Source organism: Molossus molossus, unplaced genomic scaffold, assembly GCF_014108415.1.
Source record: "Molossus molossus isolate mMolMol1 unplaced genomic scaffold, mMolMol1.p scaffold_m16_p_14, whole genome shotgun sequence".
Lineage (NCBI taxonomy): Eukaryota > Metazoa > Chordata > Mammalia > Chiroptera > Molossidae > Molossus > Molossus molossus.
In genome coordinates this window covers 25,358,736-25,430,824 of record NW_023425349.1, presented here as the reverse complement: position 1 = coordinate 25,430,824, position 72,089 = coordinate 25,358,736, and positions in this window count along the sequence as shown.

Genomic DNA, 72,089 nt, shown 5'->3' with positions numbered 1-72,089 from the left:
CTATTTTTTGAAAAGAACCCTTTGTTGACAGTGAGAAGCTGACGAGGCAGGAGTGGCGCTTGGGGAGCTGAGAACCACTGAGCCCTGCCCTGGGGCACTGGCAGTGGAGACCGAGGCGAGTGACCAGTGGAGGGTTTGCTTAGTCAGTACCGAGATGAGAGTGAGGGGCAGCATTGAGGGAGACTCTCCAACGTCACCCTGGACGCCCCGGCTCTATGTTCGGAGGGCCCGGGTGCTGGGGGGCCTCTCTAGCTCAGTCTAGAGGCAGCTTATGCAAGAGAGGAAGTGTTCTATGTCCAGAACCCTCACTTGCCAAACGAGTGTCCTTAGACTCCCAGCCTCCGTTTCTTTGCTTGTGAAACAGGCTATTTTTGTCTTTTGTGGGACATCGTCCCAATGAATAAACAGGGAAAGAGTCTTTATTAAATGGGAACAGTTTTAGAACAAGGAAAACTCAAGAAAGACTTAGAAACTGAGATGGCGAAGAGCTAAAAGAAGAAGGGGGCATATCATACAGGGGCGCTTTAAAGAGGGGCCTTCCGGAGACTTTCATTGTATTCAGTATGTACTCGTTGGGAAATGTCAGGCTTCCGTGTCCAGCACAGGGACTCCCACACTTGGCTGCCTGACCTCAGGCAAGTTACTCAGCGTCTCTGAGCCTCAGGCCCCCACCTCAGTAAAGCTGGGACAAGCTTCTCTCCCTCGTGCGGTTGTGGGTGTCAGTAAAATGCTGAGCACAGAGCCTGGCACACAGTGGGCGCTTCGCATGCGAATTCCCGCTTCCCTTTGCCTAAGAGAAGGCAGGAGACCCAACTGACTCTTTAGTAAAAAAAAAAAAAAAAGGCGGGGTTAATTCAGAGGGGCCAAATCACCCCATCTGGTATCTGAAATGGGGTCAAGGGAACCTGGTTGTTCCACTTGAATCTTCCTTCTCCGGTGGTGGTGTTGGCGTGGTTTCGGCATCGTCTGTGTCCCAGCCACTTGCCGGAATACCAAGAGAAGCAGCTCTGTGGAAATACAAGGCAGGATACGGTGATTCTGGAAATATAAGTAGGGTGACATGAAATCGATTAAATAACACTTCCCCCTCCCACCTCAGGGTAACGACTCCAAAACTGAGGGGAATGGCCCCAGCAGAACGAGAGGGAGCCATGGTGTGCTGTCCATATGCCCACCCCATTGTGCCGCTACCCGAGCTGCCCATCGGCTCGCGACTGCCCCGCCCGCCACGGGGCGTACAAAGCCGTGTCCACATGGGGTGTGAGGATGAGGAATGCCCTCGCCCCCTATCAGCCCTTTCACCACCCCTCGGTGCCTCATTCCACTCTGTTTCCTCCCGTTTGCCTTTCAATTTCACTTAAACATCTTTCTCAATTATTTTTGTTATTTGCAACAAAATGGGTAAAGGAAAGGATTCTAAGATTTATGGAGTTTGTATTCTTTGCTAAGTATTCGCTGGATGCTCTGAGTCTAGTATCTCCTGTAAGCATCACCACCCGCAGGCGCAGTGAAGAAAGCAGGTGCAGGAGAGTTAAGTCACTTCTAAGTTCAAATACCGGGACATGGTGGCACTGGAACTGAGTTTGAGCCGAACTGTAGAGATTTTAAAGAGGGATAATGACCAGAATTCTCTCTTTCGCACATACCACCACCATCCCCCCCCCATCACAACGACGACCATCAAACCAATCAACCCTCCCCAGCTTTCTGTCTCTCCTAACCCATGACATTTATTTTGAGAGTTTGAGCTGAAATCACTTTTTCATGCTAAAGGATGAGCTCCCTCTAGTGGTAGAGTGTGGTTTGGCGCAAACTCAATTGCTTGGGGACACAAGTAAATACAGAAACACGGGCGTTTTCTTTCACAGAGTACAATTTTGTCTATAGATATATTATCGAGACTCTCATAATACAGTGCAAAAATGGAATCTAAATCTGAGTGGACCCCTCATTGCAAAGTTGATACCGGGGGAAATGATAACCCCTGTTTATCCCAGTGTAGCAAGAGGACAATGGGATTAACATTTTCACAGAGCTTTGTGATTTCCCAAGAGCTTTCCCATCCAAGCCTCAGGATCACCTCAACATCCCTGGGAGGCAGCTGTTCTTTCTCCCTAGTCCAGAGAGAAAGGAATCAGGAGGTTAAGTGGCTGTTTCAAGGTTACGCAGCTGGTGAGTGAAGGAGCCTGTATTCTAACCTGGGCTTGTATTCCCAGACCTCGAGCTCTCTCAGCTACAGCCTGGAATCTTCCCCGTGCAGAATCAAATCCACGTCAGAGTGGACTGTCTGTCAGGGAGGGACAGGCAGTCATGGTAGTGATATCAGGATTAAATGAGACAGATTAAATTTTAACAGACAGTTATAATTTTCTGTCCCCTTCTTCTCTGGCCAATCCCCTCACTGCCCCAGAAAGATTCACATAGAAAGCACAAATACTATTGAATCCTGGCTTGAGGACCTCCCTGTCTCCTCACGACCCTCAGGATAAAATCCAAACTCTTTTGCTGGCCATGCAAAATCTTCCACCATCTGAGCCCTTCTCACCTCTCCAGGTTTACGACTCTTGTACCTTCAGTTGCTGCCACGGTGGAAAATTCACCTTTTTCATCTTTCCCTACAAGTATCGACTCCGTCACATCCTGTGCCAACTTCTCCATCTGGAGAAATTCTACTGACTTTCCCTTTCCAGGTGAGAGAGCCCCTCTCCCCGAAGGATCGCGGAGTCCCATGGCGATGCTCTGTGCTTCCTGCCCAGATCCTCTCGCCTGACTGATGCTCCTGGCTTCCTTCGTCTCTGTGTCCCCAGGGCCTAGCACAGTTCCTGGCACACAGTGAATTTACTAAATGTTTGCTGAATGTCTTCAGGAAAGGTACAAAGGATTGTCTTTGGGAATTGTGGGCTGAATCATAGCCCTCTCAATATGCTAAATGGTGTCTGAGGCTACTTGACGATTTGTAATGAAAATTTGTTGCAAGCCTTCATTCAGGGGCTATTGCCTATGATGTTTGATTCAATGTAAAAATAAAAGTACTTTTAGGGAAAAATGATTGGAATAAGGGCCACTTGGTTAACCTTTGGAGTTTTTTTCACTTTACTTCTAGAAACTCTTTTGAGCATGAGGAAGCGGTGGGAGTTTGTGACTTCTTGAATGACTCAGCCTTGAACTGTCTGCGTTGTTTTGCAGCCCAAGTGCAGTTTAGGGGATCGCCACAAGAGGGAGCTGGAGGAGAGGGCTGTCAATCCCCTTCTCCCTGGGCTACCCGGCCCCTCTCCCTGGTCCCTCCAGGAACCCATGAAGATGTGGCCCAGCTGGTCCCTACCCAACCTTCCTTGAGTTAAGTTTTGAAGTATTTTAACTACCATGCAGAAAATCTTCTGATAAAACACATCAAGTAAGGGTCTTTGACCCCCTGAACTCTTCCATAGCATTCTTGACCAATGATCTTTTATTTCAGCATCTGCTTGCATCTGGTGGCCTCACTGCCCTGGAAACAGCCCATCCATTGTTATAACACACACTTTCCTTAAATACTGACCTACACTCTGCTTCCTTTAACATCTCGCTTACTAGTTGCTGGGCGTGGGAGACATCAAACCCTCTTTTCTTCCCTCCTAAAAATATTTTCCTCATTGCCGACGTTTGAACCCCTTTTGCTCAGAGACAGAGCGAATGGCTTCCCCGAGCATCTTTCAGCAGCGTGGAGGTCTGCCTGCAGTGTGGGCTGCACACAGCTGCCACTGTGCGTGCAACACGGAAGATGACGCCTGCCGGCCGCATGCCACTGTGGAGGCATCGTGGCTGCCCCTGGTGGGAGCTGGTCAAGGCTGGGAACAGTATTTATTGCAAACTACGATAACAGGAAGTAAAAACTTTCCCTGCTCCCTCAGTCATACAAATCAATGGTTTTGTTTTCTGTGTCTGCTGCCAACGTCTGTCCATATGCACAGCTCTTTTTCATAGTTACAAGGATAAGGTGGATATTCAGGCTGTGCTTCTCCCTGCTGAATGAAGCCTATTTGTCATGTCATTTAAAAGTTGCAAAGGGGGCCAACTCTATGGTGACAGAAGATGATTTCACTTTGGGTGGTGGCCACGCAAATGCAATGTACAGATCATGTATGATGGAAATGTATACTTGACACCTATATGATCTTATAAACTGATGTCACCCCAATAAATTTAATTAATTAAGAAAAAGTTGCCTGAATTATTTTAATGGTTCTTGGAATGGAAGCATGATGACTTGTGTATTCCCAAACGTTGGACAGGTAGGTTGTTTCCAGTTTTGATGATTGTGGATTTAACACTGAATGCCAACCCTTCCCATTGCCCACATGGACAGCCGCGGCTGCGGGGCTCTGGCCCGGGCTGGGTCTGCCGTGTCTCAGGGCAATAGTCTGTGTGGCTTGAACACATCAGTGGTTCTGAGAAGAGTCATGCTACCCTCACACTGGTACCCACAGAGCTTGAGGAAGGCTCGGGTCCTTCATGCTCAGAAAACCCTCAACAAAAAGTGTTTGTTCTAGTTTCTAATTCTCTCACGGGGAGGTGGCCCCCGCCTCGTGGTTAGCTCTGACACCCTCACTATCTGGGTGGACGCTGTGGTGGCACCCAGATCCCTCTTTAGAAATGCAGACCGTGTTTCCCAGCTGGCTGGAGCGTTGCCTGCAGACAGCCCTGCAGGGATCGCCTCCAATGAAGACAACTGCCTTGCCAAGGCCATGATCCTGTCCCTGGGCCACCTGCATGATGGATGCAGGGATGTAAAGGCCAGGCGCTCTCTCTGCAACCTGGGACAACTAGGAAGGGTCACCCAGCCTCCATGAAGGCTGTGTCACAGCCCAGTTTCTCCTCCTGCCCAATTCTACTTGCCTCCCTCCCCTTCCTTCCACACACATAATAAACCTCCTTTATGCTAATCTTCATCTTAGACTCATCCTCCTGGGAAATTTAAACTGTGTCACTTTCCAAGTCCCTACTGCCTAGGACTCTCCCAACAGCAGCTAGCCATGGCCTGGGATGCTGCTGCAGGTGGCATGTCCTCCCCTGGGCCATGGCCTGGGATGCTGCTGCAGGTGGCATGTCCTCCCCTGGGCCATGGCCTAGGATGCTGCTGCAGGTGGCATGTCCTCCCCTGGGCCATGGCCTGGGACGATGATGCAGGTGGCATGTCCTCCCCTCCCCTGGGCCATGGCCTGGGACGATGATGCCGGTGGGATGTCCTCCCCTCCCCTGGCCATGGCCTGGGACGATGATGCCGGTGGGATGTCCTCCCCTCCCCTGGCCCATGGCCTGGGACGATGATGCCGGTGGGATGTCCTCCCCTCCCCTGGGCCATGGCCTGGGACGATGATGCCGGTGGCATGTCCTCCCCTCCCCTGGCCCATGGCCTGGGACGATGATGCCGGTGGCATGTCCTCCCCTCCCCTGGCCCATGGCCTGGGACGATGATGCCGGTGGGATGTCCTCCCCTCCCCTGGGCCATGGCCTGGGACGATGATGCCGGTGGGATGTCCTCCCCTCCCCTGGGCCATGGCCTGGGACGATGATGCAGGTGGCATGTCCTCCCCTCCCCTGGGCCATGGCCTGGGACGATGATGCCGGTGGGATGTCCTCCCCTCCCCTGGGCCATGGCCTGGGACGATGATGCTGGTAGGATGTCCTTCCCTCCCCTGGGCCATGGCCTGGGACGATGATGCCGGTGGGATGTCCTCCCCTCCCCTGGGCCATGATTCTGCCCTCGGCTACACTTATCAAGGTCAGTTTCCAGCTCTTCCTCTGAGATTATTTTCAACTTCTCTTTCCCTTTAAACCTCCACAAAGAATGACTAAATTCTGATTCCTGGGCAATTAGAATATGCTGAAGTGTTCCTGACCTTCCCTCTTTCCCATCATCTCTTTCTTTCCTTCCCGCATTGTTACTCTGTGGGGGCCTCCATCATCTGTTCCCTGCTTAGACTGTGGCCGCTTCCTTGGGGGACCATTCTAAGCCCACACCTGCTCATGTCATTCCCTTGCCTAACCCCTTCGGGGCCTCCTTATAACCAGTAGTTTGAAGCCTAGACTCTTAGCAGAACCCCGAGGGCTCTGTGGTATGGGCGCACCTGCCTCTGGGCAGCTGTAGTGCTGGCTTCTCTCTGGTCTGCACCTGCATGTTTCCTCAAGCTTCCAAGCTCCTGCTCAGGCTGTTCCCTCTGCCCGGAATGCTGTTCACAGCCTCTGCACCTGGTTAACTCTTGCTAGTCCTTCTAGATTCAGCTCAACCTTTCCAGAAATTCTTTTTCTGAACCTCCAGGTAGGGTCAAGAGGCCCTCTTACATAGTCTCATGACACCTGGTGCTTACCATGTACCTTCAGTATTGAAATAAGCGTTTACTTCTCTGTCTCATCCAGTGTGTTGTGTTGAAGTCAGCGAGCAAATCTTATTCATACCTTTATCTCCCACACCTGCCCTAGTGCTTGGAACAAAGTAGACCCTCAGTAAAGGACTCAGCCCGATGCTCCTGATTTATCACGCTGCATTGGTTTGCAAAGTATTTTATCAGTTCAGATTATTACAAGCTATGTGCAAATGAACCAATTTCAGTGTAACCTTAACCAAAAGTGGATGTTGTCAGTCTTAAAATCGATGGCTATAACATGCCCTACATTGTTTTGAGTGCATTTAAAAAAAAAAAAAGGTAATAGGGTTAAAACTGCTGATTGGGAGCACCTCTTCTTTATGGATTCCATACTCCTGTCCTTTACCTTTGCATCAGCACCTACGGTCTCAGGTCAGCTTCTTGACTTACAGAGTCATCAGCACGGAAGTGGGCTGGTGGGAGCAGCAACGGCTTGGCTATGGTGCATCTGGCTCTAGGTACATTCACCGGAGCACCATCGCCTAGACATCTTTGCTTCCTTCTTTTGAAACATACTGCTGTGGGAGGAGGAAGGGGCCGAGGGCCCTCTTTGAGGGTGCAGGGTTGAACCCACCTTTCCCAGAGAACAAAGACAAGTGCTTAGGACAATCCACAAAATCAAATCAGTTAAATCTACACATGATAAAAAGTCTTTTTAATTTTGTTATTTATTTTTTTCATGTGTCATTCTGTCCTTTTAAGCGTCCCTCTCTTATTTGTTGTGATTTTAGTATTTTTACGGCAAAATGGCTTTACAGCCAATTATCTCTGCGGCAAAAATGTTTGCGGCAAAAATGCTTGCGGCCAAGACGCCTACAGCGACAACAGCGCGCTTGATGAGGGTCTGAGAGTCCTCCCTCCGGCCTACAGCGTGGAGGTGGGTCTCGGGAGGAACGGGGGTGCTCCAAAGTCAGCCGATTCTGGGGACCCGCTGAGTGAAGCGCACTCAGGCTCCAGAGGGAGACCCGTCCCGAAGGGGTGGAAACGCCACGGAGCAGGTTTGGCTCAGCAGTGGGGAACTCGCGCAAGACCCACATGGTCCCCCACCGGCGCGGGCGGCGGGAGGGCGAGGAGGCGGGCCTGGCGCTCCCACGGACGCCCCAGGAAAGGAAGGGGGAGCCCCCAGAGGCCGGGAGCGGGAGTGCACACTCTGGCCAGGGCTCCGCACCCTGCTGGCTGTGGGACTTTGGGCAAGTTATCACACCCAGTCTTAGGTACTGCATCTGTAAAATGGGGATACTAGCGGCTTTTTAAATAACAGCTTTATTGAGATGTAGCTCACGAACTGCACAAGTCCCCAGTGTAAAGCATACCGTTCCATGGTTCTTAGTATTTTCACAGCCATCTACAACCATCCTCAGCTCACTGACGGCGTTTGAAGGGAAAATGACAGGGCACACATTGAGCACAGTGCTGGGTACAGAGGGTGTGCTCGGTACACACCAGATACTGTTGTTCATCCTGGATTCCTTGTCCAGGGCGACAGGTACTCGGGGTGATAACCTCATGGTCCTATTGCAGCAGACACTCAGGCCTCTGCGAGGGAGGTAGAGGCCCGTCTGAGACCGGCCGAGAGGGTTTCCCGGTGGATCAGCACGTCTATAACAGTATTCAGCAATGGACACACGTGTGCAAATCATGTAAACTTCTTTTAGCCCCAGTTTTTTGTTTTGTTTTTTTTTGCTCAGTTTTGTTTAGTTTTTTTTTTTATCTTCACCAGAGGACATTCTTGCATGTATCTTCAGATAGAGCAAGAGGGAGAAAGGGAGGAAGAGAGAGAGAAACATCAGTGTGAGAGAGGCACATCGAGTGGTTGCCACCCACACGGGGACAAACTGCAACTGAAGTACTCGCCCTTCATGGGAACCGAACCCGGGACTCTCCGGTCTGTGGGCCGACGCTCTAACAGCTGAGCCAAACCGAGCTAGTTTTAATCCTCATTTACCCTCATTCTTCCAAGGTGAACATTGATGCTTCGAGAGGCCACGGCTCTTCCAAGGTCCAGATTCACTGATCTCTTTAACACGGGGCGGACGAAGAAGTCTATTTACCCTCTCATTTTTTTGAACATCATCTAAGTTTGGAAACCATTGCAGATTCCCAGAAAGGCTAAGATCCAGGTAGAAAAAAGCTCCAAGGAGAAGGGAACTGAGTTTGGTGTATGTGATGCGCAGTGCCCGCCAGTGCCCCCCGCCAGCAGCTCTCCTTCCTCACCTTCTGCTCGGTCTGCTCGGGCATGCTGCCTGTCAAGGAGGCACACCAGAGGACGTCAAGGACCAGAGGGGCTCTCTCCCCGGACAACGGGCACAGGGCAGTCAGGACGTGGCATTCCACAGTCACTGTAAGCGTGGGCCCTTTGCTGTGCTTTTGTTTTAGAACCTGAAAATCCTGATGCTTGAGGAAGTCCTTGACCACACGGCGGGCTATTTTCCTCTTGGTCGATTTCCGACTGGATGCACTGATGTCCCTCTACAGTGTCTCTCTCTTGTCCCTGTCCACACCTGTCACCACTGAGGCAGGTGCTGAGGTACCTCTCCTCCTCCCAGGTGGGTGGGCTCAGTGTCGTGTCAGCCTCCTGGTTAGTCCGAGCAGGGTGGCCCACCCAGTGCTGGCCACTGGGACCCCTACTGGGGCCTGAGATGTGCCCCAGCGCCCTGCCTCCCCATCTCTCTATCCAGATGCCCGCTTCAGAGAGTGGTTTTGCTATTCCTGAGTTTCTACAAACTTTGATGGGTCCCCTGAAACTGGCCCGTGCTGTGGCTCCCCCTCTGAGTGCCTGTGCTGGGGCCTCGCTGCTCACAGGCCGCCTTCCCGATCCCAGCCCAGTCCCCTCGGCCTGGCCCCCAGAGGCCAACTGTGAACCCACCTTCTGCCTGGGCATTATCTACTTTTCTTATGATGAAATCCCCAGGGCCCAGTTATGCCTGGCACACAGTAGGAACGGACACACACAAAACTGTAAACGTGTAAGGGAAGTAGGTGTTGCTAGAATGGATGCCGATCGGCTGTTTCCAAAGACAGGGTGCTATTTGAGTTTGTATTGTTTAGTTCCACCCAAACCTGACCTGTCAGAGAAACATAAGACCGATTTCTTTAGATTTTAAAGACTTTACCTTTCAGGACAGTGACTCTGGGTATTCTGTCTGTGTCCTTCCCAATCCTGTCCCCATCATTGCCACTTGGATTTGATGTGTATTCCCCTCCACTTGGGAATAAAGTGCTTTTTAATAATTCTGTAGTAAGATAACTCCAGCCACCTTTGCCGCTCAAAACCTGAACCTATCCAGATGTGTATTTATAAACAGACTCCCTCCTATGGTTTGAATGGATCCAGGTGCTCTTTGGAGGAATTTCAGATCTAAGAATCCACTTTTCAACAATGAAATTTAGTGGTGTTTCTCTGTGGGGAGACCAACCACTTTGGCAGTAAAATAAAAAGGAGGAAGTGACCAGGCATTGAGGGCAAGTGAGGCCACCAGGAGGGTGGCGGGGGTGGCGGGAGTTCTCCTCCTGGCCCCCCTCTGCTGCTCTGGGTTCTGTGGCTGTCACTGACCTGGGGACCCCGTTCCAGGATTGTGCTCCCAGACACTGCCACTCATCTGTCTGCTCTGGATTTCCACACATTCTTCACTCTGTCATGAACTGAATTGTTTCCCCCGAAATTCACATGTTGAAGCACCAACCTCCATTGTGACCATGCTTGGAGACAGGGCCTTTACAGATGTGAGTAAGGTTAAATGATGTCACAGGGTGGGACTCTAATCCCATGGGACTGTTGTCCTTGTAAGAAGAGGAAGAGACACATGGTTCTCCCTCCAAGCATGTACAGGGAAAGGCCAGGAGAAGACACAGGGAGATGGTGGCTGGCTGTCTTCCAGCCCAGAGGAGAGTTCTCACCAGAAACCTAACTTGCCAGCACCTTGATCAGGAGCTTCTAGCCTCCAGAGGAAGAACACGAATGTCCACCGTTTAAGCTCCCAGCCCGTGGTATTTCGGTACAGCAGCTCGTTCGAGCTAATGTAGCCTCCTCATCCCCCCTGTGTTGCCCCTGCCCTGGGCACAGTGTATCGGTTAGTGTCTCAAAGCTACGTAGCAGACTATCGTAAACTTGGTGGCTTAAAACGACAGCAAAGTATTTGCTCACTGTTTCTTAGGCCAGAAGTCCTAAGTTGGGTGTTGGCCGAGTCACACTTGCTCCGGAGACACGAGGGGAGAACCCTGCCCTGCCCTTTCCAGCTCCGGGGGGCCCCAGTAACCCTTGGCTTGTGGCAGCATAACATGGCTTCTCCCCCTTTTCCCTGAGTGTTCTCCTGCCACTTATGAGAACATTTGTCATTGGATTTAGGGGCCACCCAGATAATCCAGGATAATCTCATCTCAAGATCCTTAACTATACCTATAAAGAACCTTTTTCCAGAAAGGTCACATTCAGAGGTTCTGGGGGTTAGGATGTGGACATCTGTTTTGAGGGCCACCCTTCAACCCACTACTGACAGGTTATTTTATGTAACACAAATGGTGACTAACATAGGAATGTTTCTTAATCGATAACCATGCACTCAGTAAATTAGCTTCTCTCCTCATCATTGAACCTGGGTTTCTGAGGCCCTGTCTGTCCTGAACACCCCCTTGGAGACGTGGGCCTATGGATTCAGCTCCCCAGAGAGTTCAAGAGCATCACCTCTCCAGGTCCCATACCTGTGCCTCTGGGGCCTAGCCCCTGTGAGACGTAATGGGCAGCTGTTCTCCATGTAGAGATGACTGTCCATGGAGCCCTCGTCTCCGTCTTCCTGCTGCTGAGGCCCACCTCTGCCACCATGTACTTGCTGCCCAGACACCCAGGCCACAGGTGAGGAGAAGCTGTGTGCAGGCTGGTCGATCCTGTGCTGAGGCGGGGCTGAGCCCTGCGAGGAGCCTCTGGTACCTGTCATACAGCGAGTACTCTCTGCCTTCTAAGAGCAGGCGAGTAGAGGGACAAGAGCCACATGGACTTGTCTTTCCCTAGGGGACAGCTGGAGGAAGGGAGATTCCAAAGGGACCATGGCAGAGAGAGGGGCTCACATGCATATGCCCTTGTGTATGTATATCTGCGTGTCCATGGGGATGCCCAGGTGCATGCTTTGAGCACACATATAATTGTATTATGGATGTCTATATGCTTGCATGCTTGGGCTCATGTCTGAACATGCATGTGTGTGCATTCATGGCTCTCTGAGTAAGCACATGCGTGCTTGGGCATGTGGGAGGTATGCTTGTATGCACATGAATGTGTCCCTGCTGAAGCCCTGGATCTGAGCAGCCCCACCCCTCAGAGTCACACATGCCCCTGGCTGCCAGCAGGTGGCCCCTGAGCACCATCTGCTGGGCTGGGGGAAGGGGGCCAGCAGTGTTCTCCAGTCCTCTCCTTCCTCGGAGAATCGCGGCCATGAAGACTCAAGAGCCCTCCTCACTGCTCTGGTCTCTCTGGACTTTCCCCCGAGGTTCTGCCTACCTGGGGTTCCACCCTCAGCCCATACAGTAGCCAAGGGAGACATTGGGTATAAGGAAGATGATTGTGACCTGTGGCAAGGTCCTGAGAGTGGCGAGGACTTGCTTTTCTGTGCTGGACTCTTGGGAGAGATGCTGGCCCTGGAGCAGGGCAGGCAGTGGGCACGTGGGCCAGCCCCCAGCCTGGGGGGAGGCGGGGGAGGAATGCAGTCTGAAGATGAAGGCTGCTCCTTTTTGGCCACAGAAGGGGCAGAAGACAGTGCCCAGGGATGCTGCTAACCCCTGCTTGAAGTGGCACTGAGGCCAAGCAGGACAGACAGATGGCCTGTCCCTTTTTGGAGGCATGGGAGTACCATCATCCATATCTCAGAAAGACAGCAACCAAGTGCACAAAACAGCCAGTCTTTATTCAATGCCAACTATGTGGCTTCAGTATATCAGGAAAGCTTGAGAAAGAAGCAGGGACCCAGTTGGATTTGACCACATGCCTGTGAGAACCACCAGAGTGCAGGGGACTCTCCACGTGCAGCTTCTACAGGACAGGCCTGGTCTGCCTGCCTCTGGACCCACTGTGCACCGGGCTGAGCTGGGGCCGGCTCCTGCTGGTGACTCAGTGACCAGGAGCAGTGCAGGGGTGGTGGGCATGGTCTGGGGTGCCTGTAGGAGGGGTGCCTGGGTAAGGGCAGTGGGGTGGTGGAGGTGAGGTAGAAAGAGGCGGGTGCAGTGTAAAGCTGAGTCTGGAGCAGACCTGCTCTGGTGGTGGTGGAACCCCAAGGGAGATGGGGTTCCTAAGAAGGAGGGATCAGGTCAGACCTTTGTAGACTCATCAGGCAATTGTGTGGTTTTTACAGTTTCCTACAGGGCCCACGGGGGTCCTGTTGACCTGCCTCAGGGCACCTGGTGGGGGTGGGGAGGGAATGGAGGAAGGTATTGGCAAGACTCCGGACCTCTGACCTCAGTTCAGTTGGAGCAACTCAGCTCTTACACGTGAGGACCAATTGGAGTTCATTGGCAATCAAAGGAGTAACTATTGAGTGCCTACTGTATGGGACTTACGGTTGTGGATTCTAGAAGTATGTGGAGAACAAGACCTACAAGATCCCTGCTCTCTTGACCTTTATGTTCTAGTAGAAAGACAAGTAACAAACAGAGAAGTCATTTTTGGGTCATAAGGGATAGAAACACAATAGAACAGGTGACGCCCCAGAGTGACTCGAGGAAGGAGGCCTGAGAGCTTGTGGTTAAGGACGAGCTGGGCCTGAACGATGACAAAGGGAAGAGCATTCTGGATGAGATTCTATTTGAAGAAAAAGCTCTGTGGAAAAATTTGAAAATCACTCAGTCTTCTTTTATTTATATTCATTTATTTAAATTTCAAAGGCAATACATATTCATTGTAACAATTTCAAACCCTATTAATGTATATAAAATCAAATGTAGAAGTAGCTTCTTTCCTCTTCATCTCCCCTCCCTCTACCCCCAATTCCACTTCCTGGAGAGGATCCTTTTATCAGTTAGGTGGATAACCTCTCAGATTTTTCTCTGTGCATTTGCAAATACATATGTTAATTTCTAACTTGATCTCTATGTGCCTGTCTGATCGGGACATTTAAGCTGAAATTCAAAATGGGCTCTGGACTTTCTTCCCTATATTTGCTTCCCACAAGGTTTTACCATCTTAGAAAATAACACCACCCTCCCACCAGTTATTCAGGCCCCAAGGCTTGGAGACATCATTGATTTTTCCTTTCCTGTCAGACCCCAAGTCCAATCCACTAGGAGTCCTGTAGGATCTGCCTTCAAAATGTGCCCCATACCTGGACCCTTCTCACTCTCCACTGCCAACAACCCCATCTCAGCTGCAGGTACACGTTGCCAGGCCCTCTAAGTGCTCTGCACCCTCATTATTATTTCCTACCATTCATTCTTCACCCAGCAGCCAGACCGATCATACAAAAATGATAAACCTAGTGATATTCCCTCCTTGCTTAATACCCTAGTGGTTTCCCAAACTCTTCATCTGCAGGCTGAAGTTCAAGGCCTACACGATATTGTTGACCTCTCCAATTTCGTCTTTCTTCTTCTTATTCATTATTCATTCTTCTTCTTCTATCGTGTCTCAGGGTCTTGCCTTTCCTAGGCTAGTTCTTTGTCATTATTCTGATCTTAGCTCAATGTCACCCTCCAGGGAGGCCTCCCCTAATGGCTCCATGTAATTGTCTCCCTCTGCTCCCCACTCCCCAAATTCTCCATCACAGCTTGTTTTATTTCCTTTACAGTACGTATAGTATTGGAACTATTGGAACATATCTTGCTTATTTGTTTTCTTGTTCATTGTCTGTCTCCTCTGCCTCCACTGCAACCCAGGATCCTTCAGGGCAGAGATCTTAACTCTGTGTTCATTTAAAAAAATATATTTTTTATTGATTTTAGAGAGAGAGGAAGGGAGAGGGAGAAAGAAACATTGATGTGAGAGCAAAACATAGGATGGGTTGCCCCCTGCACACCCCCTACTGGGGGATGCAGCCCACAGCCTGGGCATGTGCCCTGACTGGGAATCAAACCAGCAACCTTTTGGCGCATGGATGAAGCCTGAGCCACACTGGCCAGGTCTTAACTCCCTCTTCTTTTCACAGCTCTGTTGATGGAGAAATAAAATGGTTTTCAGATTGTTGCTAATAAAGAAGGCTGTAGTGCATCACTGGTTAATTGTGTAAGGGGTTCTGTGGGGCAGATCCCTAGAAGTGGAATTTCTAGGTCTGAGATGATATGTTTTAAAATTTGATAGAGATATCAAATTATTGCCCCAAATACTATACCCCTGTGCACTCCCGTTGACTTTGATTGAGGGTGCCTTTCTCTAAGTCCTTGTCAACAATGGGGGATAGAAATCTTCTTTTTGGCCTTTGTTATAAACAAAGACCAAGTCTTTTATTTTGTATTTTCCTGAGTATGTAAGGTTGAATATCTTTTCATGTGCTGTTTGGTAATTTCTACTTTTTCTTTTGGGTAATAAACACACCGCTGACCCTGCTCCCTAATATGGTTCTGTTTGTGAGAAAGAAGAATAGAAAACGGGTAGACATTTACATCTTTTGGCTATTTATTTACTTACTTTTTGGTTGTTTATTTTATTGATCAATAAGAGCTCTTTGTGTTTTGTGGAGATAACTTTTTTATATGTGTTGCAAGTTTTCTCTCTTTGTCTTTCCTTTATGATATTAACATCTTTTTAAAAACAAGAGGTGGAGTCTTAACTTTTCTATTTCTGTTATTGTGAAAATAACATGTATACCTGTAACATTAAAAAAAGTCTATAAAAAGATTTAAAATAAAAGGGACCTCCCTCCTGTTACACTAAGGTAACCTTGTATATCTTTTCAAACAAATTTTTCATATGTTTACCTGCATATTTATTCATCAGTCATTCATTCCTCTAACAAATATTTACAAGTTGTTCATATTTCCAATATTTATTGGGTATTTACTGTATTCCAGCATTGTACTAGGTATATTAAAAGAGAATATATACATATTATCTTTTATTTAAATGTTTTTTGAAAGATGAATTTTCTTTTATTTTTTTTACATTATGGATGCTTTTGTATTAGCTCACACATATCTACCTCATTGTTTTGAATGTTTGTTCACTATTCTATTTTACATATGCCAGAATATATTTAATCTGGTCCTTATTGATGGACATTTGCATTGTTTCCTGTGTATTTGCAATTACAACAATGCTGTAGGGAATGTCCTTGTAGATATATTTTTGCAGGTACGTGCAAATATATCTGTAGGACAGACTCCTAAAATGGAATTGCATTTTAAGTTTGATAGAGATTGCCAAACTGTCCTCCAAAACTGCGTTCCAGTTCACACTCCCATCAGACGTGTGAGCGTGCCCATTTCTCTACCTTATTTGCAACCCTGGATATTATACTTTAAAATTTTTGCAAACATAATGGGCAGGGAGTGGAACTCAGGGTACATTTTAAAAAAATTTCCCTAATTAGAAATGCAGTTGAGAATTTTTTTAATATATTCATTGGTTGCCTGTATTTATTCTATGATCTGTCCATGTTCTTTCTCCATTTTTAATACTGAGTTGTCTTTTTCAAAATTTAAACTGATTTGTAAATTCCATTTACAGGGTGGGCAAAAGTAGGTTTACAGTTTTGAGTACTCAAAACACAGAGTTTATTCTTGCATTATTATTAATTAATTATTGTATTATTTTCCATATGCACAACTGCAAACCTATTTTTGCTCCACCCTGTAGTATGTGTATTCAAGCCTTGTCTGTTATATGTGTTGCAGATATTTTCTCCCAAGCTGTCCTTAGTCTTTTAATATTGTTTATGGTATAGGTCCACGTTTTTGATGGTGAGGACACTATAATTTCTGTGTAGACCACATTTCTCTAATGTCTTCCTGCAGATGTCTCAACCTATATTTAGATAGTTTCTTTTTCTTTCAGCCAAGAACCCCCTCTGGGGGACAACAGTTGAACCCTGACCAAGAGGTGAGGCGGGATTGTTCACTGGTTTTGCTGCACCATTTTTTTCTGTGTCGATACGTCACTTCATCATGGATTTGCGCGTTTGCCTACAAACAAAAGCATTTTTTTTTTGTTTACTTATTTAAACTTTTAGGACTTCATGTGTATTTCTTACTTAAAAAGTTCTATTACTCAAACCAAGGGATGGCCCCTCCTCCTTGGTTTAGATCATCATTTCTAAAACTGCCCCAGGGAGACCTGGCAATTCCGTGGAAGTGACTCAGGCCGGCAGTGGGGTGTGGGCTGAGTGGGGGGATAGAGACTCCCACCCCTCTGCTACCTGAATTGCTTCTGCAGGAAGATTCTGTCTGAGGAAAACAGGGGTTTATGTACCTAAGCAATCTTGGAAACTGCTATTGCAGAATGAGGTCTTTATTCTCCAAAGCTGTGCCGCTCCAGGGGCTTCAAAGAGGGCGTCCTTTTCCTACTGCAACTGCTCCCTGCCCTCTTCACTGGAGGCCCTCTTGAAGCTCCGGAGTAACACTAGCTGGCTGCTCACGTGTTCCCAGGGCGGATTCTGGTTAATAGGCCATCGTGAATCATTCTTTCTTTGGTGAAGGTACTCAGTGGTAAGATTCATTAGTATCTCTTATTTTCAGAGCAACGTGAATTCCTGTCAGCTCAAATCAAAGAGTTTCATTGGGGGAAAAGGTATAGCAAGAGAGGAGGTAAGGGGAGGGTCATTTCTCAACATATAACATATAAGGATCAATAATTTACCTGCAGTAGTCATGATGCTTTTGACTGTAGTACCAGAAACCCCAACTATGAGAATAATTATCTTTTTTTAAACAAGAAATCCAAGGTAGGGCTTTTTCAGGACGGGTTAATTTAGCAGCTCCACGAGCACCAAGACTCTTTGTGTCTTGCACAGTATGGCTGCTGGGTCACATGCAGACTCAACACTGTATATAACGTCCTGACCACTGGTGGACTCTCCATCAAGTCTCTCTTCAAGAGTGAGGGGACCTTCTCTCAAAGCCCCAACCTGGTTCCCTCATGTCCCCTTGGTCAGAACTGAAGCACACACCCGCGCCTGAACTGGTCTCTGCCATGATAATGGGATTAATTCAGTTCATCACTACCTGTTCAAGATTTGCCCCTGAGCTGGGGAGAGGGTCACCTTCTCTTGAGTGGCGGTTACCTGGTAAAAATCAGGGAGGGCATTATTAACAAGGAAGGGGGGATGGAGGAGCAGCCAACAGCGGTTGCTGCTTTCATTGTATTCATTAATTAATTAATTTGACTTCCCCCAGACATAATGTGGTTTTTGCTGGAACAGCCTGACCCACTGCTCTGAGGTGTTCCAGTCCACTTCAAGTGGTTCTGCACAAGAGGAGAGTGTGTGCGTGCATATCTTAGCCCTGGTTCCCTGGGAGAGGAGGCTCTTCACGGGGCGGTGAATGGAACTTTGTTGCTGTGAACACAACCGAGCGTTCGAGACACTGAATAGTTGGTGTCAAGAAATGAAAGTGGAGATTTATTAGAAGCAGAACGAGGTGTACAGTTCTTCTGTGATGCCCTTGCTTTCTCTTCTTTGAATATTTAACACACACTCTCCAATTTCAGAATTTCATCTGTTTGGATTTGCAGCAGTCTTGTTTTGGCAACAGAGCCACCATCTATTACGAATTTAAAGTAATTAGTTAATTATTATTTTTTTAGATTTATTGAAAGGCATTTGGACATGAGGATGGTGGCTCAATAGTGCTCAGCTGGTCTCAGATATTTTCTCTCCATGAAACAAAGCCACAGCTTTTTTCCCTTTCTTTCTAGTTTTCTTTTTTCAGATGAAAATTTGTTGTTTCCATGTGTTGGCTAAAGAGGACAATGGTGATGAGCAACTTGGATGGTGCTGAAGGGGCATTACACATGCTCGGGAAAGTTGGCTCTCTGGCAGGTTAAGGTTGCAATGTATAGATTCCCACTGACAGAAATGAAATCGCGTGTGTTCTGACGAGAGCTGCTGCTGGGCTCTGAAGACATTGGAAATCTAGTTAAGTCACACGCAGTGTGCATCGTTTGGAGCACGGCAAGGGTCACAGAAGCACTGTGCACGGGGTCGGGATGCATGCGGTGCCCAGGGAATGCCACCAGCACCAGAGAACATGAATTACGACACATGCAGCTCCGAGCTATTGGAGACAAAATTGACCCTTCAGGATTTGGAACCCAGTCCAAATTTCCTCATGCTGTTATGCTGGGGAATGCAGGAAAGGAAAGACAGGAGAAGGCTCACCTCTTGCTATGCTTTTATACCCTTTCAAACAGCAGAACTGATTCTCCAAAGTAATTTTTCTTCATGCATCCAGACATTTGAACAGTGCAACACAGAATCAAGTCTTGAGCTTCCAGAGCAAGTCATTCTAAAATCAAATACCATTTTCAGCCTTGGCAAATATTTTTTCCTCTACCTCAGAGCTCCAGAGACCTAGTGGTCCTGTCCTATGGGGGTGGGGTTGGGGGCTGGAGGTACATAATGATGATGGAGTTCTCAGCAAACAAAGGATGGTGTGTGTGCGTGCGTGCATGTGTGTGTGTGTGTGTGTGTGTGTGTGTGTGTGAGAGAGAGAGAGAGAGAGAGAGAGAGAGAAAGAGAGAGAGAGAGATGCCTGTTTCTAAGAGAAGCTCTGGAAACAAGTTTCTGGGTAAATGAAAGTTGTATTGTCTTCCATCAGAGATGACTTGAAAATAAAGTGCTTTAATGGTAATACTGCAGATGTCTGCAGGAAACTCAGCACCACACTGAACACTATATAGTTAGATAGCTGTGCAAAAAAGTACATGAAGGAAAGGGCTAATGTACAATACTTCTATTTAAGATAGAAGGAGGAAATAGAAATTGTGATAGCATGCTATTTCAAGTAATAATATAAAGTACTTGATGTTTACATGGTGAATGGATCAATACTAATTCTGTAGTCACTGCACATACAGTAGTTTGGATTATACAAGTGATAGATGCACTCAGTATAGCTGAAATTTCCACCCTGCAACATTTATTTCTTGCTGCGTGTTAGATGGAATTTTCCACCCAACTATCTGGAAGGATTTGCATAAGAATGGTGATAGAGCAGTATTCTTTAATGATGTGCTTTTCTTTGTTAAACTTCAAAAATGTCTATAGTGCATGATGAGGTTTGGGTGAATTGCCAAGCTAATGCTTTTATATTTTCTTTAAAGAGCTTATCTTCACTGTGTTGTGGGAGTCACTTTATATTGTGGTTATAAAGGCAGTGGCAGTAAAGCCGAATTTGTAGCAATCCCCAATAAATGCCTCCTCCTCCCAGGGGCTTGGTCCTGCTTAGAAGGGAATTTGGGAAGGCCCTTGGCTGCCACGGGTTCAACTGCAATGAGTCAGTTGGATTTGTTTTTTTGTTCCCATACCTGGTTCTGCTCACCAAGGAGTGAGGATGCCATTCTCCTGCTCAAACAATGACCTCTTGTTAGCCTAAATCAGCACCGGTCCTGTCAAAAGGGCCTGAGATCAGCCCATTTGGTGGCCTCACTGTGGATGAGTTGAGTTATTCAGCTCAGAGCCTGGGAGCAAATGCGGTTTGGAAAGTGACCTTTTTGTCCTCCCCAGGAGAACCTAATGTTTACAGTGTGAGGAGGAAAGGGCCTGGAATCTTGGAAATTCCAGGAATGCGGCTGCCAAGCCTAAGAAGCTTTCCTCTCTGGGCTGTGCAGCCCCAAGACTCACCCTCCAGACTGCGCTGCAGCGAGGATTTGCAAGTACAAAGGTGGAAACACAAACCCCCAAAGCTGGAGCCTGCAAGGGTACACTCCAATAGAGGACTTCACACTACCCTCAGTTTCAATGGAACAAAGAATTTGAAAGCCAAGAATGGAAGGCAACTTAAGGTCACCTAATCCGACCCTTTGTCTAGGGCGAGAGTCTCTTTCCCCACACGGCCTCATGGCTCAGTGATCATCAGCTGCAGCTTGAATACCTTCAAGGACAAAGAACTTACTTCCTCCAAACAGTAAGGACAACAGATGACATTATATGGAGGACTTACATTGTGTCATACCTTGTGATAAGACCTTAGGATTTATGATCTTATTTAATGTTCACAACAACCTTATGAGATTGGTGCTATTACTGCCACCAGATGGGGAAACCGAGGCTTTATAAGATACAGAGAAATAATTTAAGAGCCCGAGTTCTTAATCCCTGCACCATCCTGTTCAGGTTGGCCCATCATTAGCAGCCCTGTTCTTGGAAGGCACTTGGAATATATTTTGCCCCTCTTTGGCATGACAGCCCTTCAAATATTTGAGACAGCCCTCCCGTCCCTTTACCAGCACCCCAGTACCCCCGTCCTGCCCTCATTCTATGCTAAATGTCTAGTTTGTCTGAGTTTGGCGAATTCCTCTGGACCCATCCCCACTTACCAATGCTCTTCTTAAAACCTGCGCCTTTTATTACTTATCAGACGTTTTGTAGAAACCTTATAATTGTTGCTTTGTTTTATTAGGAGACAGTAGGCTTTGTTGGCCCCATCTAACCACGAAGACATCTATTCTGGGTGCAGAAGGAGGCTTTCGAAAGAGCACTTGGTGAACTTGTTCTCAGCTCTTTTCAGGAAGAAGGCATTTAGGAAATCCCAGGGTTGGGCTTCGGCGTTGTCGCTGGTGGGAAGGGCCGCGCCAGAACAAAGGGCGAAGCCTCCTTGCACGGTGTTCATGGTGGTCTGGGAGCCCTGGAGGAGGCAGCAGCTCTTGGACCCAATCCAGCCTCCGACCTGGACTATCTGTAGCTCACTGGCACGTCACCGTGTTTCTCTGCTTTGGCCTCCTCGCTCGGGAAAGGTGATCGTGTTGGTGACAGTGGTGGTGCATTTCTCATGGAGTGACTTCTGACTTTGAATCAGGCAACCTGGGCCGTGCTGTGTTACCTTGGGCAAACCACTCTGTCTCTTTGGGCTTTAGTATCCTCATCTGTCCGTGAAGATACGCGTCTCCTCAACAGTGTTACGTTAATTACACAAGGAGGCCATTAGACCCAGCTGGCTGTAAGCAAACCAAAATCTAAGCCTGCAAATGCCTCGACGTGACGAATCGCTCAGGACAACCAATCACAAATGGGCAACCAGGCTTTCAGCCGTAGCCAATCAGTCATTTCCTAACTTGGCCTCCCTGGCTCCTCTGGGTGGACCGCCCCAGGCCGCTTCTGGTTTGGTGCTGCCTAAGCGGAACTGATTTTGGCTCAAATAAACTCTTAACATTTTCAATATACCTCATAAAAAAATAGAAGTTCTGATGTCAGAGCAGAAACTGAAGGAGACCCAACAGCCCCCAGGAGGCGTGAGCAGCCAGGTGAAGGTACCTGCTGAGTCCCTGGAGGCCCTGCTTTCTCGTGGTCTGTGGAGGTCACCGGCATGGTCTTTAGGATTCAGCTCCCTGCAGCTTGTGCGTAATGAGCTTTCAGGCTTTGAACGTTTCTTTCCCAGGCTGGGTCTGAAACCAGCCACAGTGGGACTGGGTCCAACTTAAGAACCAGGCTGGGTCTGACTCAGAAACTGGACTGAGTGGGGGTTGAACCAGGTCCGACTTCAGTGTGAGGCCTCAGGTGAATAACATTTTGTTTTAAGGCTGAACAAGGAGGTTAACCTCACCAAAGATCACCTTGAATTATAGTGGCCACAGTGGAAAACTTTTAACCTAGACAAGCTTATCCACTTACGAGGTGCCCTAGAGAAAAAGGGGTCTCAGCCAAATACTCTAAAGGGTAGAGGTAAAATTATTTTCCTTTCTCTATAGTTTCTGGTTACTGGGAGGAGACCCCGAGGCACCCCCTGCTCATTCTGGAGCCTGCGGTCAGCACACTGTGGGAGCGGGCAGATGCTGGGCAAGGATGACAAGTCTCACTGAAGTCAGCTCACTGGAATCGCTGTCTGTGCTGCCTGGTCTGCTTGGCAGGTAACATTTCACATCATCCTTTTTTGTTTGTTTGTTTGAAATTCAGATGGGTTGCAAAAAACAGTGATTATTGATCCTTTCTCTGCCAAGGACATCTTTTGCCTCTTGTTTGTCTCATTTCGTGTCCAGAGAACTTGGTTTTGCCACTCTCAGGTTGGAACCCCCAAAACATGGCTGGACAGAAATGTGGGTTGCACTCCATTTGCAGCTAGGTCCCTAGAGACTGTCGCCAGCGCCCAGGGGAGCTGTGTCTTTCTTTCTTTTGGTTGTCTTTGGCGTGGCTCTGGATTTGGGGAGGGTGGTATCTTGTGCACCCTCTTTGGGGATCCCTCTTGTGTTCATGGGGTTGGTCAGTACTACCAAGAACAGTTACTCTGTAGCTAGGCTGAAACCTGACAAAATATTTGAAAGGAGTTTTTGAAAAGTATCTCTATGGTCAAAAGTTGGCTAAATGAGAAGCTGGTAGAGCCTGATAGGAACCATTTTTTTTTAAGGCCTTGGCCAGTAAGCTAAAAGGAAACTATCCAGAGGGAAAGGAAAACATTCTGAAGCCATTGTGGGAAGAGTTATCAAAGCACTGCAAAGACACACCGCTCTGAATCTGGAAGGTAGGACTCTTCTGATTTCCCTCTTAGCTGAAGATCTTCTCCAAGACATAAAGAAGCAAGTTGAGGATAATGTAGTTGAGTAGCTGGATGGACGTCTTGATATCACTTGGATTGCAACCCAATTCTTTGAAGAATTACTTGTCTTACAAATCAGGTCTTTATGAGAATAGAAATGAGGCTCTAGAAACAATTCAAAACCTACCTATCCTTTTTACCAATTCCAAAACCACCCTATTCAAACTCAAGTGACACTGAGGTGCCTCGCCGGCCACGGTGAGGGTCTTTCTGATGGCCAGGCACACCGTTGCAGGCCCGCAGAGACTCCCATGATGGCGCAACCCTGCATCAATCAAGGCCAGTGCGAGCTCAGTTGCTGTTGGACTAACAATAAAAATTGATGACAGATGACCACACTGAAAGAATTGTAATTTTAAGACATACACTTACTAAATCAAGGTTAGTTTGTGTTAAAAAAAAGATGTGCAACGCTATAAAATTGAAAAAAAAGAAAAAAAATTTAAAAGAGAAACTTATTTATGTTGTAGAGTAGCAATTTTCTATAATCCTTATGTTTTTCTTTAAATATACAATGTACTGAAGAAATAGTTTTTTTCCCCTTACACATCCACCTCCTTCCCTTCTGATTTGGCAGTAAAGTTAGGGTAGGGAAAGAGTGTAATACCTATTTATTGGTTTAAAAATATTTATTAATTATTTTACTCTTAACATTTTTTTCTTTATTTATTTTTGGAGAGAGAGGAAGGGAGAGGGAGAGAGAGATAGAAACATCGATGAGAGAGAGAACATTGATTGGCTGCCTCCTGCATGCCCCCCACTGGGGGTTTGGCCCACAACCAGCACATGTGTCCTGACTGGGAATTGAACCAGCGACTTCTTGGTGCAGGGGTTGATGCTCAACCACTGAGACACACTGGCTGGGCTTAACATTTTTAATGTTAGATATTCATTCAATGAAGTGGAAAGAGCACTGAGCTGTATTGGGAGATCTGATTTCTAGTCTTGGTTCTGTGTGACTGCAGGCAAACCACCTTCCCTCTCTGGGTCTCCCATTCCTCCTCTATTGGGTTTGGTAAAAGTAATCTGTAAGCTTGTTCCCAACTCTGGATTTCACGAGTGTCAAAGCAGCTCAAGGCAAGACGGGTCAATTTCGTTAGCAATACTGGAATCCCTATTGGCAGCAGACTGGGTGCTGGGCATGAGGATGCAGTCAGTGAAAGCAGACCTGAGTTTTGGGCCAGTGCAGCTCCAGCTGCAGGTGCCTGGAACTAGAGCCCAACACTGCCTCTTAGCTAGAGAATTGCAGTCCAGTTGTTTCTCTTCTGTGCCTCGTTTCCCTCATGGGATGGTTGTGCTAATAAGTGAGTACATGTCAAGGGATTCCTGAAGCACGTGGCACATAGTAACATTCAAATGATGTTGGATTTTATGACCATTATTATTGGTGGAAGAGGCAGATGTTAATCCAATAATCACAGCAGGAAATACAACATTGCAATTGTGCTAAGTGCTCCGAGAGCGTCTATCAGGACTGGGAAGTGGTGATTAAGGTTAAGATCTGAAGGATACTCTCCTTCAGTTGATGGGGAGTGGAACAGAATCAGGGGGAACATCTATGCAAAGCTCCTGTGGTGGGAGGAAGCACAGATTTCTGGGCACTTAAAGGAGGCCAGGAGGAAGGAGAACAAGGAGGAGGGAGAGAGTGAAGGTTGGAGGTGGGCAGGGACCAGGCTGTGCTGGGCTCTGAGCCACAGATTTGGGAAAACTGGCTTTGCATGTGCCTCCTGGAGGTCAGAGTTCCCAGTGAGGCTCTCACACCCCGAACTGAGGTTCCACAAGGAGTTGACTTTCTCCAGGACGGAACCAAGCGGGAACCAGCTTCTGATGGGCTCTAGGAAAGTGCATGTGAGTTGTGGCCCAGAAGGGTTGACATGACCTGGGCCATCATGCACTGGGCCATGTTTTAGAGACCAAAGTTTCAGATTGTGATCTGATCACTTCAGGGTTCAATTTGGGTTGTCTTATGACTGGTCAGACTTGAATAAGGTTGAAAGACCGTACTGAATTCTTCCCTGTCTCCAGAGGGAGGCAAAGCTTAATGAGTCTTCAGTTTTGGGGATCATGTCCATTTGAGAGTCTCATGAAACCTCTGGCTTTTCTATCTTGAGAAACGCCTTTACATAATGAAATCTAATTCTGAGTGCATTTTCAAGTTGGGTTAGTGGGATCCACAGAAACACATCCATGGTCCCAGATTAAGTGTTTCTCCCATACAAGGCAATGCCCAACATTATGATTCTCTCTCAACCCCCCCCCCCCCATCTAGCTCCTCCTTTTCTTCTCTATTGTTGTTGCCTCAGTTTGGGACCCTTATTACCTTTCTCCAAGATTATTATAATTTCCTTTGAATTTGTCCCTCTGCCTTTAGCTTCTCACTCTTCCAACCAATTCTCTACATATTTTATGGAAATTTTTTTTTGGTGGGGAGCTAAGTCAAATAAATAAAATTGTAAATATTTTCAGAATAAAGTAAATCAGACTTACAGATATTTTGAAAAATACATGCAAGTTAAAACAAAATCTATAGTCTCAGTACCTAGAAGCAATCAATGGTATATATTTTTCCCTAGTATTTTTCTAAGGAAAATTTTTGTATAATTGTGAGAAAACTGCATGTATATTTTACATTCAAATACTTTACTTAACATTTATCCTTTAGCCCAAGTGCATATATATGTACTGAATTGTTTTTATTATGGTAAGTATGAAAAATACACAAAAAACAGAGATAATATAATGAAGCCCCTCATATGTACCCAACACCTAGCTTCAAAAATTATCAGTATTGTGCCAGGGAACTTTTAATGTCTAACAGATGGATAGACAATTTAGAGCTTAAACCAGTAACTGTTGATTTAGTTCATCATTCTCTGAAGGAGTGATTTAGGCTGGGCTCAGCTGTGTGGTTCTTTTGCTAGTCTTGGCTTGCATCTGTGCTTTGCTGCCACTTAGCTAGACGGCTTTGCTTCTGAGACTGGCTGGTTGACATGTGGGACCACAAGAGGAACTGGGTCCTTGTATCTTGCTTCATCCAGCCAGATGTACCTGGGCTTCTTCTCATGGTGATGGGAGGCTTCCAAGCACAGCCAGAGGCAAGTGCCAATGCATAAGTGCTTTTCAAGTTTCTGGTTGTCTCTCCTTTACTAATATTTAATTGGCCAAAGCAAGTCACAAGTTTGCTTTATACTCAAGGGGTGGAGAAATAGATTCCAGCTCTTGACAAGAAGATCTGCAGCACCATACTGTAAGGGCACAGGTATAGGCAGAAGAATCTGTGGGCATTTTTACAATCTACCATAAATGTGTTGCTAATATTAACATTAGTAAGTTATCATTTTTTGGTGGGATAGGTAACTTGTCATGAATATAATTTAGATGACTGAGCAACTTGCCACCCAGTAGATGTACCAAACCTTGTGTGACCTTTCCCTATTGCTGGGTAGCGAGGTCACTGCCATTTTTCTGCCTTTATGAATAATGCTACAGTGGGTGTTTTGTGCATAAAGCCTTTTCTGGTTTTAGGATTATTTCCTCAGAGTAGTCACAAAAGTGATATTACTGTGTCAAACATTTTAGAGCTCTTAGTACACTTTGCCAAATTGCTTTCGAGAAGGATTGTATCAATTTACACTTCCACCAGTGTGTGTGTGAGAGTACCCTACAGGGATCCTTCTAAAATGCAAATCTGATTATCTCATACCCAGTTTAAAAGTGATGTCTGCTGCTTTCACAATAAAGACTAAACTATGTAAGACAAAAGTGTCTGCTGCATGACTTTTTGAATAACTATTTTGGCTTGATAAGACCCTATGTACGCAAGGGTCTTAGAATCTAGTGAAGAAACAAGGCTGGTAGACTTGGAAGCAGGAGAAATGAACCTATCCCTCTCATGGTGTCCTTGAATACAGGTATCACTTTTATAGAAGATGAAACTGAGGGTCAAAGAGTTCAGTATTGAAAGTGGGAACCTATCCCTACCCTTCTATTTATGGCATTACCTATTTTAGCATCCTATAACCTTTGCAAAGTAATACACATACACATGTTTAAGTATATATTTAAAATATGTAAGTAAATTATAACACATTTGTTTTGTTGGTTAGATTTCTTTGGTTCCTGAACACCAAAGACTGAGATTTGGAATGAAGCAGATTTGAATATGAATTCGGATTCTGTCATTTGCTCGAATTTGAACAAAACTTGACATCTGAAAGCCTCGGTTTTGTGACCTGTAAGATGTGGACTATCATGCTTAGGGTTTAGGGGGTTTAGTGATGATTCAACATATGCATCAAATGTGTAGCAGAACCGTAAGGAAGTAGGAGGGAAACATAAAGTAACCAAAATGAGGCTTTGCTAGTCCAGGACTATAATGAAGCTGTGTGGCTTCTTTATAACCCAGATTACCATGGGTTGGAACCTGGTTCAGACTCATTGCTGGGATTCTTGCCTTCTCTGAGGCTTCCTGTCCAGTGCCAAGGGGAGGTAAAATAGACTCTGTCTCTTGATGGGACATGGCAAGGTTCCAGAGGGCAAGAGGGACCAGACACTTTGCTGTGGCCATTTTTGGAAAATACAATCTGCCACGGTCATTATCTATGTCGTGACCCACTGATGGACAAGGAAGGAAAGATGGGTAAGTAACTGGGAAGGAAATGTTTTATTAACATGCCAAGATCTGGAGTAAAGGTCAATATACTGAAGGGGAATAAGAAAATGATGAAAACGTGAATAAATTCAAATGCAAATGGGAAGTATTTGAAAAGGCTTCCTCTAGCTGAAGACCCCTTTGCCTAGTCTACTGGCCTGCTTCATGCTCTTCCTTGCAGGCTTGGGCAGCCTCCACTGGCCAGAGCCTGGTGTCTCATGCCATCTGCCACAGCCCAGTCTCAGGCAGGGCCACAGCACTGTGCCTGTGGCCCACCCTGTCTTTTTCATGGCTTACCCCCAAGCCTCCTTTTACCAGAGATTTGAAATTTCATTAAATCAGGGCTTGAACTGAGAAATAACGACTGCCTTTATATGCACTGGCTCTTTACTGGAAAGCTATTAGAGGGAAGATAAGGTTCTATAACACTACAGGAATAAAGCCCAGAAAATTATGCGAGAAGCTCCACCATCCAGGATAAATGTTATAGGAGGCATTAACCTTCCATAAAAATCCCTTTGCTAGGCAGGAATTTAAATGACAGTCACTGCGAGAGGAGATATTTAGCCTTAGAATCATCTTATACTGCCACCTTCTCTTAGAATAGCAAGTTCTTTGGTCAGCAGCAGTGGAGTGTTGTTCATCTCTTTCACAGGAATGCTCAGTAGTATAGCAAGTGTGTAAGTGTGTTTTTCTGGGTACACCTTCGTATTGCACTAGATACTTCACAACAAGTTGTATATATATTCTCTGCCTTTATTTAGAAAAATTGAATAATAAATTGACATCTAAAGAAAGCTGAAACAAACCCTTATGATAGCATCCAGATTACTTGTCTTGGGGAAACATTTTTTTCTCTGTAAGGTATAAGGTGTGGTTCCCCAATGAAGGTTAGGCCAGAAATGACAGTGATGACCCTTTCTTTTTATATAAATTTGGCTCTTCCAGCAAAGAAGCCAACAAAATCACAGGACAAAGACTTGATATAGAAGTTTTAAAAAAATGTATATCTTCTTCTCTATTGATTTTAGAGAGAGAGGAAAGGAGAGAGAGAGATAGAGATAGATAGATAGATAGATAGATAGAGAGAGAGAGAGAAACATTGATGAGAGAGAGAGAGAAACATCGATGAGAGAGAACACTGATTATCTGCCTCCTGCATGCTCCCCACTGGGGATTGGGCCCACAACCTGGGCATGTGCCCTGACCAGGAATTAAACCAGCAACCTCTTGGTGCATGGGTCAATGCTCAACCACTGAACCACACTGGCCAGGAGATATAGAAGTTTATGTATGTTCTGCATGCATGTTCTACATGAGTGTTCTACACACATGTTTATGTGTTGAAGCAAACCTTAGGTGATAGCATAAAAATAATTATCCTGCTTTAACTACTCAATCTCTGTGTCTCAATATTAAAAGCTTTTGTAACACGATGAAAAACAGGACCCTCCCTACTGTCTAGAGTCTCAGCTGAAGCCCCAGAGCTATTTCCTGCCCGTCCACAGTTTGGTGTGGAGAAGATGTTGAATTTCCCAATGAGCTCAGTGAATACAAGTTTTAATACCTCTTCTCTTAAGTTTAACTATGTCCTCCTAAGTCAGTGGTTCTCAACCTTCCTAATGCCGTGACCCTTTAATACAGTTCCTCATGTTGTGGTGACCCCCCAACCATAAAATTATTTTCGTTGCTACTTCATAACTGTGATGTCTTAGGTGAGCCCTGTGAAAGGGTTGTTTGACCCCCAAAGGGGTTGTGACCCAAAGGTTGAGAACCACTGTGACCTAAGTGGTACCTCCCCAGGAATTCATAAATGAGGCATTATTATGATTTTATCCATTGACTGAGAAGCTTTGAAAATATTGATTGTTTGGAGAGCCCAGAATTGAAACTTATCATAATAGGTGGTTGAGAAATCCACAGTTGTCCCCCCCCCTAGTTTATTTAATCAAGTTGACATACTTATTGAGCCAATAACTTTAAGAATTTCTCTAGACTAAATCACAATAAAACCAAACTGAGGTTAACTTTGAAAGTTGGAAACAACTACAAAGAAATGAAAGGACATAGATCTAAAAGGCTTTATAGTTTTTCCTAATGATAAAATAATGATGCATCCTACAAATTTGCATAAGAAACTACTTATTTAGAATATTGAAAAGCTTTAAAATGGACTAAGTTAAAAACATTTTTTTTTCCCCAGAAGACTGTATCTCATCCCAAATGAGATTTACCATATTAGGAACAGTGAGACTAATATACACCGAGGGCCGAGATGTGCCAGGCACTGTACTCAATCTTTTGATCACTGGACAATGTTGGTATTATTATCCCATTTCACACATAAGAATATCGAGGCCTACAGAGGTCCACCAACTTGCTTAATCTTTGATTAGCTGTACTAAACCAGGGTTTGTTACTCATCACCTCAGGATCATTCCAGGTCTTTAGAATTTCTCTCAATTCCAATATGGCCAGCCAGTTTCATAAGTGACAAGCCTAGGTAAACTATCGGATTCTTCCTTCCAGTTAAATCAAATCCATTGAAAAGTCCTCTCAGGTCTACTCCTAAATCCATGTCTGTCTTTCTGTTGCCACTAATTTCATCACGGGAGCTCAGGGCACCATCAGCTCTACCTGACCCCTCCTGCCCCTTCCACGGTTTCCAGGTGAGCGCCTGTTGTGCTGCCCACCTGCCGTCATCACAGGGAGGGGCCAGAACCATCTCTAAGAAGTTATGATGAAATCTGTCTCTCCTCCGCTTAGAACTCTTCGCAGGTTTCCTCTGGTACCTAAAATAAAATTTGAATTTCTTACCTTGGCTTATAAGACATAGCGTGAGCCTGGCTGGTGTGCTCAGTGGTTGAGCCTCGACCCATATACTAAGAAGTTGCCAGTTGGATTCTGGTCAGGGCACATGCCCAGGTTGTGGGCCAAATCCCCAGTGGGGGGCATGCAGGAGGCGGCCAATTGATGTTCTCGCTCGTCGATGTTTCTATCTCTCTCTCCTTCTCTCTTTAAAAAAAATCAATAAAGAAAAAAAAAAAGACGTGGCATAACCTGACCCTGGCCTTCCTCTCTCATCTGTGCTCGGCTCTGTGCTTTGCATTCCAAGCTCCACTGCCCACACAGACTGCACTAGGTTTGGCTATTTCTAGAAAAGAGGAAGCTCTTTCCAGAGTCTTGCTATTTTTCTCTCTTTAGAATATTCTCCTGGCTCTTCATATGGCTGGAGTCTTGCCCTTCAGGTCTTGGTGTAAAGGCCAGTTTTCTTTGAGACATTCTTGGACCACCTTATTTAAAGCAGACCCCTCCACCGTGTTATTTGCCATGATAGCACCTTGCTTGCTTCCTTCATAGCACTTGTCACAAACTGATTATTTGGCGTGTTTACTTGCTTGTTTATTCGTCCCTGCTCCTCATCCTCCTCAGTCACGTGCGGGCAGGAGCCCTGTCTATCATGTCTTTTGCTGTTACCTCAATGCCCAACACATGGTAGGCACTCAACAAACCTTTGGTGCAAAAATTAATCCGCCCTTGGGTGGTCCTTCTGCTGTTAACACCCTGCCCCACCCCAGATCACAGTCTGTGCAATAATCCATCATGTTTCAGTGTCATGTTGGGCAAAAACATTAGAGTTGGCTTTAGGAACTCTGATCTGTACTCCTATTTCAGCCATTATTCCAATGTCCCTACCACTGTCCCCTTGAAGCAGTCTTAACAGAAGCAATGTGGGTTAACTGTCATTATGTGGAGATGCAGCCGCAACTGATCTGGGTGGACCCAGTGTTTGCCTTCTTTTTGGGGACCCTTGCACAGTGTTGCAGGAGCATGTCCATGATGATGTCTGGGGAAAGGGATCCCTCTAGACAGCACTGAATGAGAGAGGCAGGTGGGTTTTATTGCTGGCCACCACTGTGACGATGGGAGAAACCCGTTAGTCTTTTGTAACATTTCAGCCTGGCTGAACACGCACAGAGAAGCCAGTGCGTCATAGCACACAGCGTCGATGGCTTCTCCTCCTCATCGCCTCGGATCGGGAGTTCCTCACCAGGAATCCTGGTCTGCAGAGGCCACGAGCGCCCAGAGAAAGTAAGTTCCCAGTGTGGGCTGGTCTGGACAGGGTGGCAGCACCCAGTGGTCTGTCCATCCTGTGCTCCTGCTCGTGGGAACCTGCTTTCTCCTGCCTTGTTTCTCTGGGGATGGAGGAAAGCAAGGTGCTTTGCCGTGCTTGGTGCTCTGCATCCGTCGCATCTCTGAGTGCTGTGACGCAGTCCTGTTTTCATGCTATCCCCCTTTTCTGGCTGGGGAGGCTGGTGCTCAGAGAGTAAGTTACTTGCTTGAAGTCCCAGCATTTGCAGTGATAGTGCCAGTGCTCACTCTGTGGTCGCCACGCCTCTCGCACGTCATTGGCCAGCCTCTGGTGTCACAGGGAACCCTGAGCTTGGCAGAAGGAGCCATCTGCAGGGACTGTTTGAAAAGCAAGAGGTGGTGGACCCAGTGTGCTGGAATTCGATTTGGCAAATAGATCCCAGCACCCGAGCTTTGCGACTTAAAAAATAAAACCAGGCGAATGGCATCAGATATCAACACAGAAACAAATGAACGACCATAGCGAAGAATCCTCTGCTTAATAGGAAATAAAGAAGAAATGGCAAAAACAGTGTTTTATAGCCCTGTAGGCATCATGGCTTTTGGGTGTTTCAAGAAAACAAAAATTTTCTCAAGCCAGCAAATCAACCTTCTAGAAGGTTATCTGGGGCCTGAAAAACGAGATACTCAACCATGTTTATGGAACGGCGACACCGGGCCAGGCCCTGCTGGTCACGGGAAATGAAGTGAGGAAGACAGTGCCAGCCCCCCCTTGCAGGGACCAGGCAGAGGTGGGGTCAGGGGCAGGACAGTCAGTGGACACTTTGATAAGCTATGATTCAGGCTACGACAGAGCTAAGAACAGGAGCTGGGACCAGGGGAGAGTGTGTTCCCGAGAGGAGGCAGATTTGGAGGGGAGACTTGAATAAGCTGGAAAAAATCGGGGCAACTGGTGTGGGCCAACTACAGAACCAAAGGACATGCGGAGTGTCGGGGCAGTAGGAAGAGAGGCTGGAGAGATGGATTATTACCTGACTGTGGAGGGCCTTGCCTATTAGGCTTGGGAGCTCAGATGCTATCCTGTGGGGACAGTTTTAGAACCATCCCTCTGGGGGGCCACTTGAGAATGTTCTAGAGAGAACAAACAAGAGGAAAGTTGCTGTATCGTCCGGGCGAGACTGAAGCAATCTTGAACTAGGGCAGGGGCTGTGTATGAGAGAAGAGGACCGGCTCAGTCATGTAAGGAATTCTATTATTTGCAGAATTTTTATATTATGATAATGTAATGAAAGCACAAAGTAGCTGCTCACTGTGTGAACGAAAGCTGACTATACAGGTGAATCGTATTACACATTTAGTTAGAAGTTAAACACAGTGGATGCCTACTCACGTGTACCAGTTATATCATTTTTATGATAAATATATATAGCTGGAAATTTTAAGTTAAAATATTTACTCTCATTACAGAAAGTGAATGCAAGTTACGGCAGTTTTGAAGCATATTGTGTTCTATATAAGGTGACAAATGTTCCTTCCAAATATTCCTATTTAATAACAAAGTTTTCTGCTTGATTGTTTATTATTTTTTGTACTATTACAGATGTTATATTTGATTTTAGAGTGAAATTTGATGTTCCATCTCATTAAATAGATTCTCAGGGATATAGTTTATTTCGCTCCTCAGAGAATAGAAGGAATTCAGTTGTTATGAACCGTGTGCCTGTCTTCCAGGGAGTTAGAAAAATACAAAACACCTATGGAAACGTTTTTCCACTAATAAAGACAGGTTTCTTTGTTGGGGGGGGGGTGGATAATTTTGGAGATGGGATGTGTTCATAGTGAAAACGGGCTGCACTTTAAGACTGAAGACTACTTCTTCAGAGCTAGAGAGAGCCCGGGGTTGCCTGCTCACTCAGTTGAGGTCAGATTCCCCCCTTACCCCCTCAGGGCACCTGGTCTTATCTTCCTCAGTGTTTTCATAATTGTGAGTTATATACTTGTGGTAGATTAAAAACAGCTGCAAATTTTCCTTCTGTGAGGAGGAGGTGGGATTCCCATGCCCGCCCTGTTGAATCGGGGCAGGCTCCGTGACCGCCGGGCCGGTAGAACGTGGCAGAAATGATGGTGTGAGAGTTTCCAGGCTCAGACCTTAACAAGCTGGTGCCTTCTGTTTCCTGGCTCTCGGAATATTCTGGGTGCCCTGAGCCACTAAGCAAGAAACCTGATTACCCTGGCACTGCCATGCCAGAGTCCCTGCCAAGGAGTATGACATGTTAGTGAACTGCTTTGGACCCTCCGGACTACACCACATCTGCCTGGTGAATACTGTCTTGTGACCCCCGTTGACAGCACGTGGGACAGAACTGCCCAGCTGAACTCTGCCTGCATTCCCCACCCTCGGCATTGTGATATATAATACAGTGGTCGATGATTTAAGCCATTCAGTAGCTCGTTTCGTAGTAACAGACCACGGGAACAACACACAGGAATGTTTGTTTATTAATATCCGTTTTCTCCTTGGGACTGTAGACGTCTTGAGGACAACAGGGACCATGCCTGCTTTGTTCACACTGTGTACTCAGCCTAGCGGGATGCCGTAGGAACTTCATACATGTTTTTTTGAAGAGTGAATGAAAGTCTGTGACTGAGGTTGAACAGAGTCGAGTTCCCCTAGAACCTACGCGTAGATCCTCCACTCAGACCCCTGGATTACGTGTGTATTCCCTTCTTTAACCCTCAGCTTCGCTCCAACATGCGTCTGCATGTGGACATTAAAACTCGTCTGCTTCCTCCTGTGAGATGGTATCGAGGCCGAGGATACTATTTGTCTTACGTTAGGGATATATATTTTTTTCTAGAAGCTGTCCATGCTCAGTGTTCTCGTAGAGGTGATGGCAAAAGGGTGAGCATCATCTGGGCCTGAAATGAGCTAAGAAGCCATATCTATCTGTTTGTGCATCTGTCTCTCCTACTCATCTAGCATAATTTGGCTCTGATGCAAAACCTGAAAAATAATCCGTGGGTTTTTGATACCACACTGAACTCAAGAGAAACGGGTATGTTTATCATAAGAAGGAGGATGGCTTCTTTGCCTGACTTGCTTTGATAGCCAAGCCGCTGATGTCTTAGTGCCCATAAATCACAACGATTAGTTAAGTCTTTCATTAAAAAGTGGGATGCTGGAGCTGGGTGCTTTGTCTCCTCCATACACAATTCTGTATCTGTGCCAGCAATTCTAATTAATATAATGATTATTTTGTTTGGTTGCCTTCACACCTTCCACACCACAGCACATGGTAAACATTTAGTGGTACTGAGAATCCTTTCCAGCACCTAGAAGACAAGTCTCTGGTAAAGGGCCAAACTGATGTGTCTGCCGAGGTGGTTTTAATAATATTTTATTTTCTCCAGAGCAGCTCCTTATAGTGAATAAAGCATGCCATTGTGACTTTCAGCAGGCCTTAGTTTCAATGGGCTGTCCTGTCTGAATGTGCGTCATGAACACGACCCTTTGCTTAGGAGCTGGGTGTGTGCAAAGCAGTGGGATGATGAGCTGGATGCTTACTTTCTCACATTTGGGCCGTTTCTCACTTGGTAGACCAGAGACCTAAAAGCCTTCTTGTTTCCTTTATATATATATATTTTTTTTTTCCTGATGGAGATTTTAAGGAATTTAATGGCACTACAGTCAGAGATAATGCAAAAAGTAGTGCCCAATAATAATTTATTATTAATGTGATTAGTATTATGGAAGACTCAGGGAGCAGTTCCATTTAGAGGGTCTGTTGGGTATAGGTGTGTGAGTGGAGAGGGAAGGGGTGCTCATGTCAGCGATCATGTTAAAAGCTGTGTTGTACCAAGGGAGTCTTAAAATTTCATTCATGGTCGCAAGTAACTGAGAACAGTTGGTTACAAATAACAACACAACGCATGATCTTAAAATAAGATAAAATGTATTGACACACATAATTCAAAGGTTGAGGTCTTCAGATATAGTGGAATTCAGGTGCTCAAATAATATTACGCTGTTGGATTCATTCCAAGGAAGCTTTTTTTAACTAGTGGCAAAGGTGGCCTCTAGCAACTCAAGGCTTCTATTGTCCTTACAATGTACAATCCCAGAGAACAGAGTAGATTCTTTTCTAAAAACTCTAGCAAAAATCCTGGGGGTGGTTCTCTTCCGCCTTATTTAGGTCATATAATTATCCTTTAACCAATAACTATGGCCAGAAAGGGTGTGTTCTAATTATCCAGGTCTGGGCCATGTGCTTATCCCTGGAACTGAAAAGCAAGGTCAACCCCAAGTGAGTCATGCTGACTCGTAGTGGTGGTGAGGTGGTTTCTCAGAGGACAGCCTCAAGACACACTCCATTCTAGTCACTTATGGGTCCCCTGGGATCCTAAGAGCAAAGAGTGAAATGCTTCTTGAATTGAGATTTAGGTGGGAGACCTCAGTCTAGACGCATTCTATCATTCACCCATTAAATGATTGTGGGCTAGTCATTTTCTCTCATGGGGGTCTCAGATTCCTCATAGGTAAGGTGAGGAGTTTGGATCGCATGATTCTGATGACCCCATTCAGTTCAAAGATTCCACAATTTTCTTTACCCTAGCTGGAAGGAATATGATAAACATCCAGACAGAAGAAGTATGGTAGGATGCTACACCAAACACAAGGGGTTTTGATTCTGATGTCGATGAGAGCAGTTCTATACTCTATTAGAAACAGCCCCAGTCTGCTGCTATCAGAGATGCTGCTCCTCCCCTTGCTGCCCCCTCTCCAGCTCAGCAGTGATGAGAGAGATTTTCTGGCTGTCGTAAGGTCACTGGGATAAATGGGAAGGTTGGCCCATTGCCTGAAAATGAGTTTGGCTTAAAAGTTCCTTGCCCAAGAAATGGAAAGAAACACCCTGCTGGGATAGCCAAGGGGAAAGAGAAGAGTGACTGACCTCTTTAGAAAGAACTGCAGCCCTGGAAATGTGACTAATGGCTGGAGAGGGTACGTGATGATAACTCACAGCGGCCACTTGGATTTAATTATAGCAACATTTGCAGACAATAAGTGGGTCTCGAGTGAAGCTGGCCTGATGATATGGCAGTGACAAAAGCTAATCTGGATTCCTGGCCAGAACGATGGATGAGAAATGACTTGGGAATGTTTCCTCTAGGAGATACATATATTCTGAATGTGGAAAGAGAAGCGGACTTGGGACTTGGAGTTTGGAAACCTGGGTTTATTTGTGGAGTTTCCATTTACTCACTGAGCCTCATTTTCATCATTTGCAAAATGAGAAGCTTTGTTCTCGAAAATTAGTAATTTTGAGATTAGAGGTATACTAAGGTATGTTCTTTTTTTGGTCATTCTATGCTTTCCCCACCCTGTTCTGTGGCTTACGTATGACAGTAAAAAGATAAGATTCCAGAATTCTAGGTGCTCTCAGTAAAAAGGACTCATTAGGGTAGTTGAAAATGTAAGAATTCTCAATAACAAGCTGTCAGGATTCTAGCAGAAAAAGTACGGTCTGAACATCAAAATCAAACATTTTTTCAATTGTCTGCTGCTTATTAAGTGTCTAGTATATGTTAGCACTGAGATTTATATGCAGGTCAACACTGTGGGGTAGGTTTTACCAAACCCATCTTAAAGTATAGGATACTGAAGGTCAGACAGGTTAAGTAACTTGCTCAACAACAACAACAAAACGTGCCTTAATAAATCTCTAGTTTCAAAATTATAAACTTTCAAGACCACAAAGAACAAAGCTCCTCATTTTTCAAGTGATAAAAATGAGGTCCAGCAAATAAGTGGAAACTCCAGAAGTGAACCCAGGTTTCCTAACTCTAAGCCCAGTAAGAAACCTTATAAGGATTGGAGCAGAAATCCAGGTCTGAGTCCAAGGACTATTCTCTTTGCACTGTTATGCCTCTGTTCTGTTTCTGTCTCCTGTCTCTCATTTCTGGGTCTTGTTAAATGTATGCAGCATTGGAGTTTCTGGTCCTGGGAACCGTGCTTCAGCAGTAGGTTCTGCCTGATACCGGGCATGTCTGAAATCTGAGCTCAGTGAATTGTGAAGGCAGGGCTGGTCTGCAGTCCCACAGAAGTATGGAAGGGTCTGGGGAATGGGAACCTTAGAGAGCATTGACGGTTGTGGTTAAGCCTTGCACTCAGCTAGTACTGGAAGTATATTGGTTGGTGATACAGAGATTGTTTTCACCTCTTCAAGTGAACTACATTTTTATGACAATAAGTTGCTTTGAATTGCCTGTATATGAGATGGAGTCATGGATTCTAAGATGATGGTCCTAAAAGGATTATGATTATGTTTCATATCTCTGTAGTATTCATGACTCTCACATAATTACTCTCCTGTGGCTGAATTATTATTTTCCAGCCCTGTGAATGTTTTCAGCCACTGTGTCAGTTGGTGTTTGCTGCTTACATACTTTAACACAGTGATTTAAAACAACAAACATATGTTTATATTATGATTCTGTGGATCAGAAGCCAGGGCTAGGCTGAACTGAGCAGTTGTTCTGGTCTTGGGTGGCCTCAGTCTTGCGTAAGATTCCAGTGAGCTAGGTTGCTCTGCTTTTGGGGGGTTGGGTGGCTGTGGTCCGGGGAGATGTGGGCAACTGGGTTGCGTGTCTTGCATCATCCAGCAGCATACCCTGGGCTTGTTCACTTGGTGGCTGAATGGGATCCAAGAGAGGAGAGCTTCTCAAGTTCTCGAGTCTAAGAAATTTCATAATATTACTTCTGCTGTGTTCTTTCTACTCAAGCGAGTCACAGACCCACCCAGATTCAAGGGGTATGAGAATAGATTCCAGTTTGTTATGGGAGTTGTGGTAAAGTTGTGTTGCAAAGGAGCTCCACATAGGGAAGAAAACCATTGTGTCGGTTTTGTGAAAGGACTATCACAGCCATTCCTGTTGGGCCTGAGCCGATGAGTGACCACATAGATAGTCACAGCTGCTGTGGGATTGTTGCACCCTGCAGTCAGGACACAGGGCATTGTCTTCAGCGAGGAAATGGAGCTCTGACTGCAGACTTCTGTGTTTTCTCATTTAAGAAGGAATTTGGGGTGGCTTTTAAAGTTACATGTAACAAGGTAAAAGAGAAAATGAAAGGTACAGGGAAACTCAGAGTAGAAAAAGATGAAGCCATTAGCACAGTTAGCATAAGAGGGCATGCTAAGAGGCCCTGTATGGTAGCATGGTTGCTGGAGGTTGTGTGTCTGAATCTGAGCTCCTAGTAACGAAAGTACAGAGAACATGATCAGCTGTGTGAATCATGGTGCCCATAAAAAGGAAGCTAGTGTCTGATGCTGGCTATAGCTCAGGGAGGGAGTTTTTTTATGTGACTCATGGGGGAGACTAGTGGGGTAAAATGGGCTAAGCAAAATCTGAAAAGAGGCTCAGTAAAGGTAATCCAAGTCAATACGTTTATATTGAGGATACATGAGGATAATAAAGCTAACAGTCACATTTTATAGGTTACACGTGCTCTATAGGTTATGAAGTATTTGTGCATCATCATCTGTTTGTTGCCTCAAACAATGGTGTGACATAAGTAGGGGAGATATGATAATATGACTCTTATCTAACTGACAGGGAAACTTAGAGAGGTCAAGTGACTTGTAGAAGGTCATATAGTAATAAGACAGGTCTTCTGCCTTCCATGTCAGTGTGCTATGTGGGAAATATTGGGTGAGGTGCTTTGGAAGACATAAAGAAGTGCCACAGTGTCAAGAAACTATGAACTCTTTGGTAGAAAAAGGATTAACAATAATAATAATGATCCAGATTATTATTTTGCCTACTTTTTACTATGTATTTTTTAAATCTCTGCACAGTCCTCTTGAGCTATTATCCCCATTTTATAGATGGTAAACAGAGGCTCAAAGAGCATAAATAACTTGACTCTGGTCTCCTAGATGGTAGAAACAACATTGGTTTGCAACTCTAGGTCTGTCTCTTATATAAAATTCTGGAGACTTTCCACTGATTGATGCTGGTTCAGACTCAGGTGACTTGATGTTAGTTGGGGACACTGTAAGATAGTGTGTGACGATATATAGCGTCTTAAGAAAATGGATGAAGCAGCGGACAACTTAGTAAAGGAGAATTAATGGAGGGACACAGAATGATCTGGAACCTGAAGGACTGAAAAAGATGTGAATGGGAGGGAAGGCCAAAGACAGGCCAAGAGGAGAAATGGGACAAGCTTGGGTGCAGAGGCAGAAATGAGTGAGGCATGCTCAGGGCAGTGGTGAAAGAAATTAGTCTGATTATAATGGACACTTACTTAAAAACTTTAGTTCAACATAAGTTTCATGAGGACATATTAAGTGCAAACGGTGAAAACAAAGATGAGTTAGATATAACTTGGTCCAAAAGACTCAATAAAAAAACATAATTCTAAGGAAAGGAGTGGAGTCTAAGGCTGGAGCAGTACTGGTTGAACGAATAGTGGCACACTTGTTAGGATGAGGATCTTGGGCTTGATTTTATTGGGGATGAAGGAAGAACAACATGCCTGGCCGATATGGCTCAGTGGTTGAGTGTTGACCAATGCACCAAGAGGTTGTTGGTTCAATTCCCAGTCAGGGCATGTGCCCAGGTTGTGGGCCCGATCCCCAGTGGGGGGCATGCAGGAGGCGGCCAATCAATGTTCTCTCTCATGGATGTTTCTCTCTCTCTCCCTCTCCCTTTCTCGCTCTCTAAAAATCAATAAAAATTTAAAAAGAAAGAACAACACAAGGAATCCATAAGCCAGATCACAGACATAAAGAGGAAACAGTCCTAGTGTCAACAAGTAGGCACTGGTAGGAAAACCCTTGGTCTGTGTGTGATGGAGGGGGTTTGAAGTCCAGATGCCTGAACCGACCGGTGGCAGAGAGGTCAAGCATCCTGAATGCAGGAGATGGCAGCAGATTTCTTCAGCACCCTCACCAGCCCTGGCCTGCAGAGGGTAGTCAGAGCTAAAGTACGTACTTATGTAACTTCCTTAAGGAAAAAAAGTTGTATTGTTTCTTCTGATGATGAAAGGAATATATGTTCATAGTAGAAAATTTTAAAAATATAGAAATTTAAAAAGATAACATACCACCCAGAGAGAAACATTGTGAACTTTGGAAGAACTTCCTCTAGATTCTTTTCCTAGTTATCATCTTATATAGATGTTTTCATTCAATTCTTCCTGTGTGAATCAGAGTGTGATAACTAGTTCAGTCTTTGCTCTCGTCTTTGGTAATTGCTTAAGGAGTCTTGGAAATGAAATCACTTGGTTGTATTAAGGATCATCATTTTACTAAAATTATTTCTAGGGAAGGTGTAGCAATGTTTATTCTCCTAATACACGAGGAAGCTTAGCTTAATGTACCTTTGTCAGTCTTGAGTGTAATTATTAAAAATGAATCTGTTATTCTACATCCATAAATTCAGTACAATCTATCGAGGCAAATCCCGATAGACAGACATTTACAAAATACTTGACCAGTATTCTCGAAACTGTCAAAGGCATCAAAAATAGGGAAAGCGTGAGAAACCCTCATGGCCAGCAGGAGCCTGTGGAGCCAAGATGATTGAATGTAATATGGTGTCCTAGATGGGATCCTAGAACAGAAAAAGGCCATTAGGTAAAACTAAGGAAATATGAATAATGTATGAACTTTCGTTAATAATAATATAGCAATTTAGTTAATCAGTTGTATCAAATTTGCTATACTAATGGTGTTATGTCATCACAATTATTCTGTTGATCTAAAGCTGTTATAAGTTTATTAAAAACTAAAACAGTAAAGCCCACATACACAAATACAAGTGCGCCAAGTGAAGTAATGAAGTGAATAGGTAACTATAAATACATTTAAAAATTTACCAAAATTACTGGCCTGTACCTAATAAATCACTTGAGTTATTTATGGTCTCTGAAGTTTTGTTGAAACAATCACAGGTCACAGATGTAGTTGCTGCAAAGGACTGTAATACATATAGATTATATTATATTGATTGAAAGTATAATGTTTAAAGTGCATACAGACTGGAATCAGAATGCCTTGGCTTAAAACCTGATTCTGCTATTTGCCAGCTGAATGACCTTGGGTCAGTTATCTCACAGATCTGTGCCTTAGTTTTTCAATCTGAAAACTGGTGATGAAATGTAGGCTGGGAGAATGATGTGTAGGTGTTTGTATAGCACTTAGAACTATGTCAGGCACTTAGTGCTATACACGTGTTTGTTAAATATAAATAATGAGAAAAATAAATCTGTTAATTTACTTACTAAATATACATTTACTGAGCACCTCTGTATGACAGGCATTGGGTTCGGTGCTAAGGACATAGTTGTAAAAAGACAGACCAACGTCCTCATGAAGTTTACTGTTTCGTAGGCAGAGACAGATGATAAACAAGTAATCAGAGACTGCAGTAAGTGTTAGGAAGAAAATAATAAGGCCAAATTGATGATTAAAAACATGGTGTTTTGTTGTTTTGAATTTACATCTTTGAGTCCTTGTGATAGTAAATATTTCAATATATTTGTTAATGACTTTTCTTCTTTCGTTAATTATGTGTACCTTTTGTTTCTGTTGGGTGAGTGTTTTTACACTGATTTAAAAGAGCTTTTATTTATTAATGGTATTAAATATTACCCTAGTTTTATATTTGCCTTTTAATCTCATTTCTGCTTTAAAAAGTATACATATGCAAGATTTTAATTATTATTCAGGCATTTTATCACATTTCCCCTGGAGACTTTCTAATGTTGCTTTTATGAGAAATACATAAGTTTTCTCCAACCCCCAAAGAAACATATATTCAAATATTGTTTTTCCAAATATTTTTTGAGTTCATTTTTTACCTTTAGCTCTTTTATTCATCTGAATTTTATTTCTTTATAAGCCATGATGTAAAGCTTTCTGTTTTTGTTTTTCCCATAAATCTGGGCAGTTTCTTGACAAATTCTTTGTTTTACTGTTAGTTTGTGATGCTGTTTTTATCATTTGCTATTTTGTTTTTTAACATACTGGAGTTTTTACTTCTGGAATTTCTATTATGTTTCTGTGGTTTTTAAAACTATTATACTGATTTGATTATTGTAGCTTCATGGTATAGTTCACCATGAGTGATTTACTTTAGGCAGATTCTACTTGATCACTTTTTCCCTTCTCCAAAGAGTTTAGTTATTTCTACCAGTTTATATTTTGGATGAACTTTAGAATTATTTTGACAAATTTCATTAAAGACCTACTTAAGCAATTGACTAGGATTTTATTAACATCACACACTCTGTTGTCTGTTTGGCAACTATTCTTTTGTGGCCATTGGTCTTTTTTTATTAGTGTTGACTGATAGTAAATTTTTTTGTTCATTATGTATAAATAAATTATCCTTCAATGCTGCAAAGTTTTTTCCTTATATCTTTGATTTTTGTTTCTGTTCTATTTGTTTTGGTCTTATTTTTAGGAATATCAATTATCTGCAGATTTAATTCCTGTTTCCAACCCTCTATGTACGTCTTCTCCTCTTTTATCCTCTCTGTCCTTTGCATTCTTGAAGCACTTTTCAAGTTTGTTCTTTTGCCATAAATTCGCTTTTCTACAGTGCCTACCATTGTATTTTCACCTTCTAATGTAGATTTTCGGTGCCATTATTACATTTTTTAGTTTTTTTCTTAGCAAGCTTATCTTTGTCTCTGCCTGTATTTTGTTCACCTGTCTTTTTATTGCATTTGATACCTATATTCTCAACTTTTATTTGCATAATGGTGTCCTTACTTTCTTGATCCTAATAGATAACTAAAATTGATGCTTTCTACATTTCTTTAGTCTTCTATATGAATACTTTTCAGAAAGCAGCTATTTGAATCAGTGCTGCTCTTAGTTTAATATACCCTCCTGCCCGCCCCCCCCCCCTCTGACTCTGGCTGATTTACTAGAAAAAGAATTTATTGAAAAGATATTGGGTAGTTTATGGAATTGCTGGGGTGGAAGATGTGCGCTAGAGAGCTGCACCTGGAGGTCACATGGCTAGAGTCTTGTCAGAATCACACTAAAAAGTTGATCAGTGAGCCCTGACCAGTTTGGCTCAGCGGTTGAAGCGTCGGCCTGCGGTCCAGAGAGCCCCGGGTTCGGTTCCCACTAAGGGCACGTACCTCGGTTCAGTTTGTCCCCGGCCCTGGTTGGGTTGTGCAGGTGGCAGCCACTCAATGTGTAGCTTTCATGTCTATGTTTCTCTCTCTGTCTCTCTTCCTCTCTCTCCCTCCCACTCTATCTGAACAAAAAATGAAAAAATGTTCTCGGGTGAGGATAAAAATAAATAAATAAATAAAGAAAGAAAGAAAGAAAGAAAGAAAGAAAGAAAGAAAGAAAGAAAGAATTTATCAGTGATTCCACACTTATATGTGGAATCTAGTGAACAAAATTAACTGATTAATAAAATGGAAACAGAGCCATGGAAACATGGCAAACCTCAGAGGAGGGGGGAGGAAGGAGATGAACCAAAGAACTTATATACATAAATGCATAACCAATGGACATAGACAACAATGCCGTGTGTTTGGGGGGGGGGGATCAGGAGGAGGGTGTCTAGGGGGGAAAAAAGGAGAAACAGCTGTAACAAAAATAAATTAATGAATAAAATAAAGTAAAAAAATAAAAAAAGAAACATGGAACAGACTGCAGAACCTCAGAGGGAAGAGGGGAGGGGAGGGTGGGAAAAGATTAACCAAAGAATTTATATGCATATATGCATTGCCCATGGACACAGACCACAGTGGGTGAAAGGCTGGGGTGGAAGGGAACCTGGAGGAGGGGCAATGGGGGAAAGTGAGGAACATCTGTAAAACTCCCAACAATAAAGATTTAACTCTTTTTTTTTTTTTATCCTCACCCAAGGACATTTTTCGATATTTTGTTCAGATAGAGTGAGAGGGAGAGAGAGAGAGAGAAACATCGATGTGAAAGCGACACATCGAGTGGTTGCCACCCACACGACCCAACCAGGGCCGGGGACAAACTGCAACCGAGGTACGTGCCCTTAGCGGGAACCGAACCCGGGTCTCTCCGGACCGCAGGCCAACGCTCTAACCGCTGAGCCAAACCGGCCAGGGCACAATAAAGATTTAAATTAAAAAAAAAAAAAAAGAATCGGTCAGTGAGCATTCACTGCTGTCTTTGCCAAGCACTGGTACCCCAGTGCCCACCCCTGTCATGGCTGCCTCCGAAACTGCATACTACTGGTTTTAATATGGGTTTTTCTGATTACTTGTGATTTGAGTATTTTGTTTTCTCATGTGTGTATTGGCCATTATTTTATGTTCTTTGGTGAATGTCTATTCAACTTTTTTGTCCACAATTTTGTCCTTTTGCTTTTTTTTTTATTGAGTTGTCAGCATTCTTTGTGTATTTCAAATACCAGTTCTTTGTTAAATTGCAAATATTTTCTCCCATTATGTTGCTTATCTTTTTATATTCTTTTTTTTTTTTTTGCTTTTGCAATGATCACTTTTATTTATTTATTTTTCTTAATTTATTTATTTTTGTTACAGATGTTTCTCCTTTTCCCCCCACTGATTTCCCCCTCCCCCTCCCTTTCTGCCCTCTCCCCAGCTTTGTTGTCCATGTCCATTGTTCATGCATACATGCATATAAGTTCTGTGGTTTATGTCTCCCCCCTACTCCCTCTTCTGGGTGTAGTCAGTCTGTACCCCACTTCTACATCTCTGGGACTACCCCATTCCTCAGACTGTTATGTTCATTATATTCCGCAAATAAGTGAGATCATATGATACTTGTCTTTCTCTGTTTGGCTTGTTTTGCTTAGGATGACACTATCCAGGTCCCACCATGTCTTCTCAAAGGATGAGTGATCTTTCTTTCTTACAGCTGCATAGTACTCCATTGTGTATATGTACCACTGCTTTTTATCCATTTGTCTACTGATGGACACTTGGGCTGTTTCCAGATCTTAGCTATTGTAAATAGTGCTGCTACAAACATGGGGGTACATATATTCTTTCTGATTGGTGTTTCAGGCTTCTTAGGGTATATTCCTAGAAGTGGGATCACTGGGTCAAATGGAAGTTTCATTTTTAATTTTTTGAGGTAACACCATATGTTTTCCATAGTGGCTGCATCAGTCTGCATTCCCACCAGCAGTGTACTAGAGTCCCCTTTTCTCCACACCCTCGCCAACACTTGTTGTTTGATGATTTGTTGATGGCGGCCATTCTGGCAGGTGTGAGGTGATACCTCATATTGTTTTATTTTGCATCTCTCTGATGATTAGTGATATTGAGCATTTCTTCATACGTCTCTTAGCCATTTGTATGTCCTGTTTGGAGAGGTGTCTATTTAGTTCCTCTGCCCATTTTTTAATTGGGTTCTTTGTCTTCCTTTTGTTGAGTTGTATGAGCACTCTATATATATTGGAAATTAACCCCTTACCTGATATATCATTGGCAATTATGCTCTCCCATACAGTGGGTTGCCTTTCCATTTTGATGATTGTATCTTTTGCTGTGCAGAAGCTTTTGAGTTTGATGTAGCCCCATGTGTTCATTTTTTCCTTTGTTTCTAGACCTTGGTGTTTCTGTTGCCTTAGGTGCTGTATCAGTGAAAATTCTGCTGCGTATGATGTCTGATATTTTGTTGACTACATTTTCTTCTAGGATTTTTTTGGATTCATGAGTCACATTTAAGTCTTTTATCCATTTTAAGTTTATTCTTGTGTAGGGTGTAAGTTGATGTTCTAGTTTTATTTTTTTGCATGTAGCTGTCCAATTTTTCCAACACCATTTATCAAAAAGACTCTTTACTCCACTGTATGCTCTTGCCACCTTTGTCAAATATTAATTGAGCATATTGACTTGGGTCCATTTCTGGGTTCTCTGTTCTGTTCCACTGGTCTATATGCCTGTTCTTGTACCAGTACCAAGCTGTTTTGATTATAGTGGCTTTGTAGTATAACCTGAAATCTGATAATGTGATCCCTCCAACTTTGTTCTTCTTTTTCAAGATTGCTGTGGCTATTCGAGGTCTTTTTTGGTTCCATATGAACTTTTGAAGTATTTGTTCTAGTTCTGTGAAATATGTCATTGGTATTTTGATGGGGATTGCATTGAATCTATAGATTGCTTCGGGTAGTATGGTTGTTTTAATGATGTTAATTCTTCCAATCCATGAACAAGGTGTGTGCTTCCACTCTTTTTATATCTTCCTCTATTTCTTTTTTTCAGTGACCTATAGTTTTCTGCGAATAGGTCCTTTGTTTCTTTGGTTATGATTATTCCTAAGAATCTTAACTTTTTTGTCACAATGGTAAGTGGGATTGTTTTCTTAGTTTCTCTTTCTGTGAGTTCATCATTGGTGTATAAGAATGCCATTGATTTCTTGACATTAATTTTGTATCCTGCTACTTTGCCAAATTCATTTATTAAGTCTAGTAAATTTTTGATGGAGTCTTTGGGGTTTTCTACGTATAGTATCATATCATCTGCGAATAATGACAATTTCACTTCCTCCTTTCCAATTTGGATCCCTTTTATTTTTTCCTCCTGTCTGATTGCTGTGGCTAAGACTTCCAGTACTATGTTAAAAAAGAGTGGTGAAAGTGGGCATCCCTGTCTTGTTCCTGTTCTTAAGGGAAATGCTTTTAATTTCTGCCCATTGAGTGATGTTGGCTGTAGGTCTTTCATATATGGCCTTTATTATGTCGCAATATGATCCCTCTATTTACACACTGCTGAGCGTTTTTATAAGAAATGGATGTTGAATTTTGTTGAAGGCTTTTTCGGCATCTATTGATATAATCATGTAGTTTTTATTCTTCATTTTGTTTATGTGGTGTATCACATTTATTGATTTGCAAATATTGTACCAGCCTTGCATTCCTGGGATGAATCCCACTTGGTCATGGTGAATAATTTTTTGATGTGTTGCTGGATCCGATTTGCTAGTATTTTGTTCAGGATTTTGGTGTCTATGTTCATCAGGGATATTTGTTTTCATTCTTTGTAATGTCTTTTCCTGGTTTTGGAATTAGAATTATGCTGGCTTTATAAAACGAGTTTGGAAGTCTTCCTTCTTCTTGAATTTTTTGAAATAGTTTGAGGAGAACGGGTATTAGTTCTTCTTTGAGTGTTTGGTAAAAATCCCCCATGAAGCCGTCTGGGTCTGGGCTTTTGTTTGCTGGGAGAGTCTTGATTATATCTTCAATTTCTTCTGTTGTTATTGGTCTGTTCAAGTTTTCTATCTTATCCTGGTCCAGTTTTGGGAGACTATGTGTTTCTAGAAAGTTGTCTATTTTGCTTAGATTGTCGAATTTGTTGCCATATAATTGTTCATAGTAGTTGATGATCTTTTGTATTTCTGTGGTGTCAGTTGTTACTTCTCCTCTTTCATTTCTGATTTTGTGCATTTGGGTTCTCTCTCTTTGTTTCTTGGTGAGTCTAGCTAATAGTCCATCAATCTTGTTTATCTTTTTGTAAAACCAGCTCTTTGTTTCATTGATCCTTTGAATTGTTTTTTTGGACTCTATGTCATTTATTTCTGCTCTGATCTTTACTATTTCCTTCCTTCTACTTGCTCTAGGGTTTTCTTTTTGTTTGCTTTCTAGTTCTTTAAGTTGTGAGGTTAGGTAGTCTATTAGAGATTTTTCTTGCTTCTTGAGGTAGGCCTGTAGTGCTATGAACTTCCATCTCAGAACTGCTTTCGCTGTATCCCATAGGTTTTGTGTTGTTGTGTGTTCATTTTCATTGGATTCCAGGAAGTTTTTAATTTCTTTCTTGATCTCCTCATTGACCCATTCGTTATTTAATAACATGCTATTTAGCTTCCATGTGTTCAAATGTCTTTGCATTTTCTTGTTGCAAGCGATTTCTAGTTTCATGCCATTGTGATCTGAGAAAATGCTTGATATGATTTCAATTTTCTTAAACTTGTAGAGACTTAGTTTGTGTCCTAATATGTGGTCTATCTTTGAGAATGTCCCATGTGCACTTGAGAAGATTGTGAATTCTGTAGTTTTGGGGTGTAATTCTCTGTAGATATCTATTACATCCATTTGGTCTAGTGCTTCATTTAGAGTCTCTTCCTTGATGATTTTTTTGTCTAGAGGATCTATCCAGTGATGTCTGTGGGGTGTTGAAGTCCCCTGCTATGATTGTATTGCTATCGATTTCTCCTTTGAAGTCTTCCAGAAGATTTTTGATATATTTTGGTGCTTCTATATTGGGTGCATATATGTTCATCAAGGTTAAATTTTCCTGTTGGATAGATCCTTTCAATATTATGTAGTGGCCTTATTTGTGTCTAGTTATGGTCTTCATTTTGAAATCTATTTTATCAGATATGAGTATTGCTACCCCAGCTTTTTTTTTCTTTTTGTTTGCTTGGAAGATTTTTTTCTATCCTTTCACTTTCAACCTACGCGAGTCTTTTGTTGTGAGGTGGGTCTCGTAAACAACATATAGATGAGTCATACTTTCTTATCCAATCAGCTCCTCTGTGTCTTTTTATGGGAGCATTCAATCCATTTACATTTAAGGTGATTATTGATATGTATTTATTTATTGCCATTTTTGTTTAGTGTGGTTCTATTTTTCTTCCCATTTCTCCTGCTAATTACAGCAGTCCTTTTAGTATTTCTTGCAGTGCTGGTTTGCTGCTATTATATTCCCTTAGTCTTTTTTTTTTTTTTTTGTGTGTGGGAAGCTCTTTATTTGACCTTCTATTTTGAATGATAGCCTTGGTGGGTAGAGTAGTCTTGGATTCAGATTCTTGTTTTTCATGACCTTTACCTCATTCCATTCCCTTCTGGCCTGTAGTGTTTCTGTTGAGAAGTCAGCTGAGAGCCTTATGGGGTTTCCTTTGTAGGTAACCTGTTGCTTTTCTCTTGCTGCTTTTAGGATTCTCTCTTTGTCTTTAATTTTTGGCAGTTTGATTACTATGTGTCTTGGTGTGGGCCTGTTTGGGTTCTTCTTACTTGGGGCACTCTGTGCTTCTTGAACTTGAACTTCTTCCTTCACCAAATTAGGAAAGTTTTCTGTCACTAATTCTTCAAATATATTCTCTGACCCTTGCTCATTTTCTTCTTCTTTTTCGGGGACTCCTATGATGCGAATGTTATTATGTTTCCAGTTGTCCCACAGTTCTCTTAAGCTGTCTTCCTGTTTTGTAATTGTTTTTTCTTTTTGGTTTTCTGATTGGTTGATTTTTTTCTACCCTATCTTCTAATTCACTGATCCGGTCCTCAGCTAGACCTTCCAATGTGTTCTTTATTTCTGATATGTCGTTCTTCATTTCTTCTTGGTGGTTTTTAATTTCCAACTGGTTGATTTCCAACATTTCTATGTCTTTACTCATGGTGCTCATGTCCTTACACATGCTTTTGAGCTTTCTCAAGATCATGGCTCTGAATTCTAGTTCTGTTAACTTGCTTAACTGCACCTCATTTATCTCATTGTTGGTAGAGGTCTCTTGTTCTTTCATTTGTCTTTTGTTTCTGTGTTTCACCATTTTGGCTATCACAGTGGTCTTCGGAGCCTGCCAAATTTTCCCTGTGGGTGTTAGTGTTCTGCTGTTTGTGGCTCCCTGTCCTGGGTTTGGATGAGGCCGGGAGGACCCATGTTAGACTCCACTGTCAAGTCTTACTTTTCTGGTTAGAGTTGTGAGCCCAGGGAATGGTCCAGTTATCCTCTAGCTTTTTGCCTGGAGGCTATTAGTAGTGGTCACCTGAAGAACCTTGGTTTCTGAGTTGAATGAAAAACTCCCTCAGGTTCTCAGTGTAATAGGATTTCCTGAGGGTGGGGCAGATGCTGGTTGTTAATGGGCCTCAATTAGCATTTCTTTTTTTTTTTTTTTTATCCTCACCTGAGGACATTTTTCTATTTTTTGTTCAGGTAGAGTGGGAGGGAGAGAGAGGAACAGAGAGAGAGGGAGAGAGAAACATCGATATGAAAGGAACACATCGAGTGGCTGCCACCCACACGACCGACCAGGGCCGGGGACTAACTGCAACCAAGGTACATGCCCTTAGCAGGAACTGAACCCGGGTCTCTCCGGACCGCAGGCCGACACTCTAACTGGTGAGCCAAACCGGCCAGGGCTCAATTAGCATTTCAATGGCCACTGGGTGTGGTTGAATCACCAAGTGAGGGGCCGCCTCTCCCCAGGGCCTTGGGAAGGAGTAAGATGACCACAGTCCTATGTGGCTGCAACTTAGCAAAAGCTCTGAGTGCCCTCCAAATCCCAAGTGTCCCCACACAGTTCCAGTCCAGTCTGCCCTTCCTCTGCTGGAGTCCAAGATGAGTGGGTGCTGCTATTTTTGCCTTTGTCCCAGCCTGTGCTGTGGAGCCACCTGGGAGTTTAACCCGTGGGCGCTGCTCCCAGCTAAGGCCGTCGGCCCCCGGCCGAGTTTGCCGCCACTCCCGTCCGAGGCCACAGCTTCCAGCCGAGGCCACCGCAGCTCCCAGCGTAGGCCGCTGCTGACCGTGGGCTCCTGGCCCCCTCTCGTGACTCCGCAAGCCTACCAGGATTGATTCAGTGTCCCTGGTTATGTGATCCTCCAAGCTGCTTTTCGGCTGCCTTTTCCTGATGATTTGTCTTTATTTTCATTGTAATTCCAGTTTGGTCCTGGGAGATGGTCTGTGTAGCTTCCATGCACTCCGCCGCCATTTTCCCCACCTCTTTTTATATTCTTAAAGCTGTATTTTGTTGAGATAAAGTTTAAGTTTTGATGAGATCCAATTATCAATTTCTTGCAATAGGTTATAGTTTTGGGGTCCTAACTAAGAGATTATTTTCTACCCCAGGGTTGCAAAGATTTTTTTCCTTTGTTTTCTTCTTTGTTTCTCTATTGTTTGCATCACTTTTAGGTCTGTAGACAATTTTGATTAATTTTTATTTATGGTATTTTATTTGTTTAAGGTTAGGGTCTGTGTTCATTTTGTCACATTCATATCGAATTGGTTCAGTATAATTTAGTGAAAAGATTTCTTTTCTCCATTAAATTACCTCAGGATCTTTGTTGAAAATTAATTGACTATATGTGTATGAGTCTTTTTCCTGATTCCCTTTTCTGTACAAAGTGATCTGTATGCTTATCCTTTTGCCAATACTGCCTTGATTATTGTGTCTTTAGTGTAAGTCTTGAAATTAGATAGTATGGTGTATATTGTTTGTTCTTTTTCAAAAATGCTTATAATCTAAGTTGTTTTAATTTTCATATATATAAATTCTATAATAAACTTGCAATTTGCTATAAAAAAGTTCTGCTGGAATTTTTATTGGTATTATGTTGAAACCATAGATAAATTTGAAGAGAGACATTTTCACTATATTGAGTTGGGACTAATCCATGAACATGGTATATATCTCCGCATTTATTTAGATCTACAATTGATTTCTCTCAGCAATTTTCTGTACTTTTTTGGTGTAGGAGTCTTGTATAGGTTTTATTAAATGTATTCCTAAAGATATTATGGTATTTTTGGTGCTATTTATAAATATAATTAAAAAAACTTCCCAGCTGGTGTGGCTCAGCGGTTGAGTGTCGACCCATTCACCAAGAGGTCAGTCAGGGCACATTCCCAATTTGCAGGCTCAATCCCCAGTGCTTGGCATGCAGGAGGCAGCCAATTGATGTTTTTTTCTCTCTCTCCCTCTCCCTTTCTCTCTCTAAAAATCAATAAAAACATTAATTTTTTAAAAAAGTGTGTTCAAATTGTTTGCTAATTTTAAATTCTTCATTGATTTTAGAGAGAGAGGAAGGGAGAGGGAGAGAGACAGGAACATCCATGAGAGAGAACATTGGCTGGCCACATCTTGAATGCCCCTCACTGGGGATTGGGCAGAATTTTATCAGTTGCTTTTCTTTGGCATATGATATTTTTCTCCTTTATTTTGTTAGTATGGTGTATTTCATTGGTTTCCTTTGAAATGTTAAAGTAACCTTGTATTATAGGCATAAACTTCATTTGGTCATGATATAGTCATGATTATGCTGATTATTTTTTGGATATAGCACTAGATTTGATTTGCTAAACATTTGTTCAGAGTTTTTGCATCTATGTTCATGAAAGGTATAAATCTATAGTTTTCTTTTATTGTACTATCTCAGTATGGATTAGTATTAGGATAATGTTGGTCTTATCTCCTATTTTCTGGAGGAGTTTGGTGGAATTTGTTTCATTATATATTTCGGTAGAATTCACCAGTAAAAATATCTGGGCCTAGAGTTTCTTTTATAATAGGAAGATTTTTAACAAGGAATTCTATTTTTTGATAGCTACTTATTATTAGGTTATTAATAAGTTACTTCTTTTTTATTATTATTTTAAAATACGTTTATTGATTTTTTTAGAGAAGGAGAGAGAGAAACATCGATGTGAGAGAGAATATTAATTGGTTGCCTTCTGCATGCACCCCAACTGGTAACCTGAACATGTGCCCTGACCAGGAATTGAACCAGTGACCTTTCAATGCCTGGGACAGTGCCCAACCAACTAAGCCACATTGACCAGCACAGTTATTTCTTTTTGATTTTCTTTGTTAACTTTCAAGAAATATATTTATTTCATTTTTAACAAGGAATTTCATTTTTTGATGGTTACTTATTAGGTTATTAGTAAGTTATTTTTTCTTGATTGTACTCTGTTAGTTTTTAAGGAATATATTTATTTCATAAAGTTTTTTGACAGAAAACTATAGTTTTTTTTCCTTCTTTTTAATATCTGTAGTATCTATATTTTATTCTAGATATTGGTCATTTGTATCCTTTTCCCCACTCTACTTCCACTTCCAACTCAGTCCAGCAAGGGGTTTAGGAATTTTGTTGATTATTGTTCTAGAACAAACTTTTGGCTTTACTAATTCTACTTACTGTTTTCTGTTTTATTGGTTATTGTTCTTGATTTTTTAAAGAATATTTTTAAAAATAGATTTTAATACAAGAGACAAAGAAGGACCCAGCAATTTCACTTCTAGGTATTTATTTAAAGAAACCCAAAACACTAATTTGAGGAGAGACTTATATATCCATATGTCATCCAATTTTTAAACATTTATGATTATCTGAGCTATATTGTTATTGATTTCTAATTTAATATTTTTAGAGTCAAAGAACATATATTGCATGAGTTCAATCCTTTGAGAGTATTGAAACTTGCATCATGGTCTAACATATGTTCTATTTTGGTGAATTTACCATATGCACTTGAAAATAGTGTGTACTGTGCAATTGTTTGGTGCAAGGTTCTATCAATACAAATTAGGTAAAGATGAATGATATGTCTAGTTATTTTATTCTATGTATCCCCTGGTTTTTGTTTAGCTCCTATCATTTGCTGAAGAGAGGTATTAAATTCTTCCACTCTGCTTGTAGCATCATATATTTCTTTCTCTCATCCTGTCAATTTTTAACTCATGTGTTTTAAGGCTTTGTTATTAGGCACACACATATTTATGATGGCTATATCTTTCTGATGAATTGACCCTTTTATTATTAATGAAATGTTCTTCATTATTTTTGGTAATACTCTTGAGATCTATTTTATCTGATACCATTACAGCCATTTCAGCCTTACTGTGCTTACTCTCTATATGGTTTGTCTTTTTCTGGCCATTTTCTATCAAACTTTTATATTTAAGATATATCTCTTATGGATAGAGTTTAATTGGGTCTTGCCTTTTTAATCCATTCTGATAATTTGTGCCTTTTACTTGGAGTGTTCAGCCCATTAGTATTTACTGTAATTATTGATATGATTAGATTTTGGTCTACCATTTTATTTTGTGTGTATTTTAATTCTTTTCATTTCTTCCTTTATTTCCCTTATGTTGCCTTCTTTTGAATTAGTTTAATATTTTTATTTCCATTTTAGTGCATTTATTGGTTTAAAGTTATACTCCTTTGCATTTTCAAAAATGTTAGCACTGTACATTCTTAACTTTTCATGGTCTGTGTAGTGTTCAATAATAAAAAGATGAAATTCTGTAATCTATAGGTCCACTTACTCTCCATCCTACCATACTTGAAATTATAGTTGTCATATGTATTACCTTACATATATTAAAAATCCCATAAGACAATGTACTTTTTGTTGTGAATATTCATATGTATTCTATAGAAATTAAAATTTTTATTATCTAAAAATGTCTTCAGTTCACTTTTATTTTAAAGGCTATTTTGCTGGATTTGGAAATTTGGGTTGGCAGTTTTTTGTTGTGTTTTTTTTTTTTTTTTTTAAATATATATACTTGAAAGATGTTTCATTATCTCCTAGCCTCCATGGTTTCTGGTGAAAAACCTATAATTTTTCTCATTGTTCTCCTATAATATAATGTGATGTTTTTCTCTGATGGCTTTGAATATAATGTGCTGAGGTATAGATTTCTCAAAATTGTTTTTTGAGGTTTTCTGGGCTTCCTCAATCTATAAATTTGTATCTCTCAAAAATTTATCATGGTTTCTGATACTTTTTCTTTTTCTGTTCCATTTTCTCTCTCAGTGAGGTATTTTGAAGGCATTTCACAGGTTGCTAAGATTTTTTCCCCCCCAATTTTTTTTTTTTTTTTTTTTTATATCCTCACCCGAGGATATTTTTCCATTTTTTGTACAGATAGAGTGGGAGGAAGAGAGAGGAAGGGAGAGAGAGAGAGAGAGAAACATCGACGTGAAGGGACACATCGAGTGGCTGCCACCCGCACGAACAACCAGGGCCGGGGACAAACTGCAACCGAAGTACGCGCCCTTAGCGGGAACTGAACCCGGGTCTCTCCGGACCGCAGGCCGACGCTCTAACCACTGAGCCAAACCGGCCAGGGCTCCCCCCAATTTTTTATATCGCTTTTCAAATGGAATAATCTTTATTAATTCATCTTCAAATTCACTAACTCTCTCCTTTCATCTTTATTTTGCCATTAGGTTTATCCACTAAAATTTTAATTTAAGAAATTTTATTTTTCAGTTTTAAAATTTGCATTTCTTTCGTTTTTATATTTTCTATTTCTCTGCAGAATCTTCATTATTCATTATCACTATGTTCCCCTTGACCTCACTGAGTACACTACTAATAGCTATTTTAAAATGTCTTCCTCATAATTTTAGTGTATGGACCATCTTGAGACTGGTATCAGTTGTTTGCACTTCTCTGTGAGACTGAGTCACATTTTTCTTATGTTGAGTAATTTTAGATTATATTCTGGACATTGTGTGTGCTATATTATTGTAGAGCCTCCTAGATTTTGTTCTATTGCTTTAAAAAGTGTTGATATTTTGTTTTAGCAGACAACTAACTTGCTTTGACTTAAAATGAAAAATGTAATGCCGCGGGTGAGTGGAATTTCAGACCTAGGTTCAGTTCTTTAAGCCTTAACTACTAGCTGTTTTCTGTCTGACCTCCTCATACGTGGTTCAGAGGTCAGGCAGAAAGTTGCGCTGAGTTTAAGCAAAGAATTTGGTGTATTTTTTTTTTTTTTCTGGCTCTCTTCTACTTTTACTTTTTGGTTGTGCAGCTTCCCTGAGTTTTTTCGCCTGGTACCTCCAGCCGAGTAGTAGTAGACTTTTTCTTGGAATTTCAGCCATGCTTCCTTCACCACAATTGTGGCTGCCTTCAGGGCATACCTGGAAAAGCTGGAATTCACACTGTGCTACAGTTTTTGACTGCCTTCCAAATATGCCTGCCTTTTTTGAGTTCCTGGAGCTCTCAAGGGTTTCTTTTTTTTTTCCCCCTTCTAGCACTTATGGATGTTATTTATGGGAGGATAAGTTGTTAAACACTCACTTCTTCTTGTTAAAAGCAAAACTCTGTAATTTGTTTCCTATCCTTGGAGGTCTATGATTTTGCTTAGTGCTTCCTTCATTAATCCCCACTTTACTTGAGCTAGCTTGATTGAATTTCTGTTTCTTTCAAAAACTATAACAGAAGTCATTAGTCATGGAGTGCAGAACTACTATGGATTTGGCAGAAGGGTGCAATGGCAAGGGCATAGGTTGGGAAACCAGACATACCACTGTATTTCAGCTGTATGACTTAAGCAAGTATTTAAGTTAGTTATCTACCATTGAATAACAAGTTACCTGAACACTTGGTAACTTAAAACTAGGAACATTTATTTTCTCACACTGCTTCTGAGGGTCAGGAATTTGGGAGCTACTTAGATGGATGGTTCTGGCTCAGAGTCTATCAGGAGGTTGCAATCAAGCTGTCATACAATGCTATGATGCTAAAGATTTGACTGCAACTGGAAAATACATTTCTAAGCTCACTCAGGGTTGGTAGGACCCTCTTGGCAAGAGGCTTCCATTCTTTGCCACATGAGCCTCTCTATAGAGCTGCTCACAGCATGGCTTTCCCAGGAGCAAGAGAGAAGGAGGGAGGGAGGGAGGGGGGAAGGTAGGAAGAGAGGGAGGGAGGGAGGGAGAGAGAGAGAGAGAGAGAGAGAGAGAGAGAGAGAGAGAGAGAGGAGAGAGAAGAGAGAAGAGAGATGAGAGATAGGGAGGAAGAAAGTGGTTAGTATTTAATTCACATAAATAAACCTCCTTTCTTATGCTACCCTTAGCAACTGGCTTTGAATGGTCTGGAATCTAAACTGCTAGGTGGCTGGTTTGCTTGCTGTGGCTTTCATAGCTCTTGGTCACATTGAATTGGTAGCAATGTCATAACACCTTTAACCTGGTGCAGTCTTATAGTGCTGAGAAGAATTCGGAGGTACACAGGAATCCTAAGTATCATGTTTGACTCACTGATGTCCTGAAAGTCTACTTTGAATGTTCTGAAGACTCCAGAGGGCATGGAAAGTTAAGAGGAGAATAACTGAGCTGATTCTGGTCCTTCTCTCATTTAACAGAATTCCCTCCCATCCCTCTATTCTCCCTAGAGTAATTCCCACCAGTAGGAAGGCCTGTATCCTGGCCTTTTCCCACACTGTAGCCAATACCTTTTCATTGTTCTGTTCTTATTCCTGAGGAAGAAGAGTTGAACGTTAATGGTGACTGCTGTAAGTGTCCCCTGGCTGACCGCAGCAGGGGAATGTCTTTTGTGTGTGGGCCACCTTTGGAGTTTCCTATTCTCAATCTCTTTGTACTTTTGGGATCATATTATTTGTACCAAAGACTTAGCACGAAAGCTAGCATTTTTGTTGTAGCGTGTGCACCTTAGAGTTTATTGAATTCTGTGGGGCTTTTCTGATCAGGAGTTTGCTGAACACATGGAAATACACTCGCCTTTAACCTCCTACACCTGTAACAACAGCAACAACTCTTCTCTGTGAAGGAACCCGGAGAACCTGACATCTGGACCAAGTCTCCCTCTTTATTTTCAGCTGGGATATCTGCCTATATTTCCACCCTTCAGGATTAGAAAACGATGATGCCTTGACCTGTCTTTTTCATACATCTCTCTCAATATTCAAAGGTACTACTCACACAACAAAAATGCTCCATTATATGCCTGATTGATGCTAAAGTCCAGAAAGGACATGCGAGGGAAGGCATGAACCAATAAGTTTCTAATTTTTCCCAAAAGATTTAGAATTGGTTGGTTTGGTGACACGCAGTGGGCACACGCTTACTTGGTCGTTGATAAACTAGAAGTCTTTTCTGAATTCTTTGTGGCAGGAGAGCATCCTCAAGCCCATGGATTACCTGCTTTATATTCAAATTTATGACCTAGTGCTTCCAGGAAGAGGAATTACTACTCTTTAAAGCTCTTTGATGTCTTTAATTGAGTACTATTTGCTTCTTTGGGTCCTATAGTGATCACTAATGCACCTCTGCATGGATTTGCATCCTGGCTCTGGCACTTACTAGCTGCATAGCCATGGGCAAACCACATACTCTCTACTCTGCCTCAGTTTTCTTATTTGTAAAATGGGAAGAATTATGGTACCAATTTATAGGTTGCTTTGAATACTAAGTGAGTTAATGCATATGAACAGCTTAGAATAATGCCTGTAAGCACTCCACATATTAGCTGCTGCTATTGGTACGCCCTCTCTTCTTCTCCTCCTCTTCCTCCTCCTCTCTCTGAGGTCATCCCTGAGATGACCAAAATATATACCAACATAGGAGCAGAGCACAGAGCTAGAGAAATTATACTTCAGACCCATAGAAGTCGTACTTCCAGATAAAATAACTATTGAGTCCTTAATATACATTAAACACTTTGCATGCACTTCTCTAATTATTGCGGCAATACTGGGAGGTGGGTATCATCACTACCACATTACAGGTGCAGTAGCAGAGTAGCAGCTTGTCCAGAGTCCTGCAGTTAGTAAGGGCATCACTGAAACCTGACTCTGACTTCAACGCCCATGCCTTTTTCTCTGTGCTATTGGGACTTTTGTGATTTCTTAGCTCCTTGCACTAAAATTCTCAACAGTAGTTCTGGGGAAAGGGATGGATGGTAGATTCTGTCTGTGTTTGGATGATGCCAGGAGATCTCCTTGGAGAAAAAAGTATAGAAAGGTCTAAGGTTCATTTGGCTAATTGAATGCCCATCTCCCAGGTTAATAGGCACTAGCAGCATGACCAATGACTCTGGCATTTCACCCTGTGCAGACTTAATTGTGGCCTTGGCATATTTGGGAATAACTATACTACATGCCTTTGGCTAATATGTCTAGTTCTCCACTGACTCTTTTCCTAATACAACCATGGGCCATGGTGGGCTCACATACTTCACTGTGTTTTTGTGCCAACCAGCAGAAAAGTTATCAGCGTTTCTTTTCCTTCTTGTTTTTCCCAGGGTTGTCACTTGGAATTCTGGGTAATGTGCATATTGATTAGGGGTTGTAGCCATCCCAGCAAAATAAACAAACGGGATGTTGAGTTTCTCCCGTGTCATAAAAATTTGAGGGAAGATGCTGGATTAAGAAGATGCCTTGGCATGAAATAAAGTAAAAACAAGTCAGGCTGCGTACAGAGGTGTGAGGAGGGAGATATTTTTTTAAGTTAGCAGGTTGTACACCTTTGTCTCTGTCATCAGTAAACAGCAGTGTTATTCATTTGGATCAGCTACAAAGCCTCCTCCCAAACAGGGATCTGATTCCGAGTTTGGGGATTCCTTGTTGATTGTAAGCTGAGGTTCCTGAATGGGTTTCCTTGTCATCTCTCCTTTCCCACCCAGCACAAGGTGGAGTTCTTGGCGGTTATATTCCAACTCTGTAATTCCTTATTTTACCTCCTTCCTCACTAATTCATTCTGAACTCCAGACACACTGATTTCCCCTTGCTTCAAACTGGTTTTACCTAATTATTAACCCAGCAGGAAGAATTAACTTTTAACTCAAGTGTTGTTTTTGTGTCTCTGGAGACATCTCAGCATGACGGAGCACCATGAAATCTGAGCAGTGATTTCTGGACCTGGAGCATGGCTGTAGAGGAGAAAACTTGAGGGGTGGCTTGTAACATAAGGAAATCATTTTGATGGGAGTAAATGTCTGCAAGTGAGCATTCACTAATGAGCCTGAAAGCGTATTTATAGCAAATAACAACAGTTATTATTCTTTACTTGCTATGAATCACCCCAGCACTGGGTCGTGTACAACATGCCAAGGTTTTTGCGGAGTGTTTCCTCTTTAAGTCATATGGAGAAGACAATTTAAACATGTGAAGAGTAATCCAATTAGAGGCGTGGGGCGTTTTCTTGACTATGTCACTAAGTCAATAAAGACAAACAGCGAATGTGTATATATGTGAAATAACAAATCCATAACCAGCATAGTCAAGGAAGAGTGGGTAGAGTCCACTGAGAGAGAGGCGCAATATGTGAAAAAGAATAATAAACCAAGTGATATGCTATTTGCTATGAATTTATAACAATAGCTACCATATTGAGCTCTTAGTAAGTGCCAGGCAAATCTAGCCCACCACCTGTTTTTATAAACCAAGTTTTATGGGAACACATTTATGCCCATTTGTTCACGCATCGTCCACGGCTGCTTTCACACGGTGACAGGAGAGTGAAATGGTCGCTACAGGGACTGGATGGCCCACAATCCCTAACATGGTTTCTGTCCGGCTCTTTTTAGAAAAAATTAGCCAATCCCTATATCATACTCCTTAAGATCTCAAACTATTCTTAGGTGATATAATTTCCCCCTTTTTATAGATCAAAGAACCTGAATCACAAACAGGTCAAACAACTTGTAGAAGGTCACATGGCTGGGGTGTGGCTGACTCAAGATTCAAACTGAAGTAGTCTGACTGTAGAGCCTTCTTCTTCTTCTTCTTCTTTTTTCTTTATCTACCTTAGAGAGAGAGGAAGGGAGAGGGAGAGAGAGATAGAAACATTGATGAGAGAAAACATTGATTGGCTGCCTCCCGCATGCCCCCTGCTAGGGATTTGACCCACAACCTGGGCATGTGCCCTGACCGGGAATTGAACTGGCAACTTCTTAGTGCATGGTTTGACACTCAACTGCTGAGCCACCCCCGCCAGGTGACTGTAGAGCCTCCTTAACTGCTGCACTGCCTCTCCCCTATATAAGGCACTGTTGTAGGCTTCTAGTTAAGTTGCAAACAGAAAACAATTTGAACTCACAACTCTGCTGTGTGTCCTGCCAGCCTGGCTAGACTTTGGACAGTGGAGCAATTTGGCTGAGTTAGAGCTACTGTGGGGAAGTGGTTGAAGATTCCATCAGTAGTGAAGGCACCTACTCTTTACCATTGGGTCCATGCGTGCTTGACTGAGTTCTGCCTAGGGAGACTTTGGTCTTTCCTTTTAAAAAATTACCTCCTGCCTGACAGTACAGTTATACAAGAGGAATTCAAAGACTCTGTGTAGAATAAAAGATTGGATGTCATTGTGGGGTTCTTGCCCAGTTTCCATTACTTCTCCTTCCTGGCAAAAGCCTCTTGAATTTCCTTTGAGAAAGTACCTCTCCATCATAGTCATTCATGTTGACTGAATAGGCATTCACCCTGACCCCAGTGCTGGGCTCTAACTAACCAGACTAGCCTAAACTGATATTCCCTCTGCCTATTATAATTGGTTTGGAGATGGGCACATGATTTAGACTAGTCCAGTCAGAGTGAAGTTCACCACTGCAATGGAGCTGCAGAGGCATAAATGCTCTCTTCCTCATGGAAGGTGGTAATGGGAGGATATGAAGACTGGAACTGTCTCTACCATGAGACTAGAACCTGTAGCTGTCAGGGACCACCATGTGGAGGGAGCTAACTCAGACTTTAACCTGGGGTCTGAAACCATACTTAATCCCTGAGCTATTTAGTCATGTAAACAACAACAATAATGAGAGAGAGAAAGAGAGAGCTTGAAAAGAAAAACATTCTGTCTTTATTTGTTTTAAAAGAAAAGAAGATTTTAATCGCATTTTCTGTTACTTGTCACCAGAAGATTTCTAACTGATAAAGGCAGTAATCTGGTATAGTTCAAAGAAGATGGGACTGGAGTGAGGAAATCTGTGTTTAAAAGCTGTCTTTCCAATCAATACGTGGTGTGTTTTGAATATGGTGCCTGACTTGTGATTCTTTAATTTTCCCAGCTGAAGAAAGCATGCTGCCCCGTCTTCCTCGTAAGAGGATACATCATGCATATGCTCAGGGTGGTGTTTGAGGAAGAGAACATCCCCAGCAGGGCTGGCATCCTGCAGACTGAGGTCAGCTCTGTTCTGTCCACTGGGGTACAGCAAAGCCCTCCCGAGCTTACTCAGCCGTGTTCCCCTGACAATTGCACACTGGTCAGATGATGCCACTTACGCATCTGGTTTGATAGACATCTCATTTTATTGGTTCCCAAGGGGAAAGATTCTTCCATTAGTTCTCCTGGATTTTCTCCTTTGGGTCAGGAATGGAGGACGCAGAGGTAAGTAGATGACTAAAGAGAAAGCTGTGCTGACTCAGATGGAAGGGATCAGGGGGAGGATACATTAGGATGCAGAGAGGGCACAATTGTATCTGACCTGCATAAATTCCATGTTGCTTTCCAGGTGGAAATTTTTTAAGTAGTAGATATTGTCTGCTTTAGGATAGGAAGCAGACAACCAGGGTTTTGCTCTGGGTACACCTCTCTGCAACATTGGGCTAGTGAAGAAACGACTAAAACCCGAGACCTCAGATTTTCTCAAACGGGCATCTCCTCCTACCTGCCTTGGCAACCTCACATTGCTGGTATGGCGATCAAATGAGAGAATGTCAGTGACAATGCTCTGTGTTTGCAGAAAGCCCAGGTAAGATGATATACTTGCAAAAACTCGAAGCTGCCTATGTTTTCTAAGACTTGATTCTTGTTCACTGAAATACTTTGCAAAGGGGATTCTTGCTCTATGAATCTATGAATTGTAATTTCCAGTGGTACATCTCAAAGGGCATGGCAACTTCTAAGCTACTTACGACCTCCAGGACTCAGTGTGCACATAAAGCTACCTTCTAGAGAAGGTCTGTGGACTGTCATCATCACCATCACTAGCATTTTAAGCATCTGTATCCTCCTCATTATTATTACCATATATTAAACATCAAAGGTATATCAGGTATTATGGTTGGTGCTTTACATACATTCTCTAATTGAAACCTTATGATATCCCTGTCCGATAGTATCCCCTTTTCACATCTGAGAAAATTAAGGTTCAGAGAGATTGTGTTTCCCAAGGTCACATCGCTAGTGGCGCGCTGTGCTGTAACCCAAGCCCTCGTTTCTGCAGCATTTTGTCTCCACCAAAGGGAGCTTTGGAATGAGACCTGGAAGTTCTGATCTCATTCCATTGCTTCAGCAATTCCACGCAAAGGCTCTGGTCCAACTCTCTTCCGTTTGTGTCTCAGTAAGTAATATTTCATCCCTCTCCCCCCGGTCCCACCCTCATCGCCAGATTCTGGAACCGTCGGCGTGTTTCTGGTCTATAGCTCAGTTCCTCTCCCCAGGCGTCCGAGAAAGCCATTCTCCACAGAAAGGGAAAACACATTTTATTAAAGCAAACATGCCATCCTCAGCACTTTTACTTATCTTATTTATACACTGCAGTGCGGCTTTCTATGACCCAGTGATTATCATTTCCCAGAGCTATCATCATTTTAAAGCTACCTGTTCAGCCCGCTCCAGCAGATGGTACTACACTAGGAGTATTGTAAGAGCTCTAAAGAAAGGAAAATAAACAAAGGAGGGATGTGCACTTGGGTCGCTGGAGGAAGAACTCACTTAGACTGACACTGTTCCATTTCAGTTGGGGCGGTGAGGTGGAAGGTGACTCCTTGGGGTCTCCCACCGGAGGGACAGTTTAGGTCACAGGTTCCTTTGGTCTTTTTCCTGGTCACTGAGTGATGTGGAACACACTGTCCGTATACAGTTGGCTTAAACATTTTTTATATTTGATCTTTCTAATGAAATCTCTTTGTTAAAGTCCTTTGTCCCTTCACTCATCCGTTTGACAGACACCGTGAGATCCTGGCCTGAGTCTGTGCAGGTTCCTGTTCTCGTCTGAGTTCTGCCTGCCAGTCAGGGTTCTGTGTCCTCGGGCCAAGCCTCTGCTCCTCTGCTCCTCCGTCAAATGAGGGGGCTGGTTCAGGTGCTACGCCTTCTCCTGGAAGCAAAGGGATTTTCTACGAGTCCCCTGTGGGCAGAAAATCCTCCCGTGGCAAACAAGCCGTGCTGAATCTCTCCGGGAGAACTCCCCTCAGGGTCATAACCTGAGTGAGCTGGGCTGCTTGGGCTGAATGAAGACCATGCTATCCCTCTTCCCACTTTCAAGCTCTGAACTTCTTAATGCGCTAGAGCAGTGTTCCTCAACCTTTTTTTCATTATCTTCCCCATAAAGAACCTTTCAGACATTTTTTTTCTAATCCCTCTCTCCTATGAAATTTTAATACCACATAAACACTGGATACCTGCTTTATGTACTATGACCTTTGGGAAAGGGGGAATAAAGCATTATAACATCCAAGACTTTTTGACTCTCAAAACCCAGGTTTTATCCATTTTGGGAGTTATAGTGCCCCCTCCCCCCTGAGAATTCATGCCCTAAAGTAGTGATTTTCAAACCTGATTTTTTTTTTTTAATCCTCACCTGAGGACATTTTTGCATTTATCTTCAGATACAGTGGGAAGGAGAGAGGGAGGAAGAGAGAGAGAGAAACATTGATGTGAGAGAGACACATCGACTGGCTGCCACCCACACAACCCCATGGGGCTGGGGACAAACTGCAACTGAGGTACGTGCCCTTAGCGGAACCGAACCTGGGACTCTCTGGTCCACAGGCCGACTCTATAACCGCTAAGCCAAACCGGACAGAATTAATTTTTATTTTTTATTCTCACTAGAGGGTACTTTTCCATCTATCATCAGATAGAATGGGAGGCAGAGAGAGAGAGAGAGAGAGAGAGAGAGAGAGAGAGAGAGAGAGATATCAATGTGAAAGAGACACATTGACTGGTTGCCTCCCACACGACCCGGACCAGCAACCACAACCGAGGTATGTGCTCTTAACTGGAATCGAACCTAGGACTTATTGGTCCGAGGGCCGACACTCTAACTGAGCCAAACTGGCCAGGGCTCAAACCTGATTTTTTTTTAGCCTGTGCAAATTCTATGCAAAATTCAAGATATGAAATTGATGAAAGCAGTATTTTAGTAGTATACATGCATTTTAAATGTTGAATTATATAAACATGTTCTATTATCAAGTCAGCCACAGAGGAAACTAGCTAATATCGTGGTAGTCTCCAGAAGGTTAACACTGAGTATATAACAACTGAATGTACCTCTTGTTGTTTTTTTAAATTATAGTTTCAAAATATTTAAAAATATATTTGAAAACTGAAATCAAACATTTGAGGAACCCCTAAAGCACTGGAACACTGAAAACCATTGCTGTAGAATATTCTGGAAGGAGGGCTTTGGAATCAGATGGGTTAGTCTGAGTTTATTCTCAGTTTCACCACTTCCTGACTATAAGAGTGTGAGCAAGTCCTAGAGCCTCAGTTTCATCATCTGTAAAATGGGTATTGGAATATCTACATCATACGGGAATTATGAAGATTGAAAGAGATAATCATAGGAGATAAACATAGGAGGCCCTCACAGACATTTGTTACCTTTTGCTTCACTGTATCTTTGTGTTTTCTCCTGCTGACCATAGCAACTTGTGCCTGAACACACTGCAAACAATAGCTGCAGAGGAACTTGTGGCCAAACCAAACAAGGAGGGTTCCAGTATCACTTAGTGACTCTGTTTTCCTTTTCCTGGACCTGGAGCAGGGAAGGGTATTATTCCTCTGTCTGAGATCATGTTAAACTGGCCTGAATCCTGACTTTTTTCTTTTCTTTTCTTTTATGAAACTGGTGAGCCCAGCCATTAACTCTTTATATAACGTAATGTAAATCTTGTCTTGCAAAAAAAAAAAAAAAAAATTTATATTATTAAATGGAGACCACCCACTTTTATAGGTAGATACACCAAATGTTTTATAATAAACTTTCTAGTAAAGTGTGCTCTAGTTTGATAGAATTTTTTGGACATGAGAGTAGTCTATTTATGTACATTTATGGAATGGAATGACAACCATTAAATGTCATTGACCATATGCTTTTCAAAGCTGTAGTTGAGCTTGCTTTCCATAATGATGTGAGATGGAGTTAGGGGCCAAGATAATTGAGAATACTACCAGATATAGATGTTGTAAGGACAAAAAGAATCGAACTGTGGTCTAGTCCCATTTGAATTGCTTCTGGGATTTTGCTGTGGTCATCTGTAGAAGAGACAGATAATCCGAGGTGTATTTTTTCAGACCCATCAATGTGAAAACCAGAAATGATGATCCCAGTGACCTCCTCCCCCACTCAAACATGTTTTAAAGAGGAAAAAAATAACGGCAGCGGGGATTAATGCACAACTGGTTCTCCGAGTTAACATAAACATTTCTGCTAGGGGAAAAAAACAGGTATTTCTTCTTTTGTATGTGTGTTGAAGCCTATGGTTGATAAAACAGAAGTTCTTCACCATAAATTCCCATTTGGACATTCAGTTTTGAGGACCTCCATCCAGCAGCCTTATCACTTAGAAGTGAAGTCACAATCACTAATGGAATCTGCTAGCTTTTCACACAGTGAAATTAGCTTTGATTCTTCCCCCAAACGTATGTTGAAAAGCAACGTGCACGTACTGTATACTGACCCATGAAAGCAATCAATGCCATGGAGGAGGCTTATGGACCCACCTCCTGGGGTTCAGAGAAATACATGCATTTCTTTCAGGAGTAGAAACAGGATTTCTGAGCCCTCTCTTGGTCCCCCGCAGGAGAGAGCTGCCTCCTTCCTTCCCTATGAAGGAAGAGAAAGTAAATGCCATTTTCCTTTGCGACTATGAATAATAACATTTATGCTCTGAGATCGGTTTGCTTCTTTAAAATGAAAAACGATATCCTGTTTGGATGAGACATTTCCTTGAATGCTTAGCATAAATTGAGCCCTTAAGCTTTTAACAAGAAATTCTGGGCTGTCTTGCCTGAAAACTCAGAGTGGATCTTGGAAACATTGCAGGCTTCTTGATTTGCAAAAACTAGCCTCTTCCACAAGATTACTAGCAGCACTCTTTGTTTGATACTGAGGAAGAGCCATTCAAAATAATCCTTGTTTGTCTATCATTTTTTTCTCGCTCCGTCTTTGTCTCGTCCTTCTCTGATTCCAGCACTCACTTGTCTCTGTCTCTCTGTATCCCTCCTTCTCATCCCCCTTTCTCTTCCTCTCTCTTCCCACTCACTCTTTCTCTCACATGTTCACACACATTTCTTTTCCTTTTTATTTTTTATCACACACTCCGGTGGCATGGACCCAGTTAAGGTATTGCAAAGCTGAGTGATAAGGATGCTGGAGAAGGAAGTGCATTTTTTGTCACTCACAGTGACAATTAAAATGACAACAACAAGGCTAGACTCCTCCATCATTGTTTTTTAATGCTGTCAGCACCAACTTTGCCAGAATTATCCTGTTTGATGCATGAGTGGACTTAGTCATTTTTCACAATGTGCCACCCAGAGCCTCAATATCATTTAGGAGAGTAAATTAGCTTCCATCTCATTTAAATGGGCATTCTAAAAACCCTTGTCAGCAATAGACTTCTCTGGCTGGAGAAGGTTAATTTGGTGGGCTGGGATGTTTTTATAGACACAAAAATCTCTCTCTTTGTACCAGAGATGATGGGTCGAATTCTGGTGCCAGGAAAGTGAAGGCTTTTTGGTGAACCACATTTGGTTCACTAATAGGACTCAGTAAGTCGTGGCTACTGAAACTGGGATTCTAATATATATGGAATATTCTCTCTATATGTATTAGAGATACAACATATACATATTAGAGATCTCCGATAGATTAAATACATATCTACACATATATTAACATATTAGAGAGCTCTAACATATACCTTGATCATCCTTCAGTTGTGGAGAACACAGAGGATGACAGAAGCTCTTGGAATCTGTGCAAGGGAGTGTAAGAGGCTAGTTATTTTACAGTGTGGTTTGCATTCTTGTATCAGCCAGGATGTACCCCACACTAGGCAGAAACTTCCCCTTCCTGTGGCCTCAGCTTCCTGCCCCCCTGCCTCTGTTCCAGTTTGGAGGGAAAAATTACACACACACACAGTTACACACACACACCCGCACACTGTTACACACCTATAATGAAGGCGTGGCAGGTGAGAATTACGGATATATTAGCCAGCAGCGCAAAAATGTGGTACTTTAATGTGACAAGAAGAAACTCATAGTACCCACAGTTGATCATCTACCGACAGGCTGAATGGGGCCCACAGAGGACCTGTCATCATGGCTGCAGCTGCCAGACACCTCAGAGATTTTATTCTTTTGGTGGTTATCTGGAGATGGAGTGAGGTGGCGAGTTGACTGCCGGGCAGAGGCCGGGGCCACTAAAATTTCACTCGGGGAGACTGAAGTCTGACCTTTCTCATAATGTATAACCTTCTGAAGTAGGCCCTTGGGTGACATAAATCAATTCTTAATCAATAGGAAGCATGGACAATAGAAACCCAGCAAATCTGCCTTGGCAAAGTCAACATGTTTATGTGTTCGTGGAGGTGGTTGTATTTCAAGGTATATTTATTTGTTTGTCTGGAGATCATGACCTCGCTCCAGGCCTCTTTTTCCTTTGGTTCATCTCTCCAGTGGTTAATATCTTTAAGTCTCAACTCAAATGACCCTTTAAAAAAAAAAAAATCTTTTTTTAACTTGATACCTGCCCTCCTGGGTGGTCCTTCCTGTTTATTTATGTTTCTCTACCACTTGTCTATTACAGTGAAGGTACTGGTTACTCTCTCTCCAGTGGACATGAGCTTTCTGAGGGCAAGGACCATGTCTTGTCATCCCGGTGGCCCAGTGCCGAGCGCAGTGCCTGGGTGCTTAGCGAAGGCGGATTAGACTCCACAGAGCAATTTGCACAAATGTTTTGAGAAAAAGAGGTATGATTTCGTGCTCTTGTGCCAAGCCTTCCACAGCCTTTAGTTTGCATGCATGCTTGGAGAAAATTCAGAAACCATGACATGGAGAAGGGTTATAAATCATTTAAGTAAAGTCAAAGGAAGTTGAACATCCCTGGGAACTCATCAATCCTCATTTAATAGGAGTGGGAGATGTTTCACGTTTCAAATTCTGGCTTTCTGCTTTCCGAGGGTAGTGCCGTATTGACCAATTGTTCATGCCCAACATTTTTTTTTCTCTCCCTCTTTTTTGTCCGTGAATAGCAATCTCATTGATGTTGGGAGATGTTCATGGACGTTGAAAGCATTTCACTTTGTTGTTTAAAGAAGCCTTTGTCCTGAAGGCATGAGATTATTCTTTCACATGAGGTGGAAAGGAAAATAAGAAAGCCTCCCTCTGTCCTTGGGTTCACATGGTAGGAACTCTTTCTTGCAGCAATAAAAGCCTTTGGAGGAGACCTTTCAATATAAGGGTTTCATGTTAAGGACGGCACATGGGGACGGAAGCTAAATCCCAATTTAGCTGTGTTTCCCAAGATCTGTTCTCGTGCAGCACAGGAGCTCGGAGCAAGCCCCATCAGGCCACCGGAGGATTTGAATATTAATGCCATTCACATTTCCTCTTAGAGGAAGCCCTCTTAGTTACAATAGTGAGACACAGCCTGCGAGTCTATGACCGAACATGAAAACAAAGAGTCCAGAGTGTATCAATAAGAGGAGGATCAGTAAAAGGCACACAAATCACGCCCCACCGCCCAACCTGTCCCACCTTCCCTATCAGGGTGGAGAGAATGCTCTCCCCAGAGACGTGCTCATTGCATAATGAAGGCTTGTCATTTAGGAGCCAAAATAAAATCCGTTTTCCATGTCTTCAGATACATTCTTGATGAGATTCCGAGTCTCACAAAAGAATGTTGCAGACTCCTTCCACTCACATCAAGCATCTAAATGTTGATCTGGAGAAACAAAGAAATGGAAAAAGAAAAACGAGTTTGTTGTCAAATTGAAATACCACATTTTTGTATTGCCGGCTGATATATCTGTAATTCTCATCTGCCATTCCTTCGTCGTATGTGTATAAGTGCGTGTGTGTGTGTGTGTGTGTGTGTGTAAAATTTTCCCCTCCAAACCTGCAAAACATTGCAAAACTACATTTAAATATTTCAGGCGGACTGCACCCAGCATTTGCATTCCTCTGACTCATTCAGAGAAAAGACATCTGAGCAGAAATACAGCAGATAAAAGAGAAACCATTAATCCAAGGAAGATTACTGGCACAGAATCTTTATCCTGTATCCTTCCTGAAATGAGACAAAGATCTCACTATGTACATCCCTCTGGCTTAGCTTCAGATAGTAAGCAATACAGAAGAGTAGACACGGCCCCTTTAAAGGCATACTGGATTTCTGAATTCTGAAGCATCATCCTTCTATCCGATTCTTGCTTTCTTCCCCAGTGTCTTCTGCTCTTGCTCTCATTCCTTCCACTGCAACTTTCTAATTGGGACCCCTGCCTTCCCCAGATGTCAGGGTTGATGTTTAAAAGGCTCTTATGTAAAATCCTGGACATGAGGAAAAAAGACAGGATCTCAGCTGCACTCATGAACGACAAGACTCGAGATATAACTTGACTTTCCTCATCTGTAAAAGGGGCAAATACCTGACCCTTATACCATACTTTACTCACAGAAATGTTGAGTTCATTTGAAAAAGCTTTCAGAGTATAAGCAGCGGGAAAATACAAGCTATACTATTTTTAAACATAATATTAAATTCAAATGGAATACAAAATTAAATCATTTGGGGAGTATTAGCCCTATCACGGAGGACGTTTAATCAGCCTTTCTTAGGAAGGAACTCTCCTGACCTTTTATTTGGGCCAAACACAGTAATGGTCATTACCTTTGCCATTTCTTGTGCATCTACTGCAACATGCCAGGCATTATTCAGGAATGATCTCATGCAGTTCTCACAACAACCCTGAAAAGTAAGTGTTATCTGTTAGCGTTTCCATGATGCAGAAAAGAGATGGAAGCTTAGAGATATATAGCTGATGGGGGACTGGATTTGAACTCGGGATTGAGTTCCAAGTCTGAATTATTTCCAATATATTATTTTGCTACCACAGTTCCGAACATTCCAGAATGTTCTCAATTTTTATGTTTCTCCGTTTACATATTTCCACTCCAGATGGGTGGGAATATGTACAATTATACATGTTTTGACACACAGTGGTTTAATAAGCAAGTCCCAAGTTTAACAACCCTCCTCAGTATTTATGAATCACCTCAATCTATGGGTCAAGCCCAGTGCCTCTCATTCTTGATGAAAACCAGAAGCACAGGCCCTCACTCTCCACACACAAAGTGGCAGCCTTACCCAAAGCGTCCCATGATGGGGCAGTGCCAAGTGTGACTCCGTGGAACGGTGACACTGGTCTGCGGTGTCTCTGGCACTGCGATCGCCTCCATCGTTAGGTGTCAGAAAGGTGTCATCAAACAATGTGCGGTAAAACCCTCCCACAGCCTGTGCCCTCTGCAGCTGGAAGGGATGTTGATGCTAATGATGAGGGTGACTCAGAGCAGGGCTTGGTGAAGTGAAGGGCCAGCTGGTAACATTTTAAGCTTTGCAGGCCACCCATCTCTGTCACTAATTATTGAATTCTGCTGAGTGCAAAAGCAGCCATAAACAGCACAAAAATGAATGAGTATAGCTCTGTTCTAATAAAGCTTTATTTATAAACACAGGCAGGGAGCTAGGTTGGGACTGTGGGTATACTTTGCTAGCCCCTGATGAAAGGAAGACAACCCAAATATTTTGAGCTGGAATGAGAGTCAG